Source organism: Pollicipes pollicipes, unplaced genomic scaffold (genome assembly GCF_011947565.3).
Source record: "Pollicipes pollicipes isolate AB1234 unplaced genomic scaffold, Ppol_2.1 Scaffold_6909;HRSCAF=8186_pilon_pilon_pilon, whole genome shotgun sequence".
Lineage (NCBI taxonomy): Eukaryota > Metazoa > Arthropoda > Thecostraca > Pollicipedomorpha > Pollicipedidae > Pollicipes > Pollicipes pollicipes.
The window spans coordinates 1-51,664 of record NW_023596957.1 but is presented as its reverse complement, the minus strand read 5'-3'; the positions used below and the strand labels follow the sequence as shown (position 1 = coordinate 51,664).

General features: G+C 48.9%; 1 protein-coding gene across 2 annotated transcripts; it reads right to left on the bottom strand.

Annotated features, from left to right (window-relative positions):
* Positions 1 to 19,702: 19,702 nt before the first annotated feature.
* LOC119108857 (putative uridine nucleosidase 2) lies at positions 19,703 to 49,048 on the bottom strand. Of its 2 annotated transcripts, none has more exons than XM_037232399.1 (4): positions 48,826 to 49,048; positions 26,370 to 26,578; positions 24,275 to 24,452; positions 19,703 to 20,102 (listed from the first exon to the last, which is right to left on the bottom strand). In XM_037232399.1, exons 2-4 carry the CDS (start codon positions 26,496 to 26,498, stop codon positions 19,957 to 19,959), a joined length of 453 nt encoding a protein of 150 aa, XP_037088294.1. In that variant the 5' UTR covers positions 26,499 to 26,578; positions 48,826 to 49,048; the 3' UTR covers positions 19,703 to 19,956. The 2 variants fall into 2 exon arrangements, with proteins under 2 accessions (XP_037088294.1, XP_037088293.1); XM_037232398.1 differs by lacking the exon at positions 48,826 to 49,048 and adding an exon at positions 28,991 to 29,529.
* Positions 49,049 to 51,664: the final 2,616 nt, after the last annotated feature.

Sequence of the window (51,664 nt, the reverse complement as noted above, 5' to 3'; positions counted from 1 at the left end):
GTGACGAAGTTTATTACTTTCAGCAGCCTGGTTTCGTTAACAGCTGATCCCTGGCCATAATGCTGAAAAGCGATATCTCACGCACGAGATGACTAACCTTACACGACGGTCAGCAGCACTCGCTGTTGAAGGAAATGCGGGAATGCAAACAAATGCTTACTGGTGCCGCACACGCCTGAGCCTAATGCAGCGATGGCTGCTGACAGCGAGCCATATTCGAGAACGACAGCGAGCCGTATTCGAGCGAGCCATATTCGAGACATATTCGTGAACGAGCTGGCTCACACACATGTTGACAATCGAAGGCACGTGAAGAAGATCAGGAGGAAGCCCGTCAGTCCCGGCTTTGCTGCAAGTCAACTTCCAAGCTGCTCGCTACGAGGAGGTGATCCACTTGGCGCGAGAAGAGATCGCGGAGGTGCTGCTGAACAGGAGCGTGTCGAAGGAGGCTATCAGGCGCGTAGCCCACCAGCCGCTGAGATGAGACCGCATCCCGTTCTCACACAAGCTGGAGACAGCTCGGTGAGGGTGGTGACGGAGGCCTCTGCTTCCGTAAACAGGGAGAGAACTGGTACGGCTTTTTGCGCTCGATCGAAGCACCGTGAAATTCATGCGATTGATGGTGGCAGAGCATGATGTTCGGCTGTCATTCTGATGACGTATAACTGTGGCATGTGCACACTGTGCGTCAGTTTAATCTCATTTCCTGTTGGTCTTTGGATGCTATGTTGAATCAACCTCACAAAACCGCTTCCATGTTATTAAATACATTACATTCCAAAATATAAGTTCATCCAAAATGTTTGTTTATAGTCAAATAATAACACCGTATATTGTCAGGGTGCCAGTTCTACGTATCTGAATAATCAGAATATATTGAGATGCACTAGTTTCATTTCACGCATTATCTCCCCAACATGCCAACGAATGTGCGATAACGATCACAAGCGTCACCTAAGCGTCTTTTGCCGAACAAAGGCTTAACTTGACCGCTGCGGATCGTTAACATGGGCAGCAATGCAGCTTCGACCACTGTGGGTTGACTCCAGCTCGCTACAAAGGGGGAATATGCGGAATTTTATTTGTTCTCATAGAAGTCCCCGCGTTTCTTCGGCGTGGCATTTTTGATCTATTTGGCGACACCGTAGTATGCACGACGTTTTACCACCTGGAGGACACCGGACTATTGACCTTAATGGTGGCATGCTTATCCTATCCGCCATGGTCAAACGTTGACCACTGGTAGCGGCGGCGGCGGCGGCGGGCGGCGGCGGCGCGGCGGCGGCGTGCCTCAGAACACGACCCCCGGATGGCCGAACGCGTCGAGCAGCATCTTCTTGTAGAGCTCGAGGTCGAGAGCCTCGATCACAGTGACGTTCCTGCCAAGAGCTGTGGGCTCGCTCCAGCTGCGCCGGTCCACCACCATCAGGCCGCGAGTGAGCTTCCCATGCAGCTCCACCGTGGCCTGCGGCGCAGATGTAAGCAGTTCACCTGCGACCTGAGGTCACTGAAGCGATGGTCGCGGCAATGCACAGTCTACAATCACAGCAACACCTCCAGCGTCCCCCTACCAGGCGGCAACGCACTTTTTCTCCCTCAACGGTGCGGCTGCCGTGACCCGCTCGACGGCCGTGCGTAAAGAGCGATACATTCACAGCAGTCCAGCCGCCTGCTGTTTGCATAGATGTGTACACAATGTCACCCACGTAGATGACTGCTCGACCCTCGCACACAGCTTAGAAGACCAGGTACGCAACCATAACCTTAAAAGTGGTGTACCAGACGACAAAGACTACATGCACTCGTACTCAACTGGACTCCAAAAGGTAACCCGTCGGGGGAAAGCGCATGGCTCACATGACTCGCACTGCTTCTCACAAACTGACTTAGTAAACTGGATACGGGAGTACATGATTCACACTCACCGGGCCACATCTGAAACAGTCTGCCGTTCGGCATAACAAAACCTTGCCTGCCACCTGTTATCTGCCAATGTTCTGCTACGCGTCATTGACCCGCTCGTGTTCTCCCATGTTCGTTACCGCGCTCAAGTTCATGGGGGCGGGAACTGCACAGCTGTTGTGAAATTGCAGAAAGTCTTTAACTTCGCAGCCAGGGTGTCCCCGGGCGACATAGATTTGACCGTGTGTCGGATGTTCCACGATGGTTTGACTGGCTTAGTGGCCAAACGTTTATCGACTTCTTCGATATATGCCTCGTACACAAAGTATTGACAAACGGGGAGCCATAGATTTTACGTTCTCAGCTATCCTACAACCAGAAAAACCGAACCCAGTACGCGCCAATCTAGTCATGTATCTCTTTCTCGCCCCAAAGAACAAACTTGGAAAGCGAGCAAATGCCTACCAAGCTGCGCCTATCTACAACTAGCGTGTCATCACCAATGACATCGCGGGCTTATCTTCTTCTTTTAAGTCCTGTTTCCATGACACTATTCAAAGCAACTGCCATTTTTAACCTCGTGTATGTCTCCTCGTGTCGTGTTACGCTTGTCGCCCTGTGACTGTCGATGTACCTGTTAACGAAGGTCTAAGAAAGGCCTAATAATGCGGAACGACTTGATAAAGAGCAATACAATACATTACGATGGCGGCATGCCACGCAATGATGACTCAAAGTAAGCCTGGAGACGTGGCAACCCGTCTAAGTCTGTCCAGAAACTCACATGTCATTGTGCCCGGCACCGTGGCAGTTTAGAGAAGTAGACGAGTCCAGGTATCAGTATTAGGAATGGAATCATCTGCCTGACTATCGTATGCTCGTCTGAGTATACTGAGAGAGAGTATGCTTGTTATAGAAGTAGACGAGTCCAGGTATCAGTATTAGGGATGGGATCATCTGCCTGACTATCGTATGCTCGTCTGAGTATACTGAGAGAGAGTATGCTTGTTATAGAAGTAGACGAGTCCAGGTATCAGTATTAGGGATGGGATCATCTGCCTGACTATCGTATGCTCGTCTGAGTATACTGAGAGAGAGCATGCGCGTTAGAGAAGTAGACGAGACCAGGTATCAGTATTAGGGATGGGATCATCTGCCTGACTATCGTATGCTCGTCTGAGTATACTGAGAGAGAGTATGCTTGTTATAGAAGTAGACGAGTCCAGGTATCAGTATTAGGGATGGGATCATCTGCCTGACTATCGTATGCTCGTCTGAGTATACTGAGAGAGAGCATGCGCGTTAGAGAAGTAGACGAGACCAGGTATCAGTATTAGGGATGGGATCATCTGCCTGACTATCGTATGCTCGTCTGAGTATACTGAGAGAGAGTATGCTTGTTATAGAAGTAGACGAGGCCAAGTATCAGTATTAGGGACGGAATCATCTGACTATCGTATGCTCGTCTGAGTATACTGAGAGAGAGAGGGAGAGTATGCTCGTTATAGAAGTAGACGAAGCCAGGTATCAGTATTAGGGATGGAATCATCTGCCTGACTATCGTATGCTCGTCCGGCTTAAACGAGGTCAATAGCGCGGAAAACTACTTCATCAAGCGGAGTAGTTGTCCGCGCTACGTACGGACAACTACTCCGCTTGCCACTGTGCTACGACGGACAAGCCTTCCGTGACCGCCGTAGCACAGTGACAAACGACGGACAAGCCTTCCGTGACCGCCGTAGCACAGTGACAAACGACGGACAAGCCTTCCGTGACCGCCTTCCGTTCCTTCCGTGAAGCACAGTGACAAACGACGGACACACAAGCCCTTCATAGTCGATCAACGACTTCGAATAATGTGCAGACACTTTGCCTGGTCTACGCTGAGCTCACAAACTCGGTTTTCATACCGTGACATTAGCCCGATGCGAACCAGTGTGGCCACGCTTATAAAAGTTTCTAAAGGTCTCGTGATATTGTTAGAAACCACAAAACATGCCACGCGATACACCTTCACAGATGCATCGGCCTCACTGGATGTGATATAACAGGCAATACGATTTTCGGCGCTACAGGATAATGCATGAGTCACGTCAAAGGTCTTTATTTCTGCACGTTAGCGGCGTAGTGACAAAAGGGCAAGAGGCCATACCGTTACAAATGTCACATGCTGTCACCTCTGCTGCCATGAGCTGACAGTTCGACGAGCGCAAAGTGCGATGGCGTTGGCCCCCGTCCCGTGATCATTCCTGACAGTATGTTTATTACCGCTAGTTCAACGACATTTCCCCCCCCCCCCTTCAAACGGCAAAGTTCTCCTGCTCCGCGAGAGGAACGCTCTGTGTTTGGTAGCTCATCAGTGGCTCCTGGAACGGTTTCGGGCTCTGGGACGTCTTGCCTGCTCGATGTTGTACTACAAGTGTGATGATTACACGGCATGTGATGTAACGGAGCATAAAGCTATAATGTGTGGTACGCCGCAGCAGGCGCGCAACCAGAGCTTTGGCAAAGAAGGGTGAAGGGGACAGGGTTGAAAAGGCCCCTGCTAGTGAAAATCCCCCCTAAAAAACGTGAGACGTAGCCCACTGTTCAAATGCGAGCGTGCATTTCTTTTATAAACATATTTTTTAGACTTGTTCCCTCTGTAATTGGAATGGAAGCCTAAAGCTACCGCGAAAAAAACTCTGCCCGAATTTTGTAGTTATTAAACCGAAGGAATCGCTCGTTAAACGACTGAATGGAGGAAATCGCCGGAGCTCTCCATTTTTCAAATGGTCCAGTGGACTCTCTCCAAGCCGACAGAGCTCACAAGCTTCGTCAAAATTCGTACCCGTGTTCTTCAGATATATTAGAGATCCCGCCATATTGATTGTAGGTAGATCAAAATGAGTGAGCCATTTGTATTAACATGTCCAGCCCATGTTTTTTTTTTAAAAGATCAGCATTCAGTCAGACTTGATTATTGACGCAAATTATGTTACGTAGTTTTAAACATGCGCGCTCGCACATTTTAGCAGCAAAGACCTCGACGCCAAACATCACACTCTCCATAGGTCGCGCAGCGTCGGCCCCACGGCTGGTACTAAGCCGTGGCCAACGGATGGACGAAAAGTATGCCGCATCTGAAAAGTGTCTTTGAACTATCCAGGATATCAAAACGTTTATTTCAAAGATAGTCTAGGAGTATATTTCACAGGTACGATTTTTAGATTGATAAAAACGGATTGGTTTTTACAGCCCTGCGAAATGTTGCTGTACTCTGGTGGTACAGGAAGACTAAACGTAAAAATCTTTACTTTCGTGTTTCGTTAACTGTTTATCTGTCTAGATGACAGCCTAAAAGTTGTGAAAATGATGCACCCAGTCTAATTTTTGAAAGGTGCGAATTCCTTTTGAAAGACACTCGAAATCATTTTTCATGACGGTCGTTCTCGCCCGCACAGCCCCAGTCGCCTGTTGTTGCTTGCAATGGCTAACGCCACTCGGCTTCGTTCTCGCTATCCCTAGTACTCTTTCTGGAATTCCTCTTTCACCTGAGTAGCGTGCGTATAGTCTATGGGAAGCATGGTAAGCGGTGACGTGTCACATCTTGGGAATCTGCAGCTAAGGCTTAAGATGGGAACCGTTGCTCCACAGCTTGCTTATATCCAACCCAGCGTATCAAAGTCAATCGTTCATCCGAACACATAGCAGCCGAGTTTGATCATCCCTTCCTTAAGAAAGAGCCGAATCAGAGTTGAGAAAAACACCGTCTGACGGTTCAGAATGAAGCCTTCGAGGTATTTTCACCGGAGATCACATGACTACGCAGGACGGGACGCCTTCCATCTGGGAAGGGGGGGGGGGGTGCGCTAACGGCCAGGCTTGGCGCGGGCATGGTGCAAGCTCAGTTACCAATGAGATCACCCGGTGAGGGACGCTTCTACGTATGCTCTGGGCTGGCTGCACGGACCGACTCATGTCATAAAAAACGTACTCCACCTAAGAGCCCATTAATGGGCAACGCAGCATCGCCGCGTTCTGGCATCGCCCGCACAGCATACGGAGGAAACATTACGAAGAACGATTAAAGCGCCTTTTGGCCCACGGTTTTTGACCACGGTTTAGGAACGGTTAAGAACCTTTGTCGGGAAACACTTTGAGTTGTGCTCAACCTACCCTCCCAAAATTTTGAAGTCGCTGCGTACAGATCAATGGCAGGCGTGGCGTCGGGGGTAGTGTATGGTGCGTGTAATGACCTGCGCTCAGCATGTGTCATCTGCTCATGTGCGGTATTTCACCGGCAGTGTGTGCAATTTAGATCAGCTGCAGCCTGTGCAGAACACATCCTGCCACTCCTCTCCGCAGCGTGATTGCCGTCATGTGATGTCATCCCTGATGCGTGGCTGCGGCACAGTCATTTAAATGCGGGATAATGCTAAAAAATATATCCGCTGGAATGCGTTGCTGGTGATGTGCGGTGTATTCCAGAATAAGATGGGAACAACGCGACATGAACTCCGCCGATTCTTTCGATTAGGTATATCTGAAGCGTTTCCTTCACCCTATCACCCACCGCGTTCGAAGGTGTCTGATTCCGTGGCGTTCCTTTGCGCACGCCGTTGCGGTGCGTAGATCTGGGCTTCCCTTCCGACAACGCATTAACTGCGACACGAGTCTACAAAAACGTCTGCCTTGTCCCCAGCCTCTCTCTCCGTAGAGTCCCTGTCTGGGCTGCTGCCAACTCACGTGGTGCGTCGACTGTTTGAGCACGATCTCGGGCCGGATTAGCATGGCGGCGGCTGCTTGGTCGCACGTGATCCAGTCGCCGAAGGTGCGGTCCTCAAGCACGGCGCGCTCAGCGGCTCGAAGAAGCGGGCCGCGGGTGAGTCGACGGCGCCCAGCACCGTTTTCCTCCACGCCTGCCGGTCACGGGTGGTCAGGCCTTCCTCCAGCTCTGCCGGTGACGCCGTAGAGCTTACATGGGGTCGACTGCCAGGTTAGAGGAACGAGACAGAGCTTGAACGTCGAAAGACCTCATATGACCTCGCCAGCATCGCTCATTGGAAGCACCAGAAGCCGCACGCAGATTTCGGGCTAGCGACTTGCATTGGTTCAACTGACCTGAAATGTTGACCAGAAGAGATTATGTGAAAAGGCTCGAGCATAACATGGAAGACTTACGGGCGACACCAGTTGGTAGTGAAATATTTTCTCAAACATATGAGCTGGAGAGTACACAGGAGCTAGTGTCAATTCCATTTTCTCGTGGAGCCTTGAAGGTTGCGATCAGGATGACAAGACCCTTGTGAGCCTATACAAATTATCCACTAATGCCTACCGAGAAGGCGTATTTTCACATGCATAATGCTATCTAAAACTCTTATATCAATGACACCCTACCCTTCCCCACATGAAGGCTGATAGTTCGAAAGCATAGCGCATAATCAGCCTTTCTGGTCAATTTTTACTCTGCCCCATATTGTGTATCGATGCATTGGTTATCTTTAGGCTTTACACTATAGTGGTAAGCCATGGCCAGCCAATCCCAGAGAACCACATATCTTACATGCGGAGCACCTCTAATACCCCCCAAAATGTACATATAAGGACGTGACTTTCTGGATCCGAGGGCCCATACGACTTTCCGTTTTATGCTAATCCCTTCGGGAAATACAGGACTAGATAAAAAACTATTGTTATACATCGGGTGGAAAGTACATGTCCGATTTTATATGCACATGATGAAACTAAAACCGCATACGCACGTGCATTTCCATTTTGTTGGATAGCGCCAAGGCCCTAGATAACACGTGCCATGGAGCTTTTTATGTGGCCCAGGCACGCTCAGCATCATGCGCCGCTCAGCGCGGGGCAAAAAGCAGAAGATGCCGAGTTACATTGGTCAGCGAGATCCAAGATCGCAAAAGCACCACCTGCACAAAACTACGTCTGCGTCTGCAAGAAAAATTATGAAAGTCAGGTCTGTACTGGGGTAGAAATGCAATGAAGATACCTTGGGAAGATGCCGCTAAAATTATCTCGGAAGCAAACGCAAAAAAGGGAGATAGGGTTGAGCAAGTCAAGTCAGGCATGACCAACCCATCAAAAGTCATCTTGAAGATCGCTCAGGAAGTTGACACCAGTCACACAACCAAAAACTAGCATTTCCCTTCAAGGCGACTACCCAGTAGAAGCTGACAGAAGCCACTAATGAACAGCGGATGACATTTGGCAGCTGACTGAAGACCGAGGAAGAAGCTAATCCTTTTGTAACCACATCCAGTTCAGCGACGATATCACCTTCACCTGAAGGAGGCAGTTAATACACAAAACTGCCGGCTTTGGGCCTCGGAGCTGGCAGACAGAGCTGCTGGAGAGCCCGCTGCACAGCCCGAAGGTAACAGCGTGATGCTCCATGAGTTCGAGAGGCCCGATTGCGCTCCTCTCTTCCAATGTCCAGACGGCCACACGGCCTGATGCTCCATGAGTTCGAGCGGCCCCATTGCGCTCCTCTCTTCCAATGTCCAGACGGCCACACGGCCTGATGCTCCATGAGTTCGAGCGGCCCCATTACGCTCCTTTCTTCCAGTGTCCAGACGGCCACACGGCCTGATGCTCCATGAGTTCGAGCGGCCCCATTGCGCTCCTCTCTTCCAGTGTCTAGACGGCCACACGGCCTGATGCTCCATGAGTTCGAGCGGCCCCATTGCGCTCCTCTCTTCCAGTGTCCAGACGGCCACACGGCCTGATGCTCCATGAGTTCGAGCGGCCACATTGCGCTCCTCTCTTCCAGTGTCCAGACGGCCACACGGCCACGGCCAATCGACATGCTGGAGCGCTTCTGGAGACAGCTGGGGATCCGGGTAAAGTGGAGAACATGAGGTGCCAGCATGGTGGGGGAATCCCCACAGGCCGAAGGCAGGCTTGACATGGCTGAGGGACATTTTTGCAGCCCGCATCATCAGCTGCAGGACTGGCAACCCATGGTCGGCTCACCCTCTGGGTCTGATCCCTCCTATATTATTATATGGTGGTTATGTGGTGGTTACCTCTATATTATATGGTGGTTACCGAAATGCCGGGTCCACAGGAAGAGCCCTCAGAGCCACGGTGATCTAAAAAGGGTACCAGCCAGCAGGCAGGCACAATCACAGCTAACAAGAGCGCAAAGGCTGTCGGTGAGCTGGCAAGGCGCACAGACCTCTGCCTCCTACGAGAGGGGAGGGGGGGGGGGGCTCACCTGGAATTCTTGCTCTAAAGAGTTCTCTAAGTGGTGACGAGGTGTTTAAGATACATGATACAAATATCCATGGTTCGGCGAATTTCTGCGTGAATATATTTGTTATCGTGACTTGCCACTTTCATGTTACGAGCGGATGAAATCAGGACACACTTGTCTTTACATTATGTATATATCAATACCAGGTGAACAACAGGTCGTGCATAAGGATACCACTGCTGTATGGGGCATGCTGGTACTCTTCGGTTGGTATACAGATCGTTATCAACATGGCCTGTGCATGCATTCCTGACATCAACTGTAGCCTGGCTGGGTTGCGTCATTTGAGGTTTTGACACCTTATTGGAATCGATACATAAAATGGGTTTTCTTCATCATATTACAGGGCACTGAAGCGTGACAACGTGTCGCAAGATCTGGGAGCAGTTGTGTCCGTGGTCTATTCGTCCCGATGCGGCCCGTCGAGGGTGACACAAGTGCCAGACCTGGGGGCAGTTGTGTCTTCGCCGCCATGGTTGTGCCGTGCGCGGCCTGTGTTGTATCGTGCCAGTGCGCGCCGTCGTGTGCCAAGACAGATATATCTCCTGCATCGTAATACGACTGACATGTCGTTGAACCGTTACATTGTTTATCATTGCTAGACATACTGCAAGGTCTCTTCAATGCTGGGGTGTCTCGAAGTAACTGTCGATAAGACACGAGCCATGCGTTGCGCGCGGTCAAAGGAGCTTTAATATGATGACATTGATGCAATAAACATACCACAGTGCGATGCGTAATGCTTTGAATCAAACACTTGATGGTATCCAGACGCTGACGTCTAAATGATGGCGGAATTTGTCTGCCCCGATAGCTAAGTTGGCGCCTACGTTGTCACTCCGTCACTCGTGGCAATGTGGGTTCAAGTCGGGATTGTTGCTAATGTAAAGCCAATGGAAATATACAAGTTTGAACAAGTCCAAACACGCCACCAGCTCTTGACCAAACTTTTACCGGGTATAGAACTACACTATTGTCATCAAATATATTTAATTCAATTTTCTGTTGCATATCACCAACATTCTAACTTATGGGCTTGAACAATTTTGTTGACTCCTTACTCGTTACGGCCTCTGTATTTGTTTTCAATGGCAATGCTACAACTGCAACAATGTTATTCCTTATCATATAATACGTTGCTGAACATCAAATTTGAAAAGGTAGCCATCATACACATTCAAAAACCCATTCTTCATGCCATGTCTGCCAAGCAGCAACTACAATCACACTGAATTGGGTGGGTTAGCTAAATCTTTTTCAATTCATTTTTGTAGTTCACGAAACATCCAAGAGATTTCAGCAGCATCCCCACTTACGCCAAGAACTCCTCAGAAATGTGACGCCGGGTGCGACCGGGAAGGGTGAGTCCACGCACCCTTAAAAGGAGCGTCCCACATTTACATGGGGTTTTGAACTAAAATACCCATTTTGAAGAACTTGCGGTGCTGTTCACAATTCTGCCCTTCTTAAGACCAAGCCCCTCTAGTTTCTGTGCTATACGCCGCGTAGATGGTGAAAGGCATATCGGGGAACGTATTCAAAGTCACCTTGGCATTCATGACGCCATACTAACTTTATTCAAATTCTGCCAACCCATAAGCCATGCTATAATCAAGGCCAAGAAGAATGCAACTATGAAGGCGTTCGTATCTGGCGTTCGTGAGCGCACTTTCCAGATATGACAGCCGTCAATTGGCTCTCAATTGATATTATGTAAGGTACGATGACGTCATTAAACCACGCCACATTGAGGAGCATACTTGCTAAACAGGGAATTGTGTGGTCTGGGGCACTCTTTTCCACTTAACAAGCATATCAATATTTCAATGTGGCTTGTTTCATCATATCTGATGTTGTTTCAATAGCCTTTAATGTGAAACATTCCCTTTAACAGGGGATTGGGTACGCCCTAGGCGACCGGGCGGGTAGGTGAATGCCTTTCAGAGGGTAGCTGAGTGATCACTGATGTGGGCAAGCTCTTCTACAAAAGTGACATCTGCTGGTGAGAAACAGGGTTATTCAATGGGAGAAACTAGGGACTAAAAACGCACCTGGAAATGTTCCACATTTAGAGATATTAAAACAGTCACCAGGGGTGATGAAGTAAACTCATTTGGAACTAATGGTACTTTTAAGTGGAAAAGACTGCTCTATACAACACAATTTCTCTGTTACATAAACATGCTCCTAATGCGTCATTGTTGATTTCGTCAGCGCATCTTACATATTTTGATTGAGAGCCAATTGGCGGCGTAGTGTAGAAAATCACGCTCACGAACGCCACATATGAACGACTCAACAATCATATTTTTCTTGGCTTGATCGCCACACGGCCAATGCAATAGCAGAATTTTAATGGCGTTATTATGGCGTCACGGCCATCTGAGTAACCTTAAAATAGCCTGCACGAGACAGTATGCCCATCTTCGCGGATGTATAGCTCAGAAACTAAAGGGTTTTAGGTCTTAGGAAGGGCAGAGCTTTGAATTGCACCGAATGATCTTCAGTATGTCTATTTCAGTTGAAAACCCTATGCAAATGTGAAGCACAGTCTAGGCGCTCTCTTTTGGACTGGGATGGACATCGGACCCCCTTATTCTATCTTCGCTTCATCCTTCTTCCTAGCGACGCCCTGCATGTTCGGGCAGGCTGCATGCGTCAGCCATGAGCGAGCCAGAGGCCCCGGGAGGGAGACCGCAATCGGGCGCCGAGCGCACCCCCGCAGACGGGTCCCTGCGAGGGCCACGGCTAAGCGATTTGACCCCCCCCCTCCCCCCCCCCCAGGCGCATGCAGTCCTGCCCCACCGTTATCCATCCTCCTTTATCTCATAGCCCTGAAATGATCATTTCTGGTCAAAAGGACTGTAGCTCAAATAGCCAACTGGGATGGCCTCCGGTCGGTGTCCGCGGTTGTGTTAAAGGTCAGGTGACGTGAGAGGGCAGCACGGACCGCGCTGGGCATTGGAGTGCTGAGCATTGCAGCAGTTGGCCCGATATTTTGCGATCGGGTGGTGGAGCTGGGGCTCATACAACAAACACTGTTTAGCGCAGACACTGGTTAGATCCATCTAATGACAAGATTTGGACGAGATCCTTTTTTAAGCATGCACATATCGGCATCACGCCAGAAAAGGTATCTTCATTAGCTCATGTTGAAGGAAGTGTTTCACATTTGCATTTCATATTTGCATGGGGTTTAGAACAGACAGAGCCATCTTGAAGATTATTCGGTGCATGTCCTGCCCTTCTTGAGACCCAAACCCCTCTAGTTTCTGAGCTACGTGTCCGCGAAAATGTGCAAACTTTTTCGGGGAGACTATTTCAAGGTCACCCAGACACCCATGATGCCATAATAATGTCATTAAAATTCTGTTATTCCACTGGCCAAGCAACGATCGAGGCCGATAAAATATGATTGCTGAGTCGTGTCTGGCGTTCGTGAACACAACTTTCAAATATAACGGCCGTCAATTAGCTTTAAATCAATGTTGTACAAGTTACGATGATGTAACCAAACAATCATGCATTAAGGAGTATGTTTACTAAGCAGAGATGCTATGTCGTCTGGAGCAGCCATTTCCACTTGAACGTGTAAGTAAGCTCACTTCATCATATCTGATGCTTGCTTTAATATCTTCAAATGTGGAACATTCTCTTGAAATATCGGCAGCTTCGCGTCAAAAATAGCTGACGTGCAGAAAATGGTAACAAAAACAACGGGCCTGCCTTCGTCGCCGCCTCGCGCCATTACGACAAAACCGTCTTATCCCACCGATTTTCACAAAAGCGCCACCGCCTGACGCGGCGCAGTGACGCGGCGACCATGGGTCGGGCCCTAGCGATCATTGGGGAACCAATGCATGTAGCTGGCAGGTCGCTGAGCTATTGCGTGGCAGCGCACTACGTTTGAGCGTAGTCGAGGTTGGCTGATTTCTGTTCAACATGAAGGCTCCACTGCTGTCGGCTGCATACACGTCAGCCAGCCGCGGTGCAGCTGTCACGCTCCTGACCTTTTCCTCAGGGCAGTATAAAAGACGAGACATTTCAGAGGCGTTGCCCATGCTGACGAAGGCACCGCACCGTTGAACGTCGGGCAGGCACGATGCGTTTCGTCTTTGCGCTTGTCGTCTGTGCGCTTGTCGTTGCAGCGCTGGCCCGCAACTGCCGAAGGTAAGGCGGCTCTTCTTGTGGCTGGTGTCTATGTGCAATTGGGGCTTTGCGACGCAGTCAGCTGCTGAGGCTATACGGGGCCGACTGGCTCTCACCCCAGCAGGAAGGGCGGGCACCACGGAGATTCGAAGCCTGCTCCCTTGGTTTCGCAGGCTGTTTAACCACTGCACTATGGGTACCCTCGCCATGATCTGTAGGTGTGACAAAAGGTGGTATATCTACACCTACATTTATGTGTTATCTACTGCTTAATATCGAGTTTTATGGATCTAGATTGAACGTTACAAAGGTCATATCTGTTGACGACACACGTTTGGTCTTATCCACATTCCGTTCTTTTTGCAGGGTCATCTTCATGTCGGGGCAAAACGCATCCTTGCACGCGTTGTCCCAGAAAGGGCAGCAAGTACGGATGCATTCAGACTTGCTGCAGATCGGGACGTCGAGGCGGTGGTGATGATGATGGCGATGATGATGATGATGATGATGATGACGGTGGCAGACGGCATCACGGCAAAAGGAGGCGAGGCGGTGACGACGATGACGATGATGATGATGACAATGGCCACCGTCGTCGTGGTGGAAAGAGACGAGGCGGAGATGACGACGACGATGATGATGATGATGACAATGGTCGCCGTCGTTGTCATGGTTGCAAGAGACATGGCGGTCATCATGGCGGCAAAAAGAGGGGCGGAGATGACTAGACACTTTCGCACGGCTTCCAGCCGCCCGTCAGCTAGATTGTGACGGAAGAAGTGTGCAGCCAGGTGCGACAAGATATCACGGGCGCATTGAACGATCTTCACACCCCAGGACTTCGATAGTATGACAGCGGGTGGCATCGTCGAGTCTCGATTTAAATGGCGGCTCCACCCGGTCCACACGGGATTATCGCTTTCCATGCGTTGTTGCACTGGATCTGCCATCGAAGCGCCAGAGGTTGACAACGGTGCTACCCATGTCATGTCTCGGTTTTGTTTGATTTCAACAGTTGCTATGTTTGGTTCAAATACAGTCATACAAAGTACAAAGTGCAAAGGCAAGGTGTTATACAAGGTGCAAAGTGTATCTACGGGCGAAATCCATTGCTGCCATTAGTAACGGCACGTGATGGCAACACGGTCGAGAAGAAATCGCGCTAATCGGTGGTTTCACATGAACCCTTCACAAACAGCACGCATCCGACTCCTAAGTGGCTATCTGAAACGCTATGTCATAGGCCATTATGCATGCGATCTGCATTTTCATGCATGCCGTGGCTTACACTGTGATCATTCGTGATACCGGCAAATCTAGCAGCATGGCCTGTGTGGGGCGTCGAAGGCAGGCGAGCGTCCAAAGGAAAAGGTCACCTGACACGCACCGTGAAGCCCGCAGCCGATTGTTCAGCCATTCATGCACTTACGAGCGAGGCCACACGGCCCGTGTGCGGGCGTAACTGACCATGTCGAGGCCGTGTGCGGACGTGACTGACCATGTCGAGGCCGTGTGCGGACGTGACTGACCATGTCGAGGCCGTGTGCGGGCGTAACTGACCATGTCGAGGCCGTGTGGACGAGACTGCCAGTCGAGGCCGTGTGCGGGCGTAACTGACCATGCTGAGCCGTGTGCTGACGGACTACCATTCGAGGCCGTGTGCGGGCGTAACTGACCAGTCGAGGCCGTGTGCGGAACGTACTGACCATGTCTATGCCGTGTGGCTGGGTATGACTTACCATGTCGAGGCCGGTGGTGTAGGAGACCTCCCCGAGGCGATTAAGATGGCGGCGCACGGACGCGAGCACGAGTTCGCCGCCTCCGGGTCGCAGACGAAGTTTGAACTCGCCGGACGGCGTCCACGTTGCCGCAGGCCTGCCGGGCAGCGGCAGCTTCGCACGCGCGCTCACACTATAAATTACGTTGGCGGAATTCACCGGCTAGGTGTGACCGGACGGCTTTAAACCACAACCCATGGAAACGGTAAAAGTCTCGACTGGCGCAGGTTGCATGACAGGGGGGGGGGGGAGGAAGGGGCTCCCTGCATGCCAGCAGCTCCCTTTTGTCTTCTTCGGCGGATCTCCCGAAATCGCTCTGCACGTCGCTGCAGCAGATGTAATAAGTTCAGTCTGTAGTCATTTGACAGATAGCTTGCTAATCTCAACTACTGTCGTGTCAAGGGCATTGGTAAATTGTTTCGTTTTGCGAGACTTGGCATTAAAAGTCAAACAAATATCGGTGGTCCAGCCAACGACGCATGTTTACCCTTTTGTAAACCAAATTTTCTTGTTGGATGATGTTAAAGGTGTGAGTTGGCTGTATTTGATATCAATAAAAAAATAAATATCGACCTTCTTTTTGGTATCGTGACGTGTGCGCTAAAAAAAACCAACCGTCAATATGCCAGGACGTAAAAGATAAACGAATATTTCAAGCAATCATTAAAATAATTTTCAGCTATTATTGGAAACAACGTCAAACCGCTCACCATCATGCATCGTAATAATTGCTGTGATATATATCCTCTCAGCAGTTACGGCCCGGTTTGCTGAAGGCCAATGCAAGTTTGCAAGATGATGGAATTCATGTGCTTCGTGCATTGAGCATGCAGATGATCAATGCTCGCGACCACTTCATAGTATCCTAGGCGAAGCCAAGTAAAATCCAGGAAACTAAGACAAAGCCCTATAAATCCCGTTATATCGCGAGTAATAGCAACCATCATTGTTGGCATGAGCATCATTAAACGTCAAGGTTGTATTAGGTCATGTTTTCGGGACCGTGCAGTGTTTTTACAAACCTTTCACAGTGCGTAAATTTTGTCTTCTTACCATGACGATAGCTTGTGCGAAATGATTCGGAAAATGTCATAGGAGGTCATGCACTGACCTCAGGTAGCCTCACGCCACCGCATTAAAGTAAATGGTTGCGCAATTTGACCTTTGATATACTCCATCACATGTCGACGGGCGCTTGAGCCCTGAGCTTATAAGATGTACAAAGTTTTGGCCATAGCTACCGCTAGCTACCCATAGTAGAAACAATGTTAACAAGAATTCTAGGCACAATAACTCAAATCTATTCCATACATTTACAAACCAAAGGTACTTTTTTCCTTTAAAGCCCCGCCACGTATCCACATAAAGGTCTTGATGAGTACGTTGGCCCAAATTCATGGATAGCTCATGGACCACCCGTACGAAATAAGCGAATGTGATCAAACATTGGTGACGTTTCGCTAAGGAATTTTGCGACTCATGCCTGATATAAATTAGACAGGCATTGAGCTGCTAGTTTTTAGTCATTATGAACTGGGAACTCAGATTTTGGCACTTGGATGCATCTTATCATAGCTTAAGGCAAAAATATGAAATCTCATGACATATAACATTTCCATCGTTTGCGCGTGATATCACCCGATGAAAAAAGGCAAATGTTCTGCATATTTGCACATGGGCGTAACCCTTCTCTCGGGATTGGTGGACAAATCAGGATGAAGTGGCGTGAGGGGGGGGGGGGAAGGGAGGAACACCCACTAAAGAGACATTACTCTAGATGTAAAAATGCGAAAGGTTGCATTTTGCTGGCGAAGGTCGGGGGAAAAATGCCATTTTCGGAACATTGTAGGTGACATTTCTCCCTCCCCACAATGGTTACACCCAGGCACGTACGTGCATTGCGTTCCAAAACTGCTGTTTTACAAATACGGTTACTATGCCAAATGGAAGCAGATGACAGCCAAAGACCACAATTCATACTAACCCAACACAGTGACATCAATAAAACGTTTTTATTCTGCAATCAAATGCCATTTATCTTCTGAACTACACCAGAGCCCGTGCACTAGAGCCCTAGTCAGTGAAAAACACATGGTCGTGTACTTCATTCACGTGCCGTTATAAAAAGTACATGGCCATGCGTTTTTACACCACACCATTGTTTCAATATTTGTCAACCACCATTGCGTATGACGGACGATTTCTAGTATCAGGAACCAGGAGAGGCTATTATCTCGCGCGCGAAGGTCACGTTCTGTAAACCCTGGGCCGGTTGAGGTTGGCCGGCCGCCCGGACAAGCCGGATCAAAACAAAGGGATCACCTTCGTACGAACTCCATGGAGTGGCTCGCGCAAAGTAGACATGCGGGCGATCAAAAAAGTGAAATACAACTATGTGTAGAGGCCTCTTTTGGATGTACGTTTGACTACACCATTGCTCTTATATTTTGTTGAAACACCGCATGACTGCCATAAGAGACACATCCTCGTGAACGTACGGCAGGCATCGGATCGTCTGTGGGAATGCGTGAAACGGTGAAGATGAACGAGGATTCGAGAGGGGATCACCCTCTGCATAAAGTGTCGAATCAGATTATCAAAGAATACCGACTGTTTGCCGGTGCCCGAAAGCCAGGTCAGCTCTTCAGTTCAGCGGATTAGAGCGGTTTCAACAAGAGAACAATGACGGAGCTGGATCTGCGCAGTTTGAGGAGTGGTCTTTGCCCCAGGAAAAGATAAGCCAGTACGTCGCTGAGAAGGCGGAGCATATTCTTGACAATCTTCATTGACGACGAACCAGTTTTTATGGTTCGAATCACGCACTTCAAGTGTTTTTAAAAGCCAACGTCAATAACTGGCACGATCCATTCTTCCGAAGAAGTTGCTGGGGACTGATTGGTGCAACTATGACCTGATAGAGTTCTCATAAACTTATCTGAGCTTCAAGAAGGTGAGCTGGATAATACCAAATCATTCCAAGAGACAGTTACTGCTTGAGGAGACACAGCAGTTTGATAAATTCCACTAGTTAATTTCGGGGCACACGGCGAAGATAGCAAGGCGATAATAAATCTAGGCAAGAATAGTAGATAACCTTCAGCCTAAACAACATTGACCCTCTGGAAGCCTTTGGAGACTTGTGGGTTGGTAGATGAGCAAAGATCAGGATAAGAGTAGATGGAAACATTCGTTTTTGGCGTTCGGCTTATCACGTTAATAAAGATAGGAAAGAGAAAAGGAGGGAAAACATCCTTAGTGCATGATTAACTCCTTTTACTCTCTTACCCACCTGATGATGGCCAGCGCCGAAAAGTCATGCCCTCAACTACTTTCTCCCGAAATTTACTCTTCTGCCAGTCTACAAGTTCTCAACAGTCTAGGACTTAAGGTCATCTATATATGTTCAAATACAATTCCTTTTAAAATACTACTCCTCCCCTAAGTCGATCGGTCAAACCGAGGCTTTATAAGCATAGGTCTATAGGGTGAAAAAGGAGTAAAATATCAGGTGAGCATGTGTCAGTGATGTAGACTATGGAAATCTGCCCGAGTGCATGTGATGGTTGTAAAAAACAAAGATGTTGTATTCGTAGTCACTAGTTAGGCGTGGAGAGGCATAACTGGTTATTCAGTAGTGTAAGCACATGTACATACCTATTTAAAGTACAGCACCTGCAATAATTGAAAACTCATTGAATGGCTCCCATATTTTTTTATTTCGTAATAAACATGTTACATGCCCGCACTGTCTTTTTCGCGCAGAATATTTCAAGGCCACTCAGGTACGCATGACACCATAGAAACATCATCCAAGACCCAGTACCCCCATTGGCCACGCGGCGTTCAAGACCAAGAAGAACGTAATCGTCGAATCCTTCATATCCGAGGTTCGTGGGCGCGATTTCCAGATATAATGGACGTAAATTGCTTTCAATCTATGTTAACAGGGTTGTGCAAGTTTCAATAATGAATCACGTTTTGTGGCACATAGTATAAGAAGTTGGACATAGGGGCTAGTTATTACGGAAAAGAGACTTGTTATAAAGTACTTAATAAAAGCGTCATAACTGAGTATGTGAATGCAATTAAACGCATTAAACTGACGGACAAATATGCAAGAACACCACGAGAAAGGGTGTTCACCCGAGCACATGGGGATATTGGGTTAGCAAACACTTCCAGCACCGCCACGGCCCACCTCTCGGGAGACTGAACTACCACACGTGAGTGTTATGGTGGCAGTTTTGGTACGGCTAGTCTGGTAACACCTCAACGTCACGCTAACTTTTCGTGATGTCATCCAACAATGGCGTATTGAGGAGCACATTTACTGAATAGAGTCATCGTGCCGTCTAACAGTGTTTTCCATTTCAAAGTTTACCAGTAGTTCTAAGTGAGTTTATTTCATCATGTGTCATACTTGCGTTAATATGCTTAAATGTGAGGCATTCTCTTTACTCACTCACATTCAATGTAATATTCATGTCACAAAAGTAAACCGGCGGCTGGACAAAATTTTAGATGGTCGAACCTGAATGCGTCATCTGATTTCTGCTTCGCACATAACCGTGTTATTTTGTTCAATTTTTGTTTTGTGTCGTTCTGCTTCTTGTTTTTTTGTTTTGTTTCGCTCTGGTATGCCGGGCACAAGTTTAGCAAAAGGACTCGCCGCCCGTCCCGGCCCTCCTCCCATCCTCCTCCTCTGCCGTCAAAGGTGACGAAACAGCGAGCTCCAGGCAGAGCCAAAACGTTTTGGCTACCCAGTGAAATCGTAAAGGCACATATAAATGCCACTGATGGTGGGACAGTGCAAGCGCATAATGCGCAGAAAGTCAGTGACAGTTCATGCATACACGTTGGATCACATCATAAATGAAGACACGCATATGTCTGACCTGTGTAGTTTCCACCCATAAGGTAGATATCATTGATATTCGTCATGAACTCCTGGTCCATGCGTGCAGCCAAGGCGATATTTGTTAGTGGTCCCAGTGCCACGACCGTCAGCTCCCCTGGAAACGAGATTTGACGCACTGGTGAAACATTAGAATTATGAGGAGATATAGGAGATGGAATAAAATGATAGGAGGAGATGAAACACAAGACATATACAAACCAACAGACGCTTGAAGCTGATATTGTGTACAACCCTAAGTATATCAGGACGGCCTGTACTTGCTAGTAGAAGTCAGCTCCAGCGATCATTGTGTCGTCTGGGTGCACACCATAGCGCAAAGGTAACCTTTGCTCGTCCAGTGTTGCAATTTCCGGCAATTGTTTTGCTCTTATTTCTATGCTGGTGCTCAGAACGAGCCTGTTCAACTTCCACTCCATTTTGAGACCAACCTCTATAGATCAAGAGCAGAAACAACAAATTCGTATCGGGTTAGACAACGCGTATGAATTTCAAAGTTTATCTTATGAGCTGCACTGCTTTTGTGCGAGGGTCTCTGAAAATCTGGCAGCATCTGCAGCGGCTTCCTGCGCAGGGACCACCGCTGACCGTGGTCAGGGGAGGACTGCCGCCCGCTGCGCGTGACAAGCCCACGGCCCTGACAACAGCTGCGCGCGACAAGCCCACGGCCCTGACAACAGCTGCGTGCGCCAGAGGGCGGCCCTGACAACAGCTGCGTGCGCCAGAGGGCGGCCCTGTCATGCGGCCCTCACTCCGCGCCTGTTGGTCAGGCCGCCGCGGCCACCGGAGGGAGCCGACGTGCTGCCACCTGCCGGCCGCCAGCTGACCTGCGCCGGCGCGCCGCGTTATTGTTGGCGCCAGGCGCGGATCCAGGATGCTCCTCGGGGAGGTTTTTCCGAAAGGGCCGCTGGACTGAACACATAATATTATATATATATATATATATATATATATATAAATGTATACATATACATATGATAGATACAGGTATAGATGAATACTCATAATATACTCAATACTACCCACTACTTAATTGATAGTGGAGTAGTACAGCGTCAAAAAGGTGACCACCTTCCAGCTCTAAAACTTACAAAAATGTGAAAACGAATCGTCGAAACATGTCATGACACATAGACAAACACTTATCTTTTTTCTATTTCCCTGCGGACTCGATTGGCGGTGGTGGTCGGGGGCAGGCGGTTCCGCGACACTAGGAGGTCCTGCGTGCCACCGACAATCGGATAGCGGACATTAAGGACGCTCGCCGCTGCCGTCCGGGTGGCATGCTGGCAAACAGCGGTACGTGGGGTGAACATGGGTCGGACCGCCAACGAAGCCCGCGAGTCTTCAAGGGGCCTGCACACAGCAAGGTTGGCACAGTGGGTGCCTAGATCACTCATTTACGCCACGGCAATCCAGGACGTTGCCAGTCGACGGTGCCATGGAGTCTCCCTGACGAGCGCCAGTGATGATCCTGGTCATGACTCACGTCCCCCTCGCGCTCTGTTTACGTAACACACCGCAGCCGCGCCACAGACCGGGAGGCAGTACAGCACATGGGAGGGGCGTGGGACTGGATAAGCTTACGGATTTGGGGCGTGAGGTGGTGACGTATCTCATACAGAGAACAGCACTTCTTGACAGCATTCAGTACGTTCTTCTCCTAGGAAATAGTAGAGCTAATGGCCGCCCCCAGCATCTTCACAGACGGAGAGCGGGCTGTTTTTTGTCCAGCAACGGTAAGCTTAAATGATAAGGGTGTTTAGGGACTGTAGAGTACCGAAAAGGAGAGACATTGCTTTAGTGGAATTCATGTTGGGCAGTTGGATGTGAAGTAGGATCACTGGGATGGTTTCCTCGTGCCGGGATTTCTAAAGGTGATGATGCGACAAGAAAGCTGGTGATAATGATCAAATAATTGGTCGGGATGAGAGCAGTCCAGCAGTTAGATACCGTCGGCGTGGAATGTCAGACGTCCGCGACGGATGCAGGCTGGCATGTCAAGCGCGGTGGTCCTGGGAGGGATAAGACCGATTAGGGACATCGGAGGAGTGCCGTGAGTCAGGAGAAGGAAGAGACAACCGCCTCTTACCACCTACCGCCAAACGGCAAGACAGGTTGTTTGAAGCACCTAGGATCGATGTCATACCAATGCTTCCAGACGAACGCCTTGGTCGACACTATCGAAGATACGACTCAGATCAATTAAGGTGACGGCGACGGTGGGACCAACGCCGACTCCACGAACCCCCCCCCCCCCCCCCACCCACACACACGCACTCACCGCCACAGCTTAGTAGTGTGGTAAATGTAATGTGGTACCTGACATTACTAGCGATACCATGAGAACCGGAGTTGTGATGAGGAAGGACAGAGGCCACATTCCAGAAGGCAGGAAAAACACAAGAGACATCAGATATGTTGATGGCATAGAGCAAGTGGCTTCTTAGAACAAGGAGACATTTAAGTAACGTATACAGCGGCACACCGCCTCGTCCTTTCACCCTGGATGATGACAGCCCACTCGTAGCAATCGAAAATTTAAGCAAAGTAGTGTGATGCTGCCTTAGACTGGCAGCAGTCACGGCACTCCAGGTGGCAGGGCCAAGGGTGTCGCTGCCATTTCGGCAGCGATACATGGGCTGACGAAAACCAAATACCATGCTATGGACAGGTCCACCTCGGCGCCACTCCTCCCTTCGTGGGCTGGAAAGCGAAGTTATCACTGCTTCACAAGAATCCGGCATGGCCTGTGAGCAGGGTATCGGAAATATATCAAGCTTCGACGTCGCAGAGGGGCCTTGCCGCGGCTTCAAAGACGCCGGTAGGCCGGGAGTTGGGTTTCGGCCCGGGTTGTTGGTTTCGGCAGGACAGAAATGTTTATGTTATTGACCACTGCAAACGACGACGAGGGTTATAGCTCTTAAGGGACGCTGCACGTCGACCGCACTCCACCACTACGTGCATGATTTTTGTCACTTTCCGATCCATTTTCGCCTCCCGGTATACCGAGCCCCAGTCGGCCTGCAGAAGATGGAGACAGAGTGCGTCCCAGCTGACCTTGCGTCCATGGACGTGCGGCGAAAGGCGTCTCTCGACAGCGAGAGATCGACGGAATGGTCCACAAACAACGATGATCAGGTAATATGCAATGGCTTCAGACAACACATGGACAGATGACGCCAAGTTAGGCATATTGGTGACGCCATGACGCCATTATGACGCCAAGTTAGGTGACGATGTGACCGGAAATAGTCTTGGTGGGGTCCAAATGTGGTGGCGTCTTAATGAGTTATAACCGACTGAGGTCCTTAACCAAATAGCTGTGGTGACGCGGACCAAACCCGTCCGCACATAAACGGTCAGTGCTCATGTCACACAGACAGAAGATTGGAGTACAAACACACCTGGTCATTTAAGTTACCCAGACCCCCGTCGCAAGTTGGAAGAAGGAGACAAAGCACACCCTATTCCAAAGTTGGAGCCAGAGGGATCTCTTTTTCTCTTTCTCTCTCTCCTCCTCTCCTCTCACTCTCACTCTCCTTCTCGCTCTCTCCTACTGTTCTCTATCGCTATAAAGCATGACTTGCAAAGGCGAGTTTTATCAATAAAGGCAACGCTTGCTTCACAATGTTGTTTAACAAGTACCATCCAGCATACTCAAGATCAATTAATACCAGAACAAAGAATTCCAGCTGTTGCAGCTAAAAATTCCAACTAGTGTACCTATATGTCTGAACATCATTGGGATCACGACGAAATATGGCAAAAATATGAAAGTGTTTGTTACAACTTACGGCATGGAGTGCCTTCCATTGTCAAACTCTGATCCAAAGATGTGAGGCTCGTTCTATCATTGTCAGTCTTTGTCTTCCTGAGCAATATTCTTGCTATTGTTGGAGTAGAAGAGCAGCCTATAGTCGCCTTGTAGCTTATTTATTTAGCCCATCATATTGCGCATTTGAAAGCTTACAGTCCATGTCGCACGGGTCCCGCTGTTTAGTCTGGACCCTATCTTCGAGAGCCATACCGTCAGCAGGCAACGACAGATCACTGGGCAGGAAAAGCCAAGTGCACGTAGGCCGGGAGGAGCGCAGGTTCCAGTGAATCTCTCCAACCGTGCGTCACCAGCGCACAGGCGGCGCGATATATCCACATTCCTGTCAGCGTAAGGGACCGTGTGACCCGTACCTAAGCGCGCCCCACCTGACTTGCGTACGCCTGGCACCCTCCGACGTCAGCGTATGACGTCACCTGACCAAGTCTGACCTTTGTGCTCGCTGGCGAGGCGAGAGAGTGCCGTCACGGCATGCTCCGGCCGCTGTTTGACTGCGGGCAGCGGCTCCTCGAAGCGGGCGTTACCGAGCCCGTTCTCCCCGTGGTATTGGTAAGGAGGGTCATCTGTTCCACTCAGCAGGAAGCAGTGAGCGCCAGCATACACAGGCACCTGCAGGGCAGCAGGCACCTGAGCATTAGCATTCACAGGGACCCACAAGGCAATGGGACCTAGAGCACCAGCATAACACAAAGACCCACAGGACAATGAGAACCTTGAGCACCAGTATACACAGGGATCACGGGACAACAGGCACATGAGCACCAGCATAGACAAGGATCCACAGGACAATGGGACCATGAGCACCAATATACACAAGGACCCGCAGGACAACAGGCGCCTAAGCACCGGTATACACAAGGGCCCACAGGACATTAGGCCCCTGAGCACCAGCGTGCACAAGGACCCACAGGACAATGGGACCATGAGCGCCAACATTGCGAGACAGTAGGCACCTGAGCACAAACATTGTGAGACAACACACGCCTGAGTACCAGCATTGCGAGACAATAGGCACCTGAGCAACAGCGTATGCAGCATATTTGCACAAACGCTGTACAGTGCACATGCATCATGGCATGCGAAGCAAACGAGCCAAACGGACGTGCAAACGCGCCTGCAAACGAGGGATCAGTAAGGCAGGATGCATCGGGGGTGCCAACGTACGCCAGGATATGTCAAGCAGCCGCGGCATTTGAGCCCCAGCTTACACGCGGACCAGAAAACCAGGATATACCTCAGTTCCGATCGTGTGTCCATAGAACCAGGTTGACAAGGTGAAAGACACCGTCTAATCGACAGTAAATTTAGAGGACGCCAACAAGCATCTGTTGACGCGAGATCATTAGTGCAAGCCACAAAGACTGCTTTATATGTGAACAACTTGTTTACAAACACTTTGCGAGGCTATGCGATTCATTTAAGGTATTTCATTTTTGCTAACTTCATTGCCGTTCGCTAAGAGCCGTCGTTGAGAGTATGGCGCTGCACACCATCATCAGCTTCAGCTGTACACACCTACTCACCGCCTGCCCCTGGTGTCACCCTCCTGCACTATACACACCCACTCACCGCCTGCCTCTGGTGTCGTCTTCCTGCGCTCACACACCTATTGCGTTCACACACCTACCCTCTTGCGTTGTACACACCTACTCACCGCACGACCCTGGTGTCGTCCCCCTGCTCCGTACACACCTACTCACCACCTGCCCCTGGTGCTGTCCCCCTGCTCTGTACATACCAACTCACCACCTGCCCCTGGTGTCGCCCCCCTGCTCTGTACACATCTACTCACCGCCTGCCCCTGGTGTCGTCTTCCTGCGCTCACACACCTACTGCGTTCACACACCTACCCTCCTGCGTTGTACACACCTACTCACCGCCCGCCCCTGGTGTCGTCCCCCTGCTCTGTACACACCTACTCACCGCCTGCCCCTGGTGCTGTCCCCCTGCTCTGTACATACCAACTCACCGCCTGCCCCTGGTGTCGCCCCCCTGCTCTGTACACATCTACTCACCGCCTGCCCCTGGTGTCGTCCCCCCTGCTCTGTACACACCTACTCACCGCCTGCCCCTGGTGTCGCCCCCTGCGCTGTACACACCTACTCACCGCCCACCCCTCGTGTCGTCCCCTGCTCTGTACATACCTACTCATCGCCCACCCCTGGTGTTGTGCCCCTGCTCTGTACACACCTACTCACCGCCCACCCCTGGTGTCGTCCCCCTGCTCTGTACACACCTACTCATCGCCTGCCCCTGGTGTCGCCTCCCTGCTCTGTACACACCTACTCACCGCCCACCCCTCGTGTCGTCCCCCTGCTCTGTACATACCTACTCATCGCCCACCCCTCGTGTTGTCCCCCTGCTCTGTACACACCTACTCACTGCCTGCCCCTGGTGTCGTCCCCCTGCTCTGTACACATGATGTACATGCACCTGCCCATCGACAGCCTCTGGTGTCGTCCTCCTGCGTTGCACACACCTGCTCATCGACAACCCCTGCTGTCGTCTCTTGCCCGGCCTACTCACGTCCAGACGGCCGTATGTGGCGAGCAGGCGGCGTGTATTGCGCGTGGCGTTCTTGACGCTGGTGTTGCCGGCCACGGTGGTGATTCCCAGTACGCGCAGCTCGCCACGCCGCTCGGCCGACAGCAGCATGCCGATAGCTTGAGCGTCGTCGACGCCCAGGTCCGTATCCACGACGACGAAACGCGCCGACGACGGCGCGCTTGCGCCCTCTGCATACACACACACGCATACATATAAGCGTCAACTACTGCGTTTGTTGAGTAGGCAGGAGCTTGCGCGCGCGCGCGCGCACGCACACACACACACACACACACACACACACACACACACACACACACACACACACACACACACACACACACACACACACACACACACACACACACACACACACACACACACACACACACACACACACGCATTCACGCATTCACGCGCGCACGCACACACGCACGCACACACGCACACACAATCTATCTATCTACTATCTATCTATCTATCTGTCTATATATCTATATATATTATATATTATATATACCTATATATATATATATATATATATATACATATATATATATATACACATATATATATATATATGCATAACTTCTCACTTCTAACTTCAACTTCCAACGTCACCAGGGGTGAAAAGCATGTTATGAACAAAACTGCGTTTCCTTAGATATCATTCGGTTCGTCATTGCACGGTAAGTCCAAAAATTCAGCCTTTAGTAGCATGCAATGCATGAAATGTGTTTTATCGTCATCTAGAAGACAGCATTCTCGCTCCACACCCTGTGTGAATACTGTTTTATTCCCATCTAGAAGAACAGGAGCTTAGAGGCGTATGTCGCAATACGGCCCGCAAAACGCCACATTACCATAGCTTCACTCCTTGTGACTCATGCCATGCTCTACAGAATCATTACTGCGTCACGATTCCAGTGATGATGTAAAACCGCCAGCGTCCAATGTTACAGCTCGGAAATAAGTCACGTCACGTCAGACCAGTCATGAGAAGGACAGACAGTACACTGCAACTCGTTCAAAAGCCCAGTAACAGTGTTTTACATTTCAAAGATAATAAAGGCACATATTATGTGTCACATGTTTCAGAAATGTCACTGCTAAGGAAATAACAGTGACATTTCTTAACGTAGCGTTTGGATGGAATTATGGTAGCAGGGGCCTCTCTTGGCAATGTCAGTTGCGTGAGCCCAAGAAATGCCATAGCAAACCAATACTTATAAATAAGCTCTTTTGGTCATATCTGATGCTTGCCCCCTACATCTTCAATGTGAATCATTCCTCTTAAATTGCTTAACCGACGACCAAAAACTTTCACCACTCGGTTATAACACACTTGGTAATAATCTAACACCACAAAAATGTGCCGATCACCCGGGGTGGTTGAGTTACGTGACCTAACATGACATTAGACTGCGACGTCGACGTCTGCTTACACCTGGAGACGTTTCTATCAAAGGGATTGTCCCACCTTCTGGGCATACTTCAAAAATATATTCTAGTGAAGCCTCAGGACCACTTACATCCAATAATAGCATTGGGTGGTGCAATAACAGCACCGTCAGGACATAATAGAGGTATCAATTTTGCTTAATTTCGAGCCCGAAGTACATAACCATCATGACACGCTACGATCGTTACCTCACGACAACCGCGTGCGTACCTCCACTGGTGCGTATAAAAGAACATTTGTGATTGGCCCAACAGGCGGCAAGAGCCTGTCACCTAGAACCGCACTGGTTGACGTTAAAACCAGTGCGTCAATATGGACCACTCGCGATGCCGGAGAGCGCCTCGAAAACACCCACCGTGGTGAGCGCCATAGGGAAGAAATCAAACCCCACTGTCGCGTTTCGTTGATTTGCGGGAATCCCACCATTTTGGCAATCAGTGTGTTACAAACATTACAGAGTGCGCACGTTAGAAAAAGGAGGGAAAATTAAATGCATTATTTTTGCAGTGGTGAGCAGGTAGTCAAATGAAATTTCTCCAGCAGGAGTGGAGTTTCACCACCACGAGGAGTTCCTCCTACTTCAAATAGAAATGCTGAACTTAGAAGGATTTCGAGAATGCTGGTATCATTGATCAAATCGCATGCGTCCGATCTAACAATATGTGAAAAGTACAAAAAGTGGGATGCTCTCTTTAATATCCAACTGTTCCTTTCTTACTATTTTCACTTTTTTGAACAGAATATCGTGTTTTATCCATTTATGAGGGTCACTGGAGGGATGCCGGCTCGCTGGCCTAGCCGCTCTCAGTACATCGCCACCCAGCGACCGTGTCAGACAATGCCACGATGTGCGTCACGAGGGTCCAGTAGCGCAGTGGTTAGGCCGCGCGTCCAGAAACTATGAGATTTGATTCCGACGAAGCACGATCTTTCCGCCAGGGTGAGAGATACTGAACAGCACATGCCTTTAACCGCTGAGTGCGTTGCACAGCCCCAATGACGACGGGTTCATTGACCTATAAGTGACAATGGCTGTCACTAGGTCACAACTCATCCGATTTGAGACGCAGATAAAATATAAGCCAGCACGGATGTCGATTACATTGCCAGCGTGCGTTAACGTGCGCCGAAAGCTCCTCACCTTTGACGTCTGTGACGTGAGGTTCTGGGTTCGACATGAAGCGTGCTGGAACGTCACCGGCTGGTCAGCGTCACGATAACCCTAAAGCAGCACGCGCAGAGCTCAATCCGACACGGCCCGTCACGCGGCAGTGACCGAGCGCAGAGTGACGGGATAAGCGCAGGCAGACGGGGCGGCTCGAAGGTTGTATATGCTTTGTAAACGGGTGCATGTCGCCGGCGAGGAGGGGCCTGTCCGCCCGGTCAGCCCGCGAGGAGGGGCCTATTGGCCCGAGCAGGGGCGGTTCCAGGCGCTTCATTTCGGAGAGTACAACTAGTGCCAAACGACGCAATTTTCGCCGAGTTGGACGACTACCTGAAATGAGACGATACGCTAGCAAACCTCTTCGGAGATTTAGGTTATGCCATCTTTGCCCCACGCTTTCAAGTCCTCCGCATAGTTCAGTCGGCACGGCTTTTTGGTGGATGAAACTCTCCTGAATCGTCTCAATCAAGGGTATCGCCGTCTTCCATCGTCTATCGTGTCGCATCCCTCCCCGTATCAAGTCTCGTCCCAACCCTGGAACTCTTCAGTCTGCCTTCCTACCGCCTTTTTCATAGAAGAGAATGCGACGCACATCGCCACACACGCCTTTATGGGACACCAGCGAGCGCAGAGGACATGTTATCGCTCAGCGGCCATAGCGCAAAACAGGGTGCAACGCTCCCTCCACGCGTGAGAGCTGAGCGCGCGAACAGGGGAGGGGTTGGGTGGGCCAGAGCCGACGCATTTGTTTAACTTCAGTATTAACCTCATGGCGATGCATGGAAAGAATGTGCCTTGAAAATGGATGGTTCGTCCCCTTCCATGAAGATGCACATACGCGGCTTTCACCTCGAACCTGCGGCTGTGTTCCAGACTCTTGACAGTGAATGCTTTAGACTGCAACATTTCTGGAAACGGTACCTGTTTTCCATTCGCTTCTTTAAATATCACACATGTTTTTTAAATTTTTTTGTAAAATAAAAAAACAGCCGCATACATTTTATGCCCGTTCGAGCACCACCTCCCGCCTGAGCAGCTGTCTCAGCGCGCCTCTGACACCAAGGACGGATCATCCGGCGAGCCAGGAGCGGTCTCAGGCAGAGCGAGAACTTGAGCCTGGAGTTAGTCGCAGTCTGTCGAGCACTCATTCCCACCTATAGCTCTCGTTTGCATTCATTCCTTAATACGTACCAGAAGTCAAGTTTTGATACTTGGTACAGGAATTGATACTAAGTATCAAGTCCTATAGTGTCAATACTTGATGCAAGTATTGATATTTGATACCTGACTTGATACTAAGTATCAAGTCTTGAAATATCAATACTTGATGCAAATCTTGATACTTGATGCGCAACTGCCGGCCTGTGCGGCCTTACTTGGCTGCAGAGACTGCCTGTTCGAGGGGCCAGAGGACCGGCAGTTGGAAGAGGCAATAATTATATGAACCATCACCTGAAACTTGAAGTGCCTCGGTCAGCTTGGTCTTCCTCCGCCAGTGACGGCGGAAGCGGGCCCTCCGGCCCCGCCTCCATCGGCCGAACTGCCTTGGCCGGCGTCGACCTTTGTTCGTTTGTTCGTCGGCCTAAGTTCGTCCTTGGCCGCCGCCCAGGTCAGAGCTCGCGACCCTCGCGACCCTCGCCGACCGGGTCCCTAAACAGCCGTGTCAGGCCGAGTGCCAGTCCGTTTCGAAGCCTCTAAGTGTGACCGCTCGTGAGAAGTAGCGGGTCGCACGAGTGACAGGCGAGTAGACATTTGGTTAAGGGTGACAGTAGGGAGGAACGGAGGATAAGGGCAGATGAGAAAATGAGTGCTCTGAATGAGGAGTCACTGAAGCGAGCCCTTCTTGCCTGCTTCAACCACAAGTGAAGTGCGCAACACTCTGCGAGATATATTCAAGGAGGAGTTCGAATCTCGCGATAAAGAAGTAAAGGAGCTCAAGAACCAAGTGAGTGAGCAACAAGAAATCATCCGAACCCAGTCACAGGCAATTGACGATATTGGGCAGTACTCCAGACGGAACTGCTTCAATTTCAACTGCGCGGCTGAAACCGCAAACAAGATGCCGGTGCGCCTGGCCATTGACCTAGCCAGAACTATGGACATCCAGCTCTAGCCAGGCGACATTGACCGCGCTCATCGGGTCGGTAGACCTCAGCCCACCCCGGACGGCGGCAGCCGCACCCGACCGTTAGTCGTCAAGTTTGTGTCCTACACGAGGAGGGAAGAGGTATGGAGCGCCCGTCAGCAGTTGCGGACAGCTCACCCACCTAGGCAGTCCTGTCTGACTCCAGACCCCATCACAAGGGCGTATGTAACTGTAAACCTGACTAAAAGGAGCCAGAAAGTGATGTGTGCCGCTCGCCAGCTCAGACGAGACGACAAAATCTGGGCAGCCTAGAGTGATGGCTGCGTAATGAAAATGAAAACAGCGGAAGGAAGCAACACACATGCAATTAAAACAGAAGAGGACCTGCACAGGATTGTCGGGGCGGCTGAGGCGACTCGTCGTCGTACGGCAGCCGGGGCAGCCGCCCCCACTGACGACCGCGGACCGGACAACGCAGACGCCGCGAGTGCTGCAACATACGCTGTCGTTGCGACTGCCGGGGAAAGCAGGTAAACCTCATATGCCAGTACGAAATGCGCTTTGCTTACACCTCAGCCGAAATCTGGTAGCTGTGTGTAATACGGTGGCCACGGCATTTGTACTTTGTTCGTATTTCTAAGAAGTGTGTTGTCAGCTTAGTTTAGTGGTCCCAGTGGTTCTCACTTATTGCTGCGATGTAACTTTTTAGAATGCACGTCGGAGCGATGCTGACCTTGTTGCATTCCTGATTGTTGCTTCATGCTGTGTGTTTATTGTGGTTGATGTATGACACTTATGCTCGCGGCCATCATTTCACATCAGGCGTGCTGTGCTGACTATTTGTGTCTACTTGACTGTATCTGCATTTGTCAACGGCAACTGTATTTCTGTTGGTTTGAGATCCATGGCTCACAATGTGATATGCTCATATCAGGTATGCCTTGCCCCAGTGATATAGTCATGTTTGATACATGATTAGAGAAGCCAGTCTGCTTATTTCTTTTCTGTTCTCCATCATAGCCTTTTTGTGTAATTGCATCTGCCTTATTTTCCACATTGTTACTCGTGCGACTCTCATATCACTGTCAACTTGTTACCAGTTCCTGGATGCTGCTTCGTGTCCTGCTGCCAAATCTAGCCTGCTGCTACCAGGGACTTTTTCTGACAGCATTCAATCAACCTCTTCCGCTGGGACATTGGAGATGGGCTGCTCAGCAGATGCTGGTATTTTTCCTCTATCCCTTTCATACCTCATGCCATACCACTATCCAGTTCTCACCCACTCTTTTCCTTCAAGCACACATCTTACCTTCACTTCCTCAGCTCCTGCACACAAATGCTCAAAGCTGTCACTTAGACTATATCCTGACATTGAAATTTGCTTAATAATCAGTAGGCTGGAAATCATCCCAGGACCACTAGCAGCCAAGAGTGTCACGATATTACATGTCAACATAAACAGCATCACATCTCCAGGACGCCTGGACGAGCTTGCACTCTTCACCACATATAACGACATTGACATGTTGCCTCTGACTGAAACCAAACTTGACTTACAGGTCCATCCTAGCTTGTACAATTGACACAACTCCCACAACCCAATGACTAAGCACAGGACTCGACATGGAGGGGGAGTAGCAGCATACTTTAAATCAACACTCCCAGCAAAGAGACTACCTGATCTCGAACTGGAAGGAGTTGAATGGGTTTGGTCCCTCACTGAAATCAAATCAGAAGTTATTGTGGTTTTCTGTGTTTTTGTCCCACCCAATCTCTCTAGCAGTCAACTGAGAGTTTTTAGATATCTTGTCAGACAGTGTTGGCACGACACACACATATAACCCCGCATCGATACTGATATTGGGAGATTTCAACGCTGGTTATAACTATCTAACTAAAGCGCGCTCCACTAACCACAATGATACCTTTCCATTTGAACTCAGTCTGAAACGCACAGTTGAATCACTCAATTTGACACAGCTCATTGATCAGCCAACACACATTACACAAGACACAGCCAGCTTACAAGACTTAATACTGACATCCAACACAAACATCACATCATTGCAGGCGGTGGGGTACTCCCCTTTTTCACTAACAGATCACATTCCTACCTTTGTCACTATCAAGGTTGCATCACCACCCCTAAAGGCATCAACCAAACAAGTATGGGACTACACAAACATGGATGCAGACAAACTTTCACAACTTCTGGTAAACACAGACTGGGACAGAGTACTCGATCATGACATAGACACAGCGACAACTTTACGCAGACCATGTCCGCAGCAGCTGCTGAAGCTATTCCAACAAAGATAATCAGAATGAGAAACTGTGACAAACCTTGGGTCAATGCTGCACTAAAGAGAGAGATGAGGAGAAGAGACAGACTTCAGACTTGCTCAAAGGTATATGACTGATGACCACTGGGACCGCTGGCGACAACAAAGAAATTTCACCACATGCATGAACGGACGACTTAACAACCCCTTGCAGCATCAAGAAAACAACCTCTTGCATGCAAAGCAAAACCCACACACGTACCATCGCATTCTTAAACAAATGAAAGGACGGACACGAGCTGAGACAGTGCCACCGCTCGTGGGACCCGATTCAACTCCATTGACAGAAGACTTAGATAAAGCTAACCTACTAGCTAACTTTTTTGTCAATCACAACTTGCAACTGACGACCTACCTGTCCCCGAGACCGCGCTTGCGGATCCACCGCCCACGTCAGATAGCATAGCCATTATAGAGGATGAAGTACTGAGCGCACTCAACACTCGATCCAAACAGATCATGCGGTTCTGACAATCTCCCAGCGAACATATTAAAAATGAATGCCATATTGATAAAGACTTCACTCACTAAGCTATTCAACATGTCCCTAAGCCAAGGTATTTTTCCTTCCACCTGGAAAGAAGCAAAGGCTCATCCCATTTTCAAGAACAAATGGTCAAGCTCGGATCCTGCTAACTACAGACCAATCAGTCTACTCCCTTGTGTGTCAAAAATTCTTGAAATAATTATCTTTAATGATACCTATCAAGACCTAACTCAGAATGGGCTGCTCTCTGAGAAACAAAGTGAATACCGTCCAAAGCATAGCACATAAATTCAGCTGGTATATTTAAGTAAAAAATCTTTATGCAGCTTTGGGCCGAGGCAATGACTTTACAGCCATTTACTTGGACATTAGTAAATATCTTGACAAGATATAGCATAAGGGTCTCCTACTCAAGTGCAATGACTATTGTGGTTTGCCAGGAACTCTCCTAAATTGGCTGGAATCGTATCTCTTAGACCGTAAGCAGATAGTTAAGGTAGGCAACAGTTTCAGCACGCCTAGAACCATACATGCTGGGTGCCCGCAAGAGTCTGTTCTGGGACCTCTCCTTGCACTTATATATCTTAACGACCTAGCCGACAAGACTGATAATGACATATTGTTATTTGCCGACGATCCCACGTTATACACAGCTCACTCGCACGACCCAGTTGCCGTACAAGCGGCACCCCAACACGATTTACGTATCATTCAAGAGTTTGGCAAAGGCTGGCTCATCACGTTCAACGCCACGAAAATAATTCAACAAAGATTCACCAACAGAAACACGCATAACCCACCGCAGCCGGCATGTGATGGCCGCGGTGGGTTATGTGTGTTTCTGTTGGTGAATCTTTGTTGAACTGTTTTCGTGGCGTTGAGCGTGATGGATGGGACCGGCATTTGAACAGCTTCTCTACCCACTATCGCGACCTCTGCCTCGGCATATCCTCAACGACATATATACGACTTACATTCTTCCTTTGTTTGATTATGGTGACGTAATAAACGACGGACTTTTGACGATCAGCGACTCCCTTAGACTTGACAAATTACATTAAAGAGCAGCAGGACTAATCACCGGTGCACTCTACAGAACACACACTCGGGCACTGTTGGACGATTTGGGATGGAACACTCTCAAATCACGAAGAAACATGCAAAAACTGACACTGTTCCACGCCCTCATACACAACCAACATCTACTGCCAACAAACGTCACTGCACTTCTACCTGACACACGAGCACTTGCAACATGACGCCCACTACACAATGCAATGACACTCACATTACCACCGAACAGAACCTCAACATACCGAAAATCCAATATTTCATCAACTACGAGAGGATGGAACCAGCTTCCGCTTGAGGTGTCATCTTTCCAACCTTCTCGTTCCTTCAAACGGGAAATATACCAGCGCTGCGGTATGGCCGCGCCTCCGGTGTATCACAGCTTTGGATCCAGGCATAGTAACATCTTCAATACTAGGCTGAGATTGTAAATGTCAGACCTGAATGCCCACCTGTTCGAAATTCAAAATCAAACTACGCCTGGTCTCTCTTGCTTATGCGGCTATCCATATGAATACCCTGAACACTTTGTACTGAACTGTCCCCGCCACTACGAAATCCGAATTTCAATGCTACGTAAAACAGATTGTATCATTTCAAACTTTTCTGAGCTCACTCGCAACGAGCAACTAAGTATCTATCTTAAAGGTAACGATTTACAGGATCGCAATGGGCAGCACATAGGAAAAATTTTCCAAACATTCCTTTTTCAGACCAAACGATTCGCCTAAAAACTTCCAGCGGGCGGGGGCAGCAGACGGGCCACTGGGTGGCGTTGCCGGGCCGGGCGTACGCCGCTGGCCCGAGACGGCTATATGTGAAGACTGGAGTGGCGGCGGGCGCCCGGCCCGTGTCGGCTTATGGATCGGGCGGGTGGGCGGTGTGTTGTGGGTTCCCTGGTGGCGATGACCATATCTTGTTATTGTTAGGAGAGGGGCTCAGATTCAACCGTTCCGCTTATGCGCCAATCCACTCATAACATCATGTACTGCTTAATGTCCATAATCAAAAATAAACATCAAACATCAAAACCAGAATGTAACGCCGGCTGTAAAAAGTGATCGCTCCCCATTGCTGTTTCCAGCATCACTTCTTCACTTCCGTTGAATGTCCCGGGGGAAACGCCTTTTTGTAGCGAAAAACAGTAAGGCCGCTCAGTTTCAACCGAGCATCCCAATAATTTTTGCTTGTATTTCATGTCCCGAAAACTCGCAACATTGGAAGGTCCTCTCCCGCGCACGTGTGCTAAGTTCCACTTATGTTAGATCCCAGGGTAAGAACATCCCGTCACCTCCAGGTCATGCAATACATTTTGGTCTGTATTGAGCCTGCCTTGGATGGTCGCCATTCGGAAAGTTGACCGTTCTGTGATTCATTGTTATCTGCCGCCTAGCTCGCATGATCGGTAAGCCGGCATGCCAACCAATGCTGTGAAATAATGTATCCAATGCATTATCCCGAACATGGTAGATCACATTTGCTCCTGGGATTCCTGGACAGATGTGCAATTTGTTTTCACTATCCGTATTGGATACCGCGGTGGCGTTCGAAATAGCTTTAGCTTGGGCCTGAGGGCCATTTCCCGGACCGGAACAAAGCCGGGGGCAGCGATTTACATTGGTCGGGGCTGCAGCGTCTGCCGGCGCCCGGCTGCGCCTAACGGAGGCCGTGTGTTGGCAAGGGGCCCCGAGTCGGCCAGAGGCAGTGTTCGAGGAGGCCTGAAGAGCCTAAACGGCGCACCGGTTCCGACGATCCAAGGTCCGATGGGAGGGAATGACTGATCAGGGTCCTATTCAGGAGCCCCGACCTGCAAAGACAGGTCATCGAACAACAGTCAATGGAGCTCTTTGCGCCAGTCAAGGACCTCCTGAGTCGATATGGACCTATATGTCGGTCAGACACCACCAGTACCACACGGTCGGATCTGTGTTCTGGATTCCTGACGGCCCCCAGTACCGAACGATGAGCCCTCCAACTCAACTCCAGCATAGGCCCATTAAGCCAACCTGAGGTCTCTGTGCCAATTTTTGGACTCCCTGCCTCGGTCAGGAATGTTGCTGCGTCAATGAGATCTCCTGCATCGATCCGAGGTCAACGGTGGTCCGCGTGGGTCGGACGGCCTCTCGCGTCAGGGAAGGGACCAATGTGATATGAATTATCCCTCAAAGGGTTCCCGGATCGGCCAGGTGGTCCCGATTCGTGTCACCGGGATGGCTTCTGGAAGACACCCCCCGTTAGGACGAAATGGTCCTTCAGCCCTCGACCGGGAACAATAATGTGCCTCCTAATGCTCATTTTAGGAGGGGGCCTATTGCCGGAAATAAATGAGGGGTCTCATTGGTGTTTAAAATAAAGGGTCGAAATTAATTCAAAGGCGAACGAGGCTATTCCGTGATTGGCTGAGAACGTTCATCCTTTTGCAGAATCGATTAGTGAAACAAATTATCAAAAGGTTCGAGCCTGCACGCTCGCAGGCTCGGAAGCAAGGTCAATGATAGCCTGGTTTGCAGTTTCCGTAAAACCAAAGGGCGTTGGCCACTGCAAGTAACACCAGGCGGGAGGTCCCGTGAGCGTGAGAGCAATAGCCGTGGAAAAATACTTCCGAATATCTTAGAAAACTAATTCGTACGGTTCAAATGTCACATTGGCGTATCTTTTTAAAACTTAAACGTTGTCCTTCTTGTTGACGTAGGACAACATCAAAGCTATCCTTAAGAATATATGGACGTTGACGTCCATACATTGTTCCTTTAGTCCCCCAGGTCTACCAACAGGTTCAGGTCCCACTTCGTGCTGCTGCGAAAGTTGTCCGTTCAATTCATCAGTTTAAAAATCGCATAGGTGAAATATACGCTCGGCTACCTTTTAAATGTACGGTTTGATGTAAAGCGTTCAAAGGTCCTCCTGTTGGATGTGTCATCATGTTCGCCCACCCGCTGGCCACGACTCAGAGTTAGCCACGAGGTCGACGTTAGCGGGCTGCCGTTGGCGTCGAACGCCTCACGTAGAGCTTTTTGCCAAGATTTGCGAGCGCGCATGCTCAAAACTGCGTTATATAACCTGTACCATTAATCGATTCCGAATTAATGTTAAACATTTCCAGACAAACATGGCCTGGCCACGAAAATACAAATGGTTGTCCCACTTCGATATACATTTGCGGGTTTCTTGATATCTCTGTACATCCCAGATAAAATTCTGACAAAGCAAAGCGTTGAAGGGTACTTCTTTCAAATGCGCCATCATTTTCCTCCACCTGTTGACCACGGCTTGGTATAAGCCGAAGCGTCGATGCCACGTGACCTATGGAGACTGCAGCGCCTCGCTTCGAGATTTGTGTTGCTAAGAAATGCGAGAACCCACGGTCAAAAGAAGTTGTATCACTAATCCACTTTGACTGAATGTTGAACATCTCCAGGCAAGCATGGCTTGTTTATGTAAATGCGCATTGTTCGCGCATTTTGATCTTTAATCTACATTTCCGGCCCTTGACATCTCTATAAACCCAGATAACACTCTGGAAAAGATTTTGAGTTGCATCGTTTTAAAAAGGGTCCGTAAACTGGATTATTGTAATCAAAAATACTGGCGATTTATTTCATCAGTCGCTTAACGCTCGATTTATTGAAGGTTATTTACTGAAAACTTCAGGCAGAGTTGATCTCGCGGTATAGCTTCTGGTTTACGCTTCGGTTATGTAGGATAAAAACTATACCATATATATATATATATATATATATATATATATATATATATATATAGCAAAGGATAGCATGCCTTCATTAACAAACAGGCCATATTCAGCGATGCTGTTTTTTGGGGGGCCATTTGACATCAAGGAGCCTTGTCAACCCTGTGCCCCCCCCCCCCCCCCCCCGGGTTACCAAGGCTCTGGCTGCGCGCCTGCACGCAGGCCATGCCGATTTGGAGAAACAGCTACCACCCGCTCCTGGTTAGCCTCTACACGAGACCGCCGTTTCAGTGACATGTCGAGTGCCGACCGTCATCAGTCAGCTGGAGGAGCTGAGTGGAACTTGGGCTGTGGTAGTACCCACGCCGAGGCTCGCTGTTCAGCTGCTCCTCTCTTCACCGTCATGTTGTTCTCGTGGTTTTCCTCGTGCATGCAGCTGAAAATTCGTCAGCCCTAGTGGGCGCGAGCGTCGCTGCTTGCATGAGCAATTTCAGTGCGCTGTGCGGCAAACATCAAAGCTGTAAGTCGTGCGACATCACGCCTGCGTCCCGCCACTTCACGATCGCCATTCCGTTTGTGGAGACCTGTGCCCAGGTGTGCAAAGTGAAGACATGTGCCTGAGTCGCAGCAATGCATCCCAAAATTGATCGCTGTATCCTGGACCTTCCCGGAAGGAGGATCTTCCTGAATCCAGGATTCATTAACAAATTCATCGAAGCATCTCCTGCAATCCAGGATCCATTTTCATCGATTGTGAAACGATCCATTTCCATCAAAATTCTGGAACTCTGGATCGAATATTTGTACTTAAGTCGAATCAGCCTTTGGACTTTGGGTTTATGAGAGATCTCAGCTCATGCCTGTCTGGGTCCCATCCACAGTTTTGGTCTGTTTCTTTTCTGTCTCATCGTAACGCTTCCCTTGTCAAAACCTGTCACATTTCGTACATTGGTGCAGGGGTATCCAGTTTAGTTCCTGGCAGCTGGCATACTGATACCGGAGCTTACCTCTGTTGTGAATTATTATCGAGCACAGACAATAAATTTCAACGAAACCAAAGCAATGCAGTTAGCTTCGTAAGCTACTATTATTTGACATCACCTGACACTCCACATGAATACGCGGCTATGACGCGTCATTTGTCTGAGAGATAAAACAGCATGTCAGAAACAACGGAAAGAGATGAGGGATAAAACCGTAAAAACGCATGGATGCAAAAACAGTAGAAGATAACCCTACCACACAAAAACTGATCTGGTAGCACACTTAAAACTTGCCGAGTCCAGCTGTCTAACATCTACCGGCAACTCGTTCAGAAGACAGGCCGCTCGCTGCGCGAAAGGAAGCTGTCCTGCCGCCGTGCGCACCGTCGGTAGGCGCAGGTTTTGGTCCATGCGGGCGGGTCGGTCACTGATCTGCGCGTCGACGTAATTTGAAATAAACAGGCAAAATCTGCAGGCTCGCCTCAATCACGGGCTTTGCGCACAGGAATAACGGCGTGCACTTCAAACGTTTGGCGAGGCGTGGCAAAGTACAGGTCATCCCGCGCGCGAGGCACGTGGTCATACTTTCGGAAGCCAGTGACTACTCTGATAGCGAAGTTTATGACTTTCAGCAATCTGGCCTCACTGTCCAGCGTCTCACTCGCGAGACGGCTAGAACCACGCTGGTCAGCAGCACTCGTTGTGAGAGAAAATGTTTTGGCAGGTGGAGGCAGATTGGGAAGCACTTTTGCACTTTTGCACTTTTTTAAACGCAGCTTAATATCGGAGTTCTTCCCTTTTGCCTGCGGCCCTTGTGCCACGTACCTAGTGGAAACATTTTCCCGCATCTCTGCGGGGGGGAGTCATTCCGCAATAAACCGACAAGTGGCATTACGTTGGGCCCAACAGCAGAGCAAATTTTTCGGTGACCTTTAAAACAACTACTCGAGAACGAAGCTTTGATCATTTACACTTTTCAGAGAAATCTGCACTTTCGTCGTCCAAGACAAAGTTCAGCAGTTGATTGGGATGTGTCACTAACACGCGAAATCCTTTCGTGGTATGTTGACCAGAACCTAGACAGATTATGTACAGCATTTGTTGCGCGCTATCAAACAGGAGTAAACATAACACTATTGCGGCCATGCATTTCTACAGTACCTTTTAGTAAAACTTATTTTTACCGGAAGTAAAAGCCTGGCTTCAAATACAAAAATGTATTTATTTTCAGACGGATTAGTTGCGCAGCACAAGAACAGGTTAAATTCTTTGAACGTTTCCTTGCATGGGGAAAATACGAGAGGCAATGCGTTGCCATATGTCACGAAAAGAGCCCTTGCGACGGGGTTGGGGGACCTTGACAAAGGTCGCCGCCATTGCCAGCCTACCGCGACCACATTCTGATAATATTCTCTAGGCCGAGAAGCTATGTCGGTACTGGCAGGGCGAAGCTGATGTGCAGACGGTATGCCTGTTCGTACCAAAAGGAGAAGTCCTTTAGACAGAGGATGAGCTTAGCATCAGACTGGCTACGGCCAAGACTTGAAGCGACACTTAAGGGTCACAGGGTGACCCCAGTAAGTGTTCAGTCACTGTACGTTAGTTAGATTCAGGCGCGGGGGGCGAAGAAGCAGTCGCGTGATTTCAAGAGTTTTGATGAGTTTGAGTGAGTTAGACTGTGTCACTTGCCCACTGAGTCGACTTTCACGTGCATGTGACACATCGTGTTGTTAAACTTAACGTCTTTTCACAATGCGCTCATTTTCTGCCGCCTGTGCGGAGAGACGCGTGGGCGATACTGCGCCATTAGCCGACGACAGATGGCGCGAATGAAGCGTCATCCCTTCTCGTGGAATTGTTTGCACACCTTTCCCAGTCAATGACCATTTTTTATTTTTCGATCATCGGTTTCAAACCTTTCTCTATCACGTGCAAATAAGAAAAGATGAAAAAATCGCGTGGGGAAATGATTCTGCATACACTGAATATTGTAAAAAACATAACAAAATTCATGTCATAATGAAATATTAATATTTCTCTGCAATGACGATTCCAACCACGACACGCCCGGAATCTGCGAGGTTTTGAAATCATTTTTACATGAAAGTTTGTACGGTTATCCTTCATCGTAGCAAAACAAAACAATAACAAAAACGCCGCGGGACGCAGCCTTTCAACCACAAAACTCGAAAAACCCGGAGGCCGTATCTCCGAAACTGTTTTACTGGGTGATTTGAAAATGTCACAGAAGGCTTCGGACGCCGCTGACAACTCCTGTTACTCATTTTCGTTAGAATTCGAGAGATAAGTGTAAAATTGACCTTTCGACCTGTTGATTTGTCGTGGAATCTCCCAGGCAGAAAAACTGGCCCAGGGAAGATAACAACCGCGAGCCAAAACCCGGATTCTATCTACATCGAAAAAAGGCTCTCAAAAAGTGGGACTGGATTTCACAGACACGGCGACGAGACCACAGAAACAAGAGCGGAGGTGGTCAGGTAGTCTGAGAGACAAGAAGAAAAAGGTCTGTAAATGGCCATGGAACGAAGAAAGACAAACGACGCTGACGTATGCCAAAGTCATCAAAATGGCATCACAGAATTGCATATAAGAAATTGTGACATTAGCCGTTTATCTAAGACATCAGCGCACTGGAAGTTTCCAAATTACCTTTCAAATGTGCTTTTTCCATGAGGCTTCATGAGACACCAAATAATTTGGTACGAAAATGGCTGCTTTTGCATCAATGATGATCCAAATCTTGGGTCATCATCAGACATCAATGGGCGTGATGCAATTGTATTGTCCTTCAGTTGTTGAAACACGTTTATCGAACACAGAATAAGTTTACAGGCTGGAGCCTCTTCATAGAAACGAAGTACTCCGAAATGAACCTCTTTATATGAATTTGTGTCTTTTGCCCTTGCCTTTAGCTCACTCAAATTCTAGGATAATACCAGGCCTAGCAACGGTGCGGATCGGCCGCAGGCGTTGGATGCTAGACTGGGCCCTGTTGTTCGCATCAGTGTCGCTTGGAGCAAGGCAATCTTTGCTGGATATTTCATTCAAAGATCAGTCATCGTGGACTATGTCTAGGTAAGCAAGCTCTATAAATAACACATGCCTTTTAATATGGGCGCAGCCGGAAAACAAAGGAAGCATTTGGCCACTTGTGCGCCAGAAATGTCACCGAATCTTTTTCAAAGATCCAAAAAGTTTTGGTGGGAAGAAATCTGGCACTATATCTGCGCGTCCAACAAAAATCTCTCCCTTTTTTAGAAACCACAGTTTAACCAACATCTACATCTTGAAAACGCGCCTTTAATCTCTTCAGTGCATTTCTAGCTGGAAATTGCTCATGAAATCTGATCGCTTCTGAAATAATCAACGAAACTTCTTATAAGTTTTCAGAAGTTTTTTGTCGTAGTCCTTCGGGAAAACGGCTATACTGCGAGACGCTCTTAGATCGCTGGTGCAGGAAACTTGATGATGCAGAACATTTCTCTTTTGCAGCCATTGTGGGTCATTCTATGTATTCCTTGTCATGCAGTACATTGCTCAGCCCGTAGCCAGAGTGGGTAAGGGATAAAGAGTGCCCTCTGGAGCTCCAACAGCGCCCCAAACGCTACGTTTTCATCACCCATTGCGTTACGATTTTGCTTTCTAAAAAGACAGATGGCTGTTGAAAATCATATTATGGTGTGGATGTGAAGTATCGATAATCTACGCGCCTCCCTTTTCTTAATTGCTTCTTTCCCCGTGCGGCAGCAAGATTGCAAGCGACCATGTTCAGACAATCTTCAGGCATCTCCTTAACGCTGGCATTCAATGGGCGTGATGCATTACTGCGGCGGACAAATTGAGGAACTTTCAAAGGCATTTTCAACTTCCTGAACGGGTGCAAACTGGAGGGCGAGAAATCCGGGCTGCAAGGCGTGTCCCAACGCCTCGTAACCGAGTTCTGCTAAAATCTCCTTGTTTCTCGTGCCGCGTGGGGGCGAGAATTCCCATGACCTAATCTATACTGTTGCGGTTGCCATGACGATTCTAGTGATGCTGTTATTGTATGTTGCCAATCTTTTTCCAGACTTCAGCTCTCAAAACGCTGCTGCATTTGTCAGTTCTTTCCAACGGTGTAATACGCTAAACAACGGGCTTGAAGCAGCCATTGTTCGCGCGGTGCGAGTTTTAGAAGCACCCCGTGAAAGACCACATGGTTGGGTATAGTTTCACTGTTTTTTACTTCCACTTCACGGAGTCGCATTTCGCCATAAGCCGTAACGCCTCTCCATGCAGGAAACAAACCTAACAAATCAGGTAAAGGGATTTTGGATGCCATTCAAGACTTCCAGCTGGATATGTCATCAGCAGTACCCCCTCTGCCAGCGTCCCGTTCCTGAAAAAACCGTGATCGCGCTAACCGCTGTATATTTCCTTCTGTCCACGCCCCCATGTGTTTTTACAGAACACCATCGTCCCCGCCGCATCCGCGTCGTTCGCCGCCGATCCGCGCCGCAGCATCCTGGGCGCTTGCGTCACGGAAACACCCCAGCGCGACGCGCTGTTACCCGTTCAGGGCCCATTAACCTCCGTCCATCTGTCATGCTCACCCTTCCGTCGCGCCCGAGGCGGCTGACTGAGCCGCGCACACCACGACCTGCGCCGAAACACCTATTCCAACTGACTGGAACCCCCTATGCCGGTCCACTGTCCTTGTGTGCCTGGCTGCGGCGACAATGGCAGCGGCACGAGCGGGCTCGCTTACACGCCAGTGAAGTCCGGGGTTAAATTAGTAGCGATTTGTTAACGACAAGCGCCTATTTCAGTCATAGCGCCACGCAATGTCGTGCGACACTCAAGGTTGGGTCTTGGGTCAAATGACAGGCAAATGCGTATCACCCAAAATCATTCGGCCAATTCCGGATCGCTAAGCACTAGAATGTTACTCAGTGCAAATACTAGCGTCCGTCCAGAAGTCCTGACGAAGGGAAACCCGAAGTTTACATGCTGCATTCGCCCGGCTGGCGCCCGTTTCGCCGTGAATTTTGATCATATTTCATCTTTTCTTTTGTGCCGTGAATTTTTCATCTTTTTTGATCACATGAGTTTCAAATATAACTGCACCGAAGTGATAGCAAAGGCTCATATAGCTGCACTTTGGATACGCCCGTTAGCATGACATTGGGCAGCATTGTGCCTGCTATCGTTCCATGCTGGAATGACTTTCAGCAGAGTAACACAGAAACGTGTGAATTCAAAGTATGTTAACATCAGTGCAACGTTTAGTTTAGCTGTAATCCACGGAAGAGCCACCAAACCAGAATCGGCGCTATTTTGGAGAATGCCTATGGGACGAAATGTTTGTCATGTATATAGTTCAGCCCGAGTGTGCAAAATATTGATAATAGTAAGGGGAGATAACAGGGCCCTTTCCAAGCCCATAATCTCAAAGCACGCGAAGTGCTATGCACGTGTGGACATGTATACACTGGTGCATCGCAATATACGAGTGGCATGCTAGAAGGGCGTATTTCACCTGTCTCAAGAAACAGGATTTTGTAAATCTTATTTTAAAACCTCTGAAAGCCTGGGCTTCTTGGCTAGTGTCAACATAGCTGCTCTAATGCAAAAGATATTCATACGTCCTGTCAGTTTACACATTCACACTCATCCATCAGAATGCGTGGTGCAGGAGGGCAATGCATCTTGCAAAGCATGCCGTTCGCCAAAAGATCTTGTCATTAACAGGGGGAAAGTTGTTGATGTGAACAAAGCGTGTCGCACAACGCAACTTAAACGCAGCTATTTGCTTACATACAGTAACGGCCACAAAACCGGGGCAAAGAACAAGCCGCCGCGGTGAGCCGGCCGGCCGCCAGAGGCGATGTGTGTGACGGCCGGCCGCCGCGGTGAACCGGCCGGCCGCCAGGGGCGCTGTGTGTGGCGGCCGGTGGCCAGGGGCGTCGACGATCACGTGGGAAGGCGCGGCTGACATGAATATCATGCATGAATCAATCAATCATGCTCTGTATGAACATAAGCACCCGCAGTGTTCAGGAAATACATAGTCAAGCCGCCCATCAGGCACCATCCCCAAAAGCCAGCAATGCATACTCATGGTGCTGGATGCGGCGCAGGTGCGGTAGCCGCGCCAACTACAAAGCAACCATCGAACTAATGCGTTGTGAGCCGACTTAGAGTTCAGGCAGAGCCGACTTAAAAAGCCGCTTGCCGCTCTCTGCAAGTGACAGGGCATCACGCCCAGATGTTCGCCCGGTCAGGGCCTGTCGAGCTGTCGAGGGCCGACTGTCTGCCCGGTCAGGGCTTGTCGAGTTGTCTAGGGCCGACTGTCTGCCCGGTCGGCGCCGAGGGGCGACCGAGAGCGGAGCCGGCGATACCGGCAGTTTTCCATGCTCTTCGTTATTATATATAATATATATATATATATATATATATACACACATATATATTAGATATATATATATATATATATATATAACGGTACGCATATGTTGATGTCACATTTGCAACGTCGACGCCGCCGACCAGATTTTGAGGGCTGTGACGCCGCGTCGGCGGCTAGAAACCGCCGACCAGCGGTCTTTTGGCGGAGACTGTCAGACTTCTATCCCACGACGGAAAACACTTGAATAGGTCGTCACACAATGTAGGGGCGACCGCAACCACTCATGCAGCTTCTGGCCTAAAATTTCCGCCCGTATGTGCTGCAGGACCCGGAATGGCACGATCTGGCCGGTACACACCAGTGGCCAGGCGCCATCTTCAGTGGCCAGGCGGCCAGGCGCAACACACGTATTGAAACAACTCGGCAACCCATGTGGCCATGCGAGAATGGCATCCCTCACACCGTTCAGACGTCGCGCCTCCATCTCAGCAAACACGCACAGATAACGCGGGGCCGAAAATTGGAGAGGGCAGGGGGAGGATCTCTCACACGCTGTACATGGAGGGAAAATAGGAAGTGGCAGCGGCCGCTGAACAAAGTGGGTAGTATTGATTTTGAACTTGACAGAAAGACCAAAGCTTATATCCCCAAATTTTGCGCCACAATGAGGGGCATTAGAAGGTTACGCTAACCCTCGTCCTGATAGGAGGGGTTCGATACCCCCTGCCTCCCCCCCCCCCCCCACACCTACGATTTCCAATATCACCTCTCCAGGACAGCGTGCAGTCGCGCCCAAATTTCCGGCAGCCCCTGGAGCGGTCATTGAGCGTATTGTGACACAAAACATACGTCTAAAGCGTTTCTGGATTCTGCACCGCGAGGGGCACGGCCCGCGCGGGCAGCGGGCAGCGGGCGGCAATCGACGAATTTGCCGGCTGGGCGCCACAGGGCCGATACTGTTACATCAATGAAATGCTACATCTTAAAGATATGCTCCAAATGTACACTGACCATTCCTTGAACTCAAATTAAACAACAAATGTGTCCAAGTTGTTTATTGATATGTGGCATGGTTTCATAAAAGTGGGCATGTATAAACTGAAAGTTTGACTTTCAAGAAAAATTGATCTTTGACCTGGCATCATGTGGTCAATCAGCAGCCTTCAAACATGAAACCTATCAACAAACGCAAGATCTCCTTGGGACCAATGCGCTGACTTCTTCTGCAAGGCTCCATCTGTCCTCAGTTCAAAATGACCACCAAACATCCTCCCCTAACAGCCAGTGTTATTGAAAACATCTGGTCTGGGGCAAAGGAGCAAGGGATTGACATTATGAACAAAGTATTCTGTTTTTCACACATCAGGCATTTAATCTACAACACAAAGGCAAATGTTATTCCCAAACAGCTGCAGTCTTATCACTTTTAAGCTCTGTCTGCAGCCATCATGTAATGGACAAAGACACTGACACAACATAATGGACAAAGACACTATCATGTGAAGGAACTGCTGTAATGTATTCACTTCTGGCATGGTCCACTCTAATAACATGTCTGCAGTGTTATTGTGACATAAAAAGAAGGCTCTCATTAAAAAGGATTTCATATAAAATGAATATATTTTATGCAAGAGAATGGATCATGTCACCCATCTGATAAGTCAACAGCCAAATGCCACCATCCAAGACTAACAATTGTGTTTAGCACTCCACAAACACCACATCTATTTAAAGCCATTTTAATTACCAGCCAACAGCATCTACAAGTGCTGCTCCAGCCACTTATAGCAAAAATACTATGTATATGTGTATATATATATATATATATATTAATATATATATATATCATGCATACTCTCCCTTCCTACCTCACTACCTCCTCCATGACATTCTACCTCCCTGCCTCCCTGCATAAGACCTCCCTCCCTTCCTCGCCTGTCCCTGGCTGTTGGACTAGCCACCCGCAGCTAATTATGATACTTGGAGCATTATGTCTCACTGACTGCCAGGGCCACTTTGAGACAGACATCTTTATTATTATATTATTGTTGGATTCTATAGTGGCATAGCAGGGGCTTCATTCCAAGATCAAAAGATCCAGGGCAGAATGCCCCATCCACTATACCACCAAAGCCCTCTTTCAACAGGCACTATGGCATCCCAACAGGAAAGCACTATTAGCTATTGTGCCCCACTCATACTTGTAGACCTTCAACCAAAAATGACCTCTTTGTAACCATGAACTGATGCAAAAGTTGTCAAAATATTGTTGCTCTGCTACCCTCACCAGGAGCTTGCACTGTTGTAGCTCATAGTTCACCAACATGCTTGATCAAACATACAGTGGTTTACATGCACACATGACTTACATCCATGCAAAATGATTTTATAACACAGCATGTCCCTGACAAATAAAAAAGATGTTAAATGAAATCAAATTCATTACACACTACATGCTTAGCTACATGTGGGAGTAATGTCAGAAAATTAATTACTATCTAAATATGTATATACTATATACAGCTACAAACAAAAAAGCTTTTTAGATGTCTCTGCTGCATAAGCACAACATACACATTCTACAACACAGAATATCCACAACATGGTGAGCATATGTTATGAGCCCACTAGTATGACTCAATGCGTCTTCAGCTCCATTAATTCAGTACCACATCGAAGCCATAGGCCAGTAACTTCAGGGGTAAAAACATCAACAGAGTATTGTAATTTGCGTGGATCACCCACCTTAACCATGCGACAGCAGAATCCTCTTCCACCTACACCTGCACCACTACAATGGGTAGTCACACGGTTCGTCTCTGGACAAAGATGTATAACCCTCAGTTGTTATGGGGCGGGTAACCATACATGTACTCATGTGCCAAATCCTCCCGTCACTCCGGCCTTTACTATTCACACCAGTCCAGATATCGCTGACGTTGGCAACAACACGCGCATCCCCAGCGGGCAGCCGACCGTCTGTGAGTGCCGCGGCAATGATGACGCTGATGAATCGCTTCTCAAGAGCTTTTGGAATTTCCGTGGCTCTGAGCGTTCTGAGTAAACGAAAACTTCCAGGGCAGTTCGGGCACTGTCACGTCAGCACGTTACAACTGCAGAGTGGGAAAACCCGCGCGCTTCAGCTTGTTTATGCTGTAAAATGGTCTGAAATCACGGGTCTCGATTTGCATTCTTTGGAGTGGGCCACTGCCCCCCCCCCCCCCACCCCACGTCCGATTGGGCCCCCAAAGGGGAGTTGGGACCACAGGGGGCGGATTGAGGGGCAGGGGGCACGGAGCCATCGTTCCCGTAGGATCCCCCCACATGTTAATCTGCCGGGGAGTTCTTGGTTGCTCAAGGACCCTTCACGTTGGTCTCGGTTGACCTACCGACACACTCGTGATATGCTCGTGGGCCCTCTACATTAGTCTAGGGGCGCTTCCAACCTCTCTACCATTTCCTTAGCTGTCGGGGGGCCCCATCTGTTAACCTGCTTGGGCACGCTCGATTGTTCGGGGACCCTCCACATTGTGTCTCAGGTGCTTGTTATTTGGATAGATGGTCCTACGTTCTTGACGGGCCCTATCTATTACGGCGCTCGGGCCAGTGACAGATACAGAGTGGGGGAGGCACAGGGCCATGCTCCTATGGACCATGCCGAAGATCCATAGGCTCCGAAGGGGCCCACAAACGGCCGAACGGACGCAGTTTAAAAAGACACAAACACAAACAAACAAACCAAGTTAGACATCTTTGGCCCTACAGACAGCCAAGAACGATGCAGGCGAATGTCAAGAGTTCAATAGAACAGAAGTAAATTATTCTCTTACTGAAAAGGTGTTGATTAGGGGAAAAATATAAGGCTCATTACGCTGCCCAGAGACCTTACGCTATTGACCGCGTCAAAAAATGTGCGCTTGCCGGGACAATCTGATAGCCAAGGAACCTTCCACGCCGACCATGATCTTTTTACTTTTTTTCGTAGCGCCCGACGCTGCTGTTAGGACACTATCTGCCTGGACACTCTTGATTAATCAGGTTGTCCTCCACGGATTCTTCCTTTTCGCCCGAAAAGCCTCTGTGCGCTTGTTCCAGGATCCCATATGCCAGGGTACGCTGAGTCGCTCAGTGGCAGCTCATAGAAGTCTCGGGTTCTGTCCACGAGTTCGGAGACTCTTGTGCTGTTGATGGTGTTCATATAAAATAAGGCTACCGAGACATTCGATGCGCATGGGCCCTTTTCATTGATCGAGGGCTCTGTGCCTCTGATCTCATTTGATCTTTTTTTTAACATGCCCGGGCACTCTTAATCGCACAAGGGTATGAATTCATGGTCTTGGGTGCTTCCTCTTTGCTCAGGGGGTCCTGTGCTCCGGCCGGGGACCTATATGTCAGCCAGCCGGGGCACTCCCGATTACTCAGCGACCCACCACGTTGGTCTTGTTTTTTTTTTTGTTTGTTTGAGGACTCTATACTTGTTGACGGGAGCCTTTTTGTTTGCCTCCCGCGGAGCCATGATCACTCAGGTTCCGTTCCTATTGGCCTTGGTTCCTTAGCTTCAGAGCAGCAGTCGGATATGCGCTGATGGCTTTTGCATGCAATTATCGAGCGTAATGTTACGTGCCGCCACGTCGTATGCGTCATTTCCATTGACTATTGGGGTGTGACACTAAGCATACTTAGGTATTACGCTCTTGGCACATTTTGAATGCTAGGATATTTATAACAAAAAGGAAAAATTATGCGTTTGTCATCAGCCATCAGCCGATTGCATCGCCTAGCTTGTCAGTCGTGAATAAGCTAGGAGTCATGTCCGTGCTTGGCTTTGATGGTATTTAGCAGCCAACTTGAGATTATTTTGTCTGTTTTTCCGACATGCTTAGCCTAAAAAGCACAGGATTTAACATAATCTGGAAACAAATAAATGAGCTTCATGTCTGCACATACGTATCACACCTAGCGTATCAGGACGCGCACAGTAAGATTATATATATATATATATATATATATATATATATATATATATATACTGTTACCCTCAAGATTTAATGACCGGAATGAAAATATATATTTTGGAGTGGGTCCCAAATTGTATGGGGCCATACAATGTTGTGTGGCCCCCATGACAAAATCCCGGATCCACCCCTGTGTTTGCCCCCCACCCTAATCTTCTAGACTCAAAGCACAAGCAAAGTATTAAGAAAGGGAAATCAAAATTATATCAATTTTAAAGACTTCTACTGTAACCAGTGAGCAGCCCACAACCACCAATGTATAAGCTCCGCGATGTCAAGCCATGTTCACTAGAGCATTTTTGGTTTTTTCACTCATGATATATGCCTTTACTTACACGATTAATGCATGTTGTTGGCCCTGATAAAGTTTTGTGTTTTTCCCACGGATTGCAGCAACTTGCGTTTTATTGTCACGATAAGATACGGTATCTTATCGGAAACTGAAAACAAACCGGTCAAATGTTGGCACCCAAAAACGTGAACAAGAATGCGCGGACCTGTTACTCGACGTGGATGTTCAATGGAACTGTCACAAAAACTCGACGATCGACACCCGCTGACCAAACCAA

Excerpts from the sequence above, each read along its gene's own strand:
- LOC119108857 (XM_037232398.1), bottom strand. The coding sequence starts at position 29,027 with ATGTCGAACCCAGAACCTCACGTCACAGACGTCAAAG. Across the intron at positions 26,579-28,990 it reads TCACGTCACAGACGTCAAAG|AGGGCGCAAGCGCGCCGTCG; the intron begins GTGAGGAGCTTT and ends GTGTGTATGCAG. Across the intron at positions 20,103-24,274 it reads CCTCGCCAGCGAGCACAAAG|GGGAGCTGACGGTCGTGGCA; the intron begins GTCAGACTTGGT and ends TCTCGTTTCCAG.